Source organism: Poecilia reticulata, chromosome 3 (genome assembly GCF_904066995.2).
Source record: "Poecilia reticulata chromosome 3, P_reticulata-male-v2, whole genome shotgun sequence".
In the NCBI taxonomy this organism is placed as follows: domain Eukaryota; kingdom Metazoa; phylum Chordata; class Actinopteri; order Cyprinodontiformes; family Poeciliidae; genus Poecilia; species Poecilia reticulata.
The window spans coordinates 30,975,234-31,047,322 of record NC_088832.1 but is presented as its reverse complement, the minus strand read 5'-3'; the positions used below and the strand labels follow the sequence as shown (position 1 = coordinate 31,047,322).

Here is a 72,089-nt window from a genome sequence, read left to right as displayed (position 1 = left end):
GAATTGTTACCAGTGCATTTTGTAAAGCCAGTATAGAGCGGGCTAGAGAAGTCATTCTCTAATGAATATTCAATTTCAGTCCTTAAATCAGTTATTGCTGTATAGATTTCAGATCTTATCCTACTACACAACACACCTGAGATGCTGAACATTTTTGACAGATATTCTTTTAATCATTTTTGTGGCATTTGCATTTTTGTTTTTACTTTTCTGCTTTGCTGGTCATTGTAAAATGATGCAACAAGAGTTTAATAGTAGCATAATACAAACATTACAGAAATACTGGTATTTTGAATATCCGTGGCAATGTAGAACACAGAAAAATGCCTAACATGCATCACACACTGTTGTATTTTTGATTTCTATGCAACACCGCTCCCATTCACTGACATTTGTTTCTGCACAGTTTTCTCATGTTTCACTCTTGCACCAGTAAATTTAAAGCATGAACTTTGATTGACCCATTGCAACATCTTAACTCTTTTTTTGTCATTTAGTTTTAGGTTTGCTGCTTTGTTTGGGATCATTTTAACATTGCCTGTCCCCCTTCCCAGAAAACTGTATTTAGTATCTACTTTTGTAAACCTTTGTCTGATATTGAAAACATTTCAGATCAACAAATAATTTTGCTTTAGGATATGTTGAAAAGCCAAAGCCTTTCAGATTAAATCACTGTGTTCAGTGACAATTTACTGATATTATGTGGGAGAACGTTCTGGACGTTTTGCCAATCTTTGCATGTTCTTCGCATATCAGCATGAATGTCAGTGTGACGTTAATCATTGTGGTTGTTAAAATGTCTGCTTGGGTTTGATCCCTTGTAATCTTTTTGGCCATTATCTGCTGTTTTGCACAGCATGTCACATTAGTGGTCCAGCATGCGCCCCTCAAAACTGACAATGCAGCTGTGATAAACATGATTTTTAATGGAAATGTGCATTTACTAAGTGGAAGGTAATTATAGTTGTTTTAGTTGGTAGAGAATATGGAAGAAGCTCTGGGTCACATTGTTCTGGAATATGAGCCAATGGATGCCTGTTGTGAACAGAGGAAGAAACTGCACAGCATTAATTTGAAAATATTACAATAATAAGGAAACTGTTTTCAAAAAGCTGTGCGCTAATTGTGTGATGAAGTAATGTGCAGCAATGATTATTGTTTCTACAACATTAACTAAAAGTATGGAATAGAGATGAGCTAGGATGAGCGTAATTATGATGTATCGACTTGGGGAAGAAATTCTTCAGCCTAATGAAATTCAAGTTAATATTAAGATTTAAATTTGTTTCCTTAACACAACGTCATTACTTTCACTACTACTGTTAGGATAAATGTCACATTTTGTAATATCATTGTCTATTATTAATTAAAATATATTCCTATTGTCTATATACACACAGTTAAATGTGTTAACTGCTTGTGAAAATCTGTCATCTGGTTATGAGACATCTGTCTATATAGTGCTAATGTTGAAGTAAGATGAACTTTTCATTCTGCCTTATGTGTATAAACATAATATAATTCCAGTTACAATTATTAATATTTTGAAGTAAACATTTCTGTTCCAAAAAATATATTGGCTCTTCTGTTTTCTTTATGCTGATCTTAGAAAATTCATTACCTGAGTTGCCTTATCATCTGTATACTGTTTATCTGTCTGATAGGTATGTTCACTCTTGCACATAAAGATTTGTTTTAGCATTGCATTTCCTTCAGAGGAGAACTCCGTTGGTCACTGAACCATGACTGTCAAGACAAAAATTCAAATCATTTCCTTTCAGTCAGTAGAGGAATCATGCACAGCTTCCTCTACTGCAACGATAGAGGAAGAACCATTATAACTTCTTACAACAAAAGAAAACGGCACTACCTCGTAGATCTCATTAAAACTGCTTCTAGAACAGGAGGCTCATGTATTTCTGCTTTTTTTCTGCTGTAGTACAACGTAGATGAAACAGTAGTAGTCACTATGGGATCACAGATTGCAGCAAGGGATCACACATATTTTTAAGACCATTCTTACTTTGAAACCTGAAACGTCTGACTTTCTCAAAAATCCAAAACATTTCTCTGATCTTGTGGATCTCACAGGCTCACGTAGGAGCCAGAACGTTACATTCTGAGAATCTAAACTCCAAAGTTACTGATTGGTTTGGTGGAACTCATCTGTGTCTGCCAACCAAACAGTTCAGAAATGTTGTGCTGCATTGTGTTCACCTCAAACAGCCACGGTATCTTTGGTCAATATGTTGGCTCCCTTGCTGAAGAGTTAACATTTTGTTACATTCTGCAAAATAAATGTATTATGTGATTATAACAGGGCTGCACAGTGGCGCAGTTGGTAGCCTTACAGCAAGAAGGTTCTGGGTTCGAGTCCCGGTCTTTCTGCATGGAGTTTGCATGTTCTCCCTGTGCATGGTGGGTTTTCTCCAGGTTCTCCGGTTTCCTCCCACAGTCCAAAAACATGACTGTCAGGGTAATTGGCCTCTCCAAATTGCCCCTAGGTGTGAGTGTGTGTGTGCATGGTTGTGTGTCCTGTGTGTCTCTGTGTTGCTCTGTGACAGACTGGCGACCTGTCCAGGGTGACCCCGCTTCTCGCCTGGAACGTTAGCTGGAGATAGGCACCAGCACCTCCTGACCCCACTAAGGGACACTGAGGGTGTAAGAAAATGGATGGATGGATGGATGGATGGATGGATGGATGGATGGATGGATGGATGGATGGATGGATGGATGGATGGATGGATGGATGGATGGATGGATGGATGGATGGATGGATGGATGGATGGATGGATGGATGGATGATTAAAACAAAGTAATGACTACTCATGAAGGGAAAGAATATGATTTTAACTTGAGTCAAATTTGATTACATTTTATTTATTTTATTTTATTCAAATTAAATCTTAAAAGTTCGACATGCATCCAAATTCAGGCACCTTGACTCGGTCAATCCTAAATAACATCCACTGCCCCCAGTTGCCTTTGAAATGTTCACCTGCGGCGGGAGACAGAGTCCACCAGTGTAATTCAATATCAGTATTAATGAAGCTTTTCTTTGAAGACATCAAATGTTTTTTAGAGGACATTAGTGAACAAACAGCTGCAAACTGCAAACCTACCACCATATGGCTAATCTGGAAGTTTGGGGGAGAGCCATGTTTTTATAGCCACCTTTTCTCAGTATCACATATCCATCTTCTTGGTTTTCTGTAGGTACTGCCTTTTGATACCTTTTATAAATAAAACAGATGACCCTGTTCTGCCTCCCCATACATAATGTACGCTCACCCCTGGGCTGTTTCACTTTTATTCTTATCTGTCTGTGCAGCATGCTGCTCGGGGAAGTGATGTGAGACGGACAGTTGATGACAGATTTATCAGACTTTCTTTCAGTTTGCGGTCTATGAAGCAAATCACACACATAACTTATATCCCATTGGTGCACCATCAATAAGTTCTGAATCATCTAACAGTACAGAGGACAACGACAGCATCACAGACTGCATCACTGGCCACATTCAGTTCTGTGTGGATAACACTGTGGCCCTCAAAAAGATGTGGTGTTTCTCCAATAACAAGCCTCGGATCAGGAAACAAGGAAGAGCTGAAAGCAGAGCCAGGGAGCTTGAATACAGAAAACAGCCTTTGCTGAGCTTTGCTTTGAGAGTCTGTGGTGAAATCTGTTGAGTTAACCTGAAAACAACCCCGCCCTGCTCTGCTCATTCATACTAATGTACAGTGCAAAAGAGGCTGCCTTGCAAATAACAAGTACAGTGGATTTAACACATAGAAACAAGAAGACCTTCAATCTTTCTATGCACTTTTGTTTATGCTACAACCAACGTTAGAACATTAAACCAGTATATGTCATCAAACAGCACTGAATAGCAAGAGTTAAAGCCCATTGTAAATTTTGTTTATTTATTAATTAACCAAATGTGATTAAAATTAAATACCTTGCTGGACATCAGGCATGACCTTAGAGATGTTTTGTCTACAATCACTAAAGATTTCTTGTTTTTTCAGAAGGAAGAAACATTCCTATTCCTTCCTTCCCATTCATTCTGATTCCTATTTTTCCATCAAATTTTGGTTTACCTTGCTGGACATCAGGCATGACCTTAGAGATGTTTTGTCTACAATCACTAAAGATTTCTTGTTTTTTCAGAAGGAAGAAACATTCCTATTCCTTCCTTCCCATTCATTCTGATTCCTATTTTTCCATCAAATTTTGGTTTATGATTTTAACATCAGGCATGACCTTAGAGATGTTTTGTCTACAATCACTAAAGATTTCTTGTTTTTTCAGAAGGAAGAAACATTCCTATTCCTTCCTTCCCATTCATTCTGATTCCTATTTTTCCATCAAATTTTGGTTTATGATTTTATTTTCATGTCCAAGGTCTGTGCTGTTAAAATTTGCAATACTTCTCAGTATTTAGATACAGAAAGGCAGCCAGAATAACATATACTTTTATAAAATGTTGAATGTTGTACCTTGTCTTCATTCATTTTCAATTTGTAGTGAAAAAGAATGTATGCTGGATAATTTATTATTATTATGTTTTGAATGTGCCTTGTTAATCAGCAAATGATCACATATCAAATATAAACCTGTATTAAATTTTACTAAAAGTTTCAACATTTTGGAAGAAATAGGAATCATATTTAATTGTTATTAAATATGGCCTTGTATGTCTTGTTTCATTGTCAGATGTCCATAATACAAAAATAATCTTTTGTCATGCAATATGTAAAAATATAAATAGCTCAATACATGATGTGATGTGCATAAAAAATATGTTTGTTTTTTTCAAAAGCTGTAATAAAATGTCCTCAAATTCATTTACACACATTTCATTTTAGATGTTTTCCAACATATGCTATTTTTATTCAAAATAAAAATTACTTTGGCAAGATTTATACATTTAAAAGCAAGTTTAAAATGACTGAGCTTTAAGTTTTCTTTTTGACCTTAAATAATGACCCGACCAACTTTATGTGACTAAGATTAGGATGTGCAGTGTAAAGAAATTTGTAATTTAGTCATGAAAACAGATTTTAGAATCCGCTCTTATTTGTAATTTCTGCCTTTGACTTGAGCGACAGCTAATTTACCAAACTTTAATAGCCTCACTTTAAAATGCAAGATCATTTTGGTTGTTACTTCATCATGACTTTCATCTTTATTTTCTCCATCTATGCTCTTCTGGTTCCTAATACCATTCAGTCTGTGACAAATTAGAAGCTTTTAGCAGGATCAACCTTTCATAATCTCAGTGGCCGTGGCATGCAGCCATTTATATCCGCTCACCTCCTGATCACACTGCAAGCGCCCACGAGTCTTGTGGAGGCACCGTGTCGTACCAGCAGGGGGCCTCAGAGGGGTCCACATACTGGTTCCCAGCCTGCAGTGAGGCTCTGCTCGTACAGCGACGAGGACTGGAGGCAGCTCAGTGTGTGGCAGACAAAGACAAGCAGCTCCTTCATCCTGCTCATGTGAACGTTGTCATAGGGATGCAATCTCAGACATGCATTTATGAACCGAAAAGCCTTTAGCGCCTCAGGGCAAAACACAGAGAACACATCAAGAAATACTAAGTTACTAAGAGAAGATCTATCTCATCTTTCTTTTTCTATTTGTACAGACTGTCAAACAGGTGGTGCATTGAGACTCAAAAATGCAAAAAAGAAATACATAAATAATTTTGGTATTTCAAAATTTTCAGAAGTTTATAGCGTATCATAACTTCTACTGTGATTTTTAAAGGATGACATTCAAAGTATTGAATCTAGCTTTTAAACAAAAACCCTAAATAGAGTAAAATTTAGAAATGAAGCATATTTCATTTTATTTTACTTCACACAAAGCAAAGTTCTGTGATCACATAAAAACCCTTGCATCTCTGAAAAATACAAATTACTTTACAGTGCAACGTGGAATTTACCAAAACAACCAACAGCCTAAAACCTGGCAGGACACGCTGAAACAGTTGTGGTGCTTATTGTCAAAGGAGTGTTTTCTTAAGGCGGGGCACATACCACAGAGATTGTTGACAACATGTGCTATTAGCAAACTGTCCAGTCCTGAAGGCCCATGTCCCAGTGAAATTCCAAACATCAATACTGTGCCACCTGTCTTTTTCCAGAAGAACCAAAAACATGCCATGGGAGAAAAGCAAGTGCTGTGTAAAAAAAAAATAAAAAAATAAAAATATATATATATTAATATTAGCTAAATATTTTTTAGCATTTTTTTCAAGCATAAATATGAATAATATGTAACCATGACAGTATCTTCCTTAAGCTGATGCTCTGCATTGACACATTTCCACATGTTTAAAACCACAAGCTTCCATATATCATCTGGGATTGTGATATACTGTACATGTTTTTCTTTCTTTTTTTCAAAAGAAAATCAACCCTTTTTACTCCTCTACCCCTAAATAAAATCTAGTGTAGTCAAAAGCTATGTTCAAGTCACTTAATTCTACAATCCTCAGAGAACTTCAGTGAACAAACAGCATTATAATGAGGAAAGAAAGGAGTAAAAATGGAAGAAGAGATCAAAATTTGAACCAGGTTTAGTGTAAATGACAATATGTCAAGTCTTGAATATCCCACTGTGCACTGTTTATCCACTCCAGCCGTATAAAAAATCACTATGACATGCAAACAACATGGTAGTGTTCTACCATGTTGTTTGCATGTCATAGTGATTCTGGAGAAGCTGCAGTAATTAGGTAGAGGGATTTCATGACAATGCAATTAATAGTCATGCATTTTACTAATTTGTTCTCCATGAAAGAGTGGCAAGATTTTATTTTATTTTCTCAAGAAAATGAAAAGGATTTTCCTCTACAGTCTGTCACAAGTAGGGACCAGAGGTAACATGTGAAATGAGGTGCTCTGGTCAGATGAAGGGAGAGGCTGCTCAGGGTCAATAGGAAGATCAGTCAGTGCTGCAAAAAACTGTTAAAAGCTGAAACAGGCTTAAGACTGGAGAGGAGTTTCATCTTTCAGAAGGAAAACAAACCAAAACATACAGCAAAGAGCATTCCTGTGTTAGATTGGTCTACACCTAAATCTAATCAAGTACTATTGCAGAGAATTAAATCAGCAGCTGCATTCATATGCAAGCCGCAATTATCAGACATTTAGTTCTAAAAATTAAATAAACCATAGATTAGTCTCACTTTTCCTTCACGATTATGCATTCCTTGGTGCCAGTCTGTCACAAAGAATCCAAGGGGCAATGATGCTTTGGCAAATTAGCGTGCCGATACCAGCTAAGGTCATCCAGTCATTCATCCGTTATCTAAACCCGCTTATCCTTTCAGGGCTGCAGGAGGGGGAGGGGGAGGCTCACAGGAGGGGTTATCTCCAGCAGTCATTGGGCGAGAGGCTGGAGTACACCTTGGACAGGTCGCAAGTCTATCACAGCTGCTAAAGTCAATACTTTACACAACAGCTGCTGATTTTTAGGCATCTTTGTTTGTCACTTGTATTTTCAACAAAGTTGTTTGCTGTCTTCATGTTCTTTACCTGACAGCACCTGGGATATATGTTAACTGATGACATTTTCACCTTTGGAGGGAACAACTCTATGAAGAATTTATTTTTCCTATAATACCCGGGGGGTGTGTTTTTTTCTGACTCTGCTGTGTCATAAAACCAAAAGTTATCTGCAGTCAGCTGCTGCCCCAATTTATCTTTTGCTAAAGAGGAACCAAGAGCTTGTCTGGATGTTATAGAGAAGATCTCTAAGTGCTAAAGTCCTTCTTAACAAGTCACTGCATCTCCGCCAGCCCCGGGCCTCTTACCTCTGAGTGTCTAGAGATAAACATTTTTCAAGAAGCATAAAAACTCGGTCTGCAAAGTCAACTGCCATTTTTCCGCAAATTTGCTCTCTTATCTGGCTTTTGAATCTACATAATTCACTTTGAATGTCACATTTATTCAGCAGTTTGTTGCATTCGAGTAGCTCATCAACAAAAATGCACTGAAAAAGGAAAATCCCCCCCTTTGCCTCCAGGTTTAAGCTCTGCACATGTACACGTGCTCGGCAGCACACAACGTGCCAGGTGAAAATTCACCTGCCACAGTAGATAGCGTGTGGGTCTGTGCTATGTGCACATGGGACACTCTGCATCTGTGAGTTTCTCTGCAGACTGTCCAACATGTGCTGTCATTGAGAAACACACTGAGAGGATTTGCTAAAGTTAGCTCCTACTCCTGCGACGCAGACACCTGCTGTGATCAACGAGGCTTTATGCAGGACACCTGTAAAGCCAGCCAGCCAATTAAACAGTGAGTGCACAGATTCCTCCTCTTTCAAGACAAGTTGCAACAGTAGAGACATATAATGACCAGGAATTAAAGATCTGAATGTTTATTACACGGTTACATAAATGTTCTATAAAATATTCAGCACTGCTCATAAAATTTTAATAGCTACCTTGAGCAATTGAGTAAAAGTTGTTGATTTACATGGAGAAATAGTTGTAAAAAGGATAAAAGGTTTTCTATTTGAGTCAATCAAATGGTCTTGAGAGTTTGTGTTTTGCAGAAGTCCTTGATTTAATAGGATTCCATGATGCAAAATGGTTTGAAGTTCCTTAACTAGGAGAACATCCCACCCACACCTGGGAGGAGGCACACAGAGCTCTCATCTCAAATCCTCTCTCCTCTGTGTGTACGTTGTGCATGTCTGGAGTGTTTGTTTAGCTTGCTTAGACTTCTTTAACTTAGAGTAGGAGAAACCTGTCGTTACACTTAATTTATCTTCAAAACCCCCACAAATCTCATTGCTGCTTAAGTTGTAGGCACAGCAGGGAATTCATCAGGAAACCAGGAAAGCTCATAAAGTGAAGAAGAGAAGATTTCCTCAGGTGAGCACTTGCACTGGATATTATAGGAAATTAGAAACAGAGCACATGTTTTGCATGAATGTTTGTAGTGATGTAGTCATAGTGACTACAGTTACATTTTTTTAGAGAAAAAAAAACATATTTTACAGGAATGGCATTCCTCATACAATTCATGACTGAAAAATAATTCAAAATACAGTTCTGACTGAGAAATTGTTACAAACAGTTCTGTCAGTGATGTGACCCCATTCTGAGCATACCTGAAAGTGATGATTGGTGCTTGGTTGAATTCCCACTCCTAGTCTTGGGATGATGGCTTGATCTAGGTCACGTCAGCATACTGGCAGCACTTCTACTAAAAAAAAAAAAAGAAAAGAAAAAAGAAATAAAAATCATCAGTCCACAAAGTCTTGAAATGAGCTGAAATACATAAACTGTCAAATTAAAAGATTAATGACATTACATCTCAAGACAGGAACTAATGTCAGCTAATGCATTGTTTTGAAGTGACAGGCTCTTAAAGCGATGCAAAACAGCTTGCCTTGGGCCACATGTGTATCAGTAAAGATATGATGCTGTGTGCGATCGACTCCCACCACAACTCAAGAACAGGCTGCATGAAGATGAAGTTCAAAAGAACTGCCTAAAGGCTTAGACTGTAAATTCCAAGGAAATTAACTTGATGGATTTTACATCAGACAGTTTATTTTGCTGTGCCTAATGTCAGAGAACATAAGTATCATGGGCAGCTGGCCAGCAGAGGGCTCTGGGATGCCTCTTACAAATAAAAAAAATGGGCCTTGCATATTTTTAAAAAGGATACTCTCTAAAGTCTGATTTTAAAAACATCTGTCTCTATAGAAATGTCTTCTAAAAATTGAATTGAGATGCAACATATATTATTTTACCCTGTCATGATTAAAACACATCTGCTAAACACAACAATTCCTAAAAATGTAAGATAAATTATAAACATATGAAAAAAAAAAAGAAAAATAAGGGCAGATTCCATCACAAAATTACATTTTATTCCAATTAGGAAGGGGGAGTTAGACCACATAATGATCTTTATTTAATTAGTCAGTTCAATTTAGTTTATTAACACAGGACCAGTTCACAACAAATGTCACCTCAAGGCATGTCAGAAGAAAAAACAGGTCCAATTCAAATCCAATTATCCAGAAATGCATAATGGAATCAATCCGGTGCAATTCCATAATTTTGGCAGATTGAAATACAGTTACACACAGTCCAATTAAAATACAATTTTTTTAATACACTGCAATCAAATTTAGTTAATTATATTAACTAATGAAAAGTTTTGTGTCTCGCAACAGATTGCATGTCATTGCCTTGGTATTAATTCCACATTCTGAGGAAACATGTCGTGACCAGGAAGAGATCATAATAAGAAAAAGCCTACATCAGAACCAGGCTGAGTGTAAAAGACTATCTGCCTTAATCAAGTGGGGTTTAGAGGACAGAAAGCAGGCAGAGACCATGGCATTTGAATATTTTTTACAGGGAAGTTAACGAGAAGCAGTTAATTTAGTACGTTAATCTGCATTTTAAGACAAAATGTGCTTTTGTTGGGTATTGCACATTTTGAAAATACATCAGAAATATGGCAGTGGAGTTATGGACAAGAAAAAAGCCTTTCAATACACTGCTGTGAAACGTTCTGTATTTAACTTCAGCTTCTTAATTCATTAATTTGTTTGTTTGCTTCTGATGGCATAACATAAACTTTGATTGCTGCCCAGCTGGATAAAAAAACCCCCAAAAAAAACTCAAAAATCACAAACAGAAATCTTTCCAAAAAACATAAATTTTCATGCTACAAAAAAATATTGCTGGCTCACTAGCTACTGTTGAAAAAATGTGGTCAAGACCGAATGTAAAAATGGTAAAATGTGTACAAGTAAGTTCCCAAGTAAATCCCCTTTTTTATTCATAAACTTCTGGGTCGCATCCATTAAGAAGGTGTAGTCACATCAGACGAGAATCTCCTTTTCAGCCACACTATGGTACAAATTCATCTGTCTGCTGTCTCAGGCAACAAAAGGGTAAACTGTGTGGTTGTTCTAATAAAATTATTATAAGTGATTATTATTACTTTCGATATGGAGCACAGAGACTCCTTCATCTTCATGTAACAACTATGTGCTTGTGAACGACTGTCATTGTGCAACCATTCCTTGAGCCATTTGTTTTCCATAAAGGTCAGTTGTGGCCAATGCTTACATTACACTGCTGTCTAAAATCTCTAACCTCATTTGATTAAAGTTATATAATTCGTGGTCCAAAGAAATTCAGTATCACTATTGTGCTTTACTGTTTAACTAATTTCATTAGCTTGTGGTGCTAACTGGGTTTGCTACTTCAGGCCTACAGACAGAGGCCTGAGTCACACCAAGGAGATGCTGCAGGCCTGTGTGTATAAGGAGTCTTCACAGTTCTGTACAGTTTTGTTACCTTCGTGGTCCAGAGCCATGGTTTTCCAACTGTGAGATAAATACCACTGATGGTACTTGAGCTTTTAGTGGTACTCAGAAGAGATTTTGCTGTCAAGTATTGGCAAGGTAACACAAACTAATTAACTGTGATGTAGAGCTAATAAACACTAACGGCTAGAAAGATGAATTGTTAAGCTGAAACTGTTCAAATGAGAAGAGCAGTGGGGAAAAAAGAAGGTTAATTTTCAGGCAGCACAAGTGAATAGCAGAAAACCAGAAACAAGTGTTAGTGTCTACTTATGCTCTTCATGCTCCAAGTTTGAAAACTGCTAACAGATATGCCTGCTGGCCAGATTTACTACTATAGCTAAAGAAGCTAATTGAAATGCCTTCTTCTGCATTTTATTTTTATTCAAGTGCAATGTAGTTTGACACTTTTGCAAGTCTTTTTGCTGTGGTTTTGCATGATAGACACTCATGTTGGGTTTTGGTGTGCAGGCTCATAAGATACATTTCACTTTTGTTTTTCATTATTTGACACTTCGGAATGTCTAAATTAAAAATTTTGATGTATTATTGATTTGCATCCTTCAAGCAATCACTTGGTCCTAAAAAAAATCATAATTTTAATGTTGTATTCTTTTTGATGTTGGCCAATTGATCATTTTCTAAAAGCACAATATTAGACAGGTCGTTCTTATTGATCATATTGAAAAGTTTGAATGTCACTGCAGTCTAGTTTACCAATTACACATTCGGTCTAAATTGGCTCTGAAATAAAAGGGATAATTGTCCGGCACTGTCAGGTTAATGCAATGTCAGATACACTCTAGGTTTATATGAAATCTTCCAAATATCTATCAAAGTCAATTAATTATACAGAAAATCTTATTCTAATCTGTATAATCACATGGTACAGAAAATAGCATTTTCAGAAACTAATTTTCTTCAACAGTGTAGCACACAAGATGTATGTCTATTTGCTTTTTGAATATGCCGTAAAAGTTTCTTCTTCAGAGTTTTAGGCAAGGGATAAAGAAAATTCACAGAAATTGTCAAGATTTTTGTGAAATAACTCAATGAATTAAAATTCAGTTTGTCACAGTACTTGACGCCATCAATCAAATTTTAATGTACTTATATTAGGATTTATTAAAACTGACCAGCACAATGATCTCCTGAATCTCCTGAAAGTAAAATGATACATATTTATTTATTTATTTATTTATTTATTTATTTTTTTTTAATTTATTTATTTATTTATTTATTTATTTATTTATTTATTTATTTATTTTAACCAAAAAGCAATCTGATAAGTCTGATGTGCATTATTATGCAGCCTCACAGCACAGTTTTGTAAATGAACTTACTTTATATAGCGCTTCTCTGGTCAAACCAACCGTTCAAACAACTCAGAACTAGAAAATCTCATTTCACTTGAGGTTAAGTAATAATAATGCCTTGCCAAAAGGCACACTGACATGAGAAGGAAGATGAATTTGAACCCACATCTCTACTGATCACCATGTGTCAAAATGCATCCAATTCTGACTGGGCTTGGTTTCTATCATTTGTGAAAGAATTTTGATTCTGAAAGCTGCAAAAGTTACTTCAACAGTCTTATCAGAAGGTAAAACATATTTTTATAATAATCTTATCATAAGATAATTTAAAACACACCATTGTTTTTGTTCTTGTCCTTGGCTTTCTAATTTGTAATGCATAATTGCTTAAATTAAATTATAAAGCATCAACAAAAAAAGCAATTTTTTTTTTTTCTCACTGTCATAATAATTTTGTAGTTAGTTGCTGTAGCTACTAATTTTAATGTTGAATTCAAGAGTGTCTCTGTACATATACACATTTATAAACAGGTTTTTTGAAGTGCAGACATGCATAAGTGTCCATTTTTTTGTCTAATTTTTGATAAAGCATGATTTGAAAACATCCCCATAATTTAGCTTTGTTTAGTGATATTCTGCTTTATAAGGAACAAGAGCACTGAAATGAGTCAGAGTAGAAAATGCCATTTTCTGCTTCTGCTTCATTTTCAAGTGGAGGCATGATGGCAGGGCAAGTTAAGAGCTTCTTGTCCATATTTTTTTTTTAAATTGTACATCTTCTGCATAAGTAAGAGCAATTAACTCCCTTAATCAGGAACTGGAGATGAGCTCTGGCGTTGAAATCCTGCTCTTCTGAGACAGATGTCATTAAAATCAGCGCTGATGCATAATCATCAGTGGTGCACCGTGATTTCACTCCAAGCTCATGCAAAACATGGTTGATTGTTTTGAATGCATGACAACATTAACAGACTATGGGCAGTGCTGCATGAACGGTTTATAAATACTATATCAAACAGCCCTTAAGTAAATTCTGACTTTTGTTAAATGATCTGAAGAAGGACAAATTTCTCTAAAATTGTTAAACGTTTAGCTGAATCCTCATGATATTTAAAACAATGTCTCATTTGAGCAGTGGCCCTAAAAGTCTTTGCAGAAAATCAGTGCTCATGGTCCATTTGCTGATTTGCAGTTAACTCAATTATCACTTTATGAAGTTTTTTTTTGGCTCATTTGTCTCTACCAATTAAATATTAGTATAGTGTAAAAAGTGGTGGGCCCATTTTTCAAAACCCATTCTAATTTTGGTTTTATGCCTAATTTAGATTCTACATCAGTTGCTTTGGGGATATTTAAAAAAAATGACTGGATAAAAAAAGACAACTGAGATGGAAAGGCAGAAGACAAATGACAAACACTAATTGCTTCATTAATTCTGCTGAGCGTATAAAAGACACAAAGCTCTTTGAGTTAATATTCCTTTGATTTGTGGAATAAATAGATCATGCATTCTATTGAGGTCAGTAATTTACATAAAACAGCTGTCAGGATGATTTCCATCAAAAATAAACCAAAGTTCCTCTGTAGTGTGTTTCTTCGATTTTCTTCCTAAATCTCAGATTTATTTTTTCATTCATACAGATTCAGTGTTTTTAATAAATCTAGCCTTCATTTCTGTTGAAGCTTCTTAAAAACACAAACAAACAGATGAAGAGAGCAGAAGACTAAATCTATTTGGAATTTAGAAAACTGTCAGCTGGCAAGGATGCTCACATGAAAACAATTTGTAGTACAAAAAGAAATAACGTAATTTGTTATTTTTACTAACTTGATCTATTTTTCCATCCATCCATCCATCCATCCATCCATCCATCCATTCTATTGTTCATAATGAGTGCTGACTGGGAGCTAAACTTGAGTTATGGTATTCATGTACTTTTTTCAAACATTCATTCTAACATTGTTCAACATTTTAGACTTTTGTGCTATTTCCCATTTTACAATGAAAAACATCAACATATTTCAAAATAAGTGAATAGACCAGCGCAAAGGAGGGCATCACTGTAAATGATTGTAAAAGCTGCTTCAACCGTTAAATACTTTCTTAACAAAAACTGAGTGTGATTTAAAATCTCACTACAGGACAGAGATGCCCTTTGTAAAGTGTTCAAATAAATACAAACTTTGGAAGAACCTGGACATTGGTTCTGTTGGACCTCGGCGCAGCATTTGACACTGTCAATGAAATATTAAAGCGACTGGAGAGCTTTCTGGTACAGACCTGGACTGGTCCCAGTCTGACCTCAAGAACACTGACTTCTTTGTGTCAATAGGTAACCCATCTTGTTAAATATCTGCACCAGTTCAGAATATTGCAATAAATTAGTATAGTGATGGATATTCAGAGACACATAAAGGCAGTTACAAAGTTGACCTTCTATCACCTGAATGATATTTCTAGGATTAAAGGACTAATGTCTCAAAACAATCTTGAGAAATATCCTTATCTTGAGACAAATTGAATCCTGAGCAGTGTCTTCACAGTCAATCAGACAGCTGACATCAAGCCAGTTCTAAAGCCCTTACACTGGTAGCATGTAGCTCAGAGAATAGACTTCAAAATACTTCTGTTAGTTTATAATTCACTAATATCTTAGCACCACAATACATTGAAGACATGTTGTCTTTTTATGCATCCCAAGAACCAAACGAGAGGAAGCAGCATTGAGTTTTTATTCACTAAAAATCTGGAACAAATTGATGGAAACTTGCAAAACAGCCACAACACTGACTTCCTTTAAATCAAGACTATGTCTGTAATGTTTGTTGCTTGTTTCATAACTGGCTTTCATGCTAATCAGATGCAATTTTTTCACTTAATTTACTTTTACTTTTATTCAAACACAGTTTCCTTTTATTCCTGACCTGCTTTACTGCTGTGGTGAAAAGTGTCCCCACAGCATAACACTGCCACAGCTTTATTTCACAGTGACCAATTTGGTTGATGTTTAATGTTGTTTTTTTTTGCCACTCTGTCTCTTCCAAGTGAACCAGTTTAACATTGGTGCTATCAGAGCACCTTCTTCAACACGTTTGTTGTGTCCTCCACACAGCTTGAGGCAAACTGAAAATAGAACTTTTTATAACATACTGTCAACAATAACTTTCTGTTTTGTATTTTTCCATAAAAGGCTAGTTGAATTCACGACCAGTAATTGCCTGTGGACATATTGCCCTGACTTATTTTGATCTCTGCAGGTCCTCAAAAGTCACCATGGATCGCTGAAGCTCTTTACATGATTAATGCTCTCCTTTTCCAGCTGCAAGTTTAGATTGAGTTTCATATCTTGGTAGGTTTGCAGTTGTGCCGTCCTATTTTCCATGACTTAGATGATACCTGAATTTAACAGCTTGCAAAATTGTTTTCTAAATAAACCATAACCTTTCAACTTAATCATAGCTTTATTGCTGATGTGCTGTTTTTGTTGGGTTTTTTTTGTGTCCAAGACAAAATGACAAAGATTATTTGCAGAGGTAATTAAAATTACTGTAACAACAATGTTAGGCAACAAAATGTGTTAAATTTGTGAACAGAAAATAGATAGAAAAACATTTCTGTTTTCTTTGCACATCTTTAATAGCCTTGCCAATAAATGTCAATACATGCACAATATTGTTTTGCATTTTACATAATATAAATCCAGGCCATTGCTTGTCCATTGAAGTTTCTATTTCTAATGGATGGATGGATGGATGGATGGATGGATGGATGGATGGATGGATGGATGGATGGATGGATAGATGGATGGATGGATGGATGGATGGATGGATGGATGGATGGATGGGTGGATAAATTAAGCAGTTTTATTGCCTAAGACATGAAGCAGTGTCATTTTCTTACCTTTTGATTGGGTATAGAGTGTCTTCTTTCAGATTAAACACCTTAAACACCTAGACTGTAAAAGAAATGTCTCACAATTCGGAGAGCTTTCGTCTTATAATGGTCGTTGGAATTGGTTTCCAAGGAGGTGACCCTGATAAATCCTGCAGCTATTCTTACCAAATATGACAGTCTTTTCCTCGGTGGGAGTTCCAGTTAAATTCTAATGTGAATTGTAACTTATCAGAATCCTCTAAATAGAGTGCTCTGTAAAAGGTTAGAGAGGTGGTAAGAGGAGGAATTTTCCTTCACTGCAGTCTCATGAGAAGTCTGTTATTTGCTGAGCTGAAATAGTTTATGATCCTGAAAGTCTAAATGAGATCCTGAGTGAATCAGACCAGAATTTTGTGCTGATCATCCTTTCTGCTAGAGTCGCGAATAGGATTTTTCTTTTCAAGGTTTAGTGTTTAGATTAAATGACAAAACATTATTCCCACATCAGCTCACTCACTGTTCCACCTCTGCTCTTCACTTTCATTGTTGAAGTATCAGCAAAACTGGAGAGTCAGCAGAATGAAGAGCAGAGATTTGAGACAAATCCCTGGGAACTCCCTGTGCTTATTTTGATAAAGTGCTGCTTCTTACCTCTTAATGTATTGCCTGCTGTGTGATGTATAGAAAATCCCAAATCCTTTTGCAAAGTGAGGTTTTGTCCGTAAGCTGAGGGAATGTCATCATAGCTGGGTTTGGGATAGCTGTGTTAAGACTTTCTGGTGATGTTAAGGTAAAGCAGGATCCACTCATGAACAGGGAATACATGCAAACATCATGGCCTGAGGCCAGGATTCAAACCCAATGCCTTCCTGCTGCAAGAAATCAGTGCTAACAGCTGCTCTACCATGAAGCCTCTTAATCCAAAAGTCTGGCATTTTACACTGTAGATTAGATTACAGCAAATTTCTCATATTCTTGACCGTGTGCAGGCACATGTCACTTCCTGAAGGCTTAACACAAACAAGACTCTGTTTTTTTTATTGCTCCTTCTTGATGATGATCCATCAAATAAATAGATTTGATTACTTGACTAATGTCTACCATTTTAACCCCTTGGAAAGCAGTTAGGAGGCATTTAAGTTTTTCCCCTGCCGGCATGGATTTATATAACATTTTATTATAGTTAATGCATCAAACTGACATTTTTTGGACATTTTTGTGCACAGTCACACAGAATACCTTAGAAATTTTAAGAACTAAACTATTACTGACAAGTGACATGAGGCCTAATGCACAGATTTACATGTCCTTCCTCAATTATACACATTTTCAAAGTTTTGTCAACTTCAAGGCAGCTGTAGACATGTTCCCTGTTTCTGAAACATATTGGTGTAAATGTGCGCTGGAATTAGGATGGCTCAGGACAGATTAGTTAATTATAGACACCTGCTGTCTAAGCATGGCCTTGTGTTGTCAGGTGTTGCAGCATGAGGACGGCTCGTTGCAGTGGGAAGAAAAAGGTGGAGCTGCACGGACAAATGCTTTGCCATGTGCTCTGATATTGGCTTTTCCCTACCTGTGCATGCGCTGAGGACTTCCCTACAATAAAAATCTTCTAACATTTCAGAGCAGCCAAGGATTTTAAAAGTTAATCATTTTGACCCCCACAAATTTCAGGAGAATTCAGGCTGACATACATTATTTGAAACACAGTTAATGTTCCAAATAATGTATAGCGCTTTTACCACAAATTACAAACAAATTAAAAATAAATGCTTTTAAAGCCGGTGGCGTAAGGTTGAACTATTGATAGCAAAAAAAAGAAAAAATAATGCACCTAGAGCCACTGAGACTAAATGTCAAAGCTGGTTTGAGGAGATGTGACTCTGCAATGTTTGACATAAATAAATGGTTGCACTGAGTCACTCTATTTGTTGCTGCCATCTACAAAGGGAGTATATTAATGAACTGGGTCCATTAAAGCGATTCTGAGCTGAGAGCTGTACAAGAAGCCTTCCAGGCTTTCATGTTATAGTACTACAAACAGTTTATTCTACTCAGTTTTAAATTGGTAAATTATCCCAGAATTTGGTAACTTTGAGTGTCAGATCTTACAGAACTCTCTCACTCTCCATGGAAATCAGAAAAAAAAGATTATCCCAATTCAATTATTATGTATGTTTATTTTGCTCAAAAGTAGCTATTGTTGACATGGCAGGAAAGACAATTGATTTTCAACAACTGTTCAGTTGGACTTTAAAAATGGATTAGATATCCTAAGTTTCTTGTTGGTTGGTGTCTTACCTGAAGCTGAATTTTATTTACGTTTAGGTTTTGGACATTGCTCATCAAAGATTAGGTGCAGAGTGCCTTCTCTTAACAAACCATCATTATATGAAATGCATATGAACATTGTGCTTCTCTTACCAATGAAATGTTCAAGCAAAACCCCCATTTTTCAAGTTTTAACCTTCTGTACGATCCAAACTTTATGCAGCTTTTTGTTATCACTTATGAGACACACGTTCTGCGTTTGGACAGGCACAAATTGGTGTCAAAGGTCATCTGTGCATTACTAATTTTTAAGCAGATACTCTGGAAAACACAAGAAACTAAACATAATCAAAATAACGACAAAGAAGAAGAAAAAAATGCTACCAAGGCTTTTCAGTTCTTCGCTAATCTTGGCAGGATGACTCCACCCTTCCTGTCTGGGAGCTTTCAGTCACACCTCCACTTAACCACTTTACCTCTGCACACGTCGTTGCAGCTGAAAGGGCAGGCATCTTTGACTTTGATTGTGGATTTACGACAAGTGACCAGCAGATTGTTGTTGCAACTGAGGGGACTAAAATCTTTTTGACGTTTTGCTGATGATTGAGCCATGACTTTGCAAAGGATTCCAAAAGTTGCATTGGTCGTGTGATATCTCCCAACAAGTGCAGACATTGTCCTGAATAACATACATCTGGTAAGTTTTATTATTAAAATAGCAATTGCTGTCTTTGCTTTGCAAATGACAACTAAAGGTTGAGATGAAGGATCATTATCTCTGATGCAACTTTGATTCCATATTACAACCATGTGTACTCATGCAATGATGGTATACGTCAATGTTTTTCATGCAGATATCTTGTCTTTTGCGATGCATTGGTAAATAACATGTTATTCAATCATTGTGTACTGGACAAAGTGCATATATTATTTTGTCTTTGCTCTATACCTCTACCAAATCTGCCCTCCATGCTAATGCTTTGCTTGTGTTTCACAGTAACCCAATTGTTGCTATGCGACAACCATTTAGAAAACAGATACTACATAGCCTACTGATCAACAATTAACATGTTAACTTCTTAATATGAAGAAATGTTATTTTCTACGAATGCAGTGCTTGAAGTCTGTCATGAAGCTTCATGAAGTCTAATTAGCAATGTTCTGCAGATGATGTTACCACCTTGACTTTTCATAGGAAGCCAATTTTCTGTTACATAAGTCAACCACTTGTGAGCTGGAAGAGCTAATTTTATCCTTACTAAATCGCTTAAGTCTCATTACTGCCAGAGCACACTGTATCAGACAGCCTTGATTGACTTGGCAGTTGTCATGTCCTCCCCTTATGCGCTCCCTTTAAGTTTCTTTGTTAAGCAGTAATTCCAAATTATAATCATTTTGCCGTTTTCTGGAACAAACTTCCAGAAAACTGTGAAACAGCTGAAACCCTGAATTCCTTGAAATCTGAATTAAAACCCCATCTGTTTAGAGTTGCTTCTGAACCAGCATAAATGAAGCACTGACCAACATTTTGATGTGTAATGATGGCACTTTACAAAATGTAATGTTTACTGGTTTTCTCAATTATTGGCTGTGGTGACTTCTATGACTTAGTATTTTTGTGTTTTTATGACATAAAGCACTTTAAACTGCTTTAGTGCTGAAATGTGCTATGCAAAAAAACAAACAACTTTTGATTAAGTTGTTTGCAGAAGAGAGTTTTTAGTGAGACACAACAACAGTGGTTTTATTGTAGTTTTTGCTGCTGAAGTTGATGTTGACGGTGTCATTGAGGTCAAGGTGGTTCAAGTGACCGCAGGGATTCACTGTTGCATAACTGTGTACGTCTGTGTTCTCTAGGAGATTTAAAGGCTCCTCAGGGGAGTTGATCTTTAGTCAAAGAGGCTTTAGTTGAGACCACAACAAACCTTAGCTATGTGTTGCTTTAAGGACAAAATGAGGGTCAGAGCGCTGGGGAAGTACACGTTAGGATGGATGAGCTTGCTAAGTGCAATTAGCATCCAGAATTTAATTTTCAGCATTCTGAATAGACTGTAGAATACTTTAGTGCGCTAAGACCTGCAAAAGACCTTTCAATAACAGTCTGGTAACACAAAATATCCTGGAGCCAGTTATTTATTCACATCTTTATACATCTTTCATGATTAATTGTATATCTTCAGTACATACAATTTTCCAAATTTGCATTAATCATCATGCAAAGCTGATTAAACAAAGGCAAAGATAACATAGCCCTGGGCAAGGATATCTGTGAAACTAAGCATTCTGTTTATTCAAATTGAAACATCAAAGAAATTATTTTGAAAGACAAATTATTAGTAACTTCTTTTCTGATTTAATTCAGTTGTATTAAGTTTATTTATTCAGTGCCAATTAAAAAGAAACATAATTTCCAGGCACTTCACGTGGCAAAATGGTGACCTTCATTCCCTGTCATTAAGAGTCAGATTCAGTCCCCATTTAATTCATATAAATTCAGCACATTCAAACAAAGTCCATATGCAGTCATTGCATACACCTTCATTCAATCTTATACAGTCAAATTCAGGGAACCATTGAATACTAAATGGTAAAAACATATCCAACGAGACCTAAACAACTGCATTGTTGACTTTGCAGAGATTTGACCTCCTGACTAAGCATGTGGCAAGTGAGGAAAGAGATAACAAGAAGAAATCAGGCTCAGTATGATGGGATGTCAGCTGAGACTGGCTGTGAGGACCAGAAGAAAAAGAGAATATGTAGCGTAAATGGCAGCTAGCTTCTGTTTGTGGCTTCATCTAACAGGAAAGAAACAGTTCAACACAGAAACACAGGACTAGGCCTTCCTCCAACAGGGGGACATTAATAACAATAATTGCAAATGGCACAGAAACAGAGGGAATTATAATTATTTCATTTTATTTTTGAGAATAACAGTTACTATATTTGATAGTATTCCTGAAACTTTTAACGAGTTTTCCCACATTAATGAAACAAATGGTAAGAAGTTAAATTAATTCAGTTGTGTTTAGTATTTTTAACACTTATTCAATTATAAAATAGAGGAAAATTTAATCTAACAATTTTGCATTGGCATTGGCTGTCATTATCTTCTATAACCTGAAAAGAAATAATAACAATCGAATAACACTACACAAGTGTTGTTAGTGTTGCTATGATTATTTAGAAGAGGACCAGAAAGTAGAACTCAAAAAGCTCTTTATGAATCTACTGAGAAAAATAAAAAAGTAGTGCCAATGGCAAACAAAAGGACTGAACAGCTACTAAGCAGAACAAAGCAGCAGAAACTAAGACAAAGCAAATATGAAGTCAACAACAACCATAAGAAAAGAATAAAGAAAAACATAGAGCACAAATACTGGAGAGAGTGTCGGCTATAGTGGCTTGAACTGATTAACAAGAGACAGAACAGTTGGTAACAAGGCATTTAGAGACAAGATCAGGGACTCTAGAGACAACTTTAAGTTTAAAGGACAACTGAGAATCTAAACTCACATATGGATAAGAAAAAAGGAGCCAAATCTCAATGAATACAAGATTAAACCAAGAAGATGTTTCCTGAAACTGAACCAAAACCCGCAGAACAATTAAAACTATCTCTCCTAAACACCAACTCTTCTGTCTATGTATTTTTCAGTGCCATCAAAATGCAGAAGCAAGTGGAGGTCAGGATGAGCGAGAGCCACATAGACCCAATCGTGGAGACTCCCGAGAATCCATGCAGCAATATCTGTGAAAAGATAATGAAGAACATGGTTCTCACTCTCACAATCCTGGGTAAGTCCATTGTCCCCCTACTTCCATAAGTCTACACACAGTCCATTTATCTTCAATTCTCATATATCCTGTTCAGGGACACACAGGGGCTGGAAGCATATTTCAAACAATAGATTGGTTTGACATGAAGTGGGTCACCAAAAAACGGGACTGGAGCAAGTGGATGGATTAAAAAGCTCCAGTGAAGATTGAGTGTTCCCTGCAGGCTTCAGAGTCTGCAGAGGATCAGTCTGTGCCGTCTTTTATTTATTTTATTCCTGTAAATGATACGGAAGCAAACAAAAGTGCATTGGTGTTTGTGTTTATTTGATCTACAAATATTCAAAGAGAACTGAACTGTCCTGCTCATGCAGGCCATTATTTCAGTTTGCAGCAGTGTATGGATTTGGTGCCCAGATGGGATTTTGACTTGGTGTTTCTTAAATTGGGACATTCAGATCATGAAATAACTGTCAAAAACATGTCTGACTCACTGGGTGTGCACCATTTGTCCATCAGCAAGAAAACTGGTGCACAGTTTGGCCGTGGTTTGCGCCAGATGCCCCCGTTTAAACCCACCGAAGAGAAAAGTTGACTCCCACTTCAACCATCTAAAGTGGGAGTCTCTATTACGTCTGAGCTCTGATGTGTTCACAGTGTGTGGGTGGATTTTTCTCTGATGTTCTATTCTTCAAAAAACCTAACAGGTTTTTTTTAGAGCATCAAAAAAATATCTGAAATAATGAATAAAGTGAATGAATCAATGGGATGACTGCAGGCTGTGCATGAGAGAATCCTGGTAGTTTAACTTTTATTATTTCATGTTTAGGTTATCGTGAATATGTCATAATAAAACACAGTCCCTCTGAGAGGTCACTTCTGATCTCGCCCAGCCAGTAGACGTATTTTTCTCACCGTTTAAAAGCAAAACTCCTCCCACACCGCCATGCCAAGGGATCTGCTTGACTATTAGGGAACGTACCTTCCTAATCTGATTCGAACTTCTTAGCAAAGGTTTTGATTCAGTTCATCCTCCTCGAACATATTTTTGTGTGTTGTTTTGAAGAAGCGTCTGAAAAAAAGAGAAAAGCTCCATCAACTTTCATGATGGGAAAAATTAAAATCAATTACGAGAAAGTCTGTCGTCCAGAACCAAAATCCAATCGCAGCTATTTCACATTGTGCTCATCGTCTACCATAAAAAGCCACTGGCAGTATCAGGTGATAGCCAAGTGTTTCCCATCATGCCTACATGTGCAATCAGTGGAGAGCAACTGCTGCACCTGGCTTCAACAATTGCAGCAGCTGCTGCTGCCTGTCTTTGGGCTCTGAGAGGAACTCGGAACATCAGAGAGAAATCCACCCACGCAGTGTGAACACACTGGAGCGCAAATATGAGAGAGTTCAACCTTTTGCATGTTGGAATCTCTTGTAAAAGAAAGCACGTTTCAGAGTTTTCTGGAGCTTATTACATTGAAATACACTGATTAATGGCCACCCTTTTCATACCATTACTTGCAGTAATTCTTATTTATGTAGATTTCAGTGCAGGGTAGGTAGAGGAAGATAAATTAGATTAGTCACTGATTGACTTAAGAGATCTTCTAAATCGTTGCTCTTTGTTTATTACAAAAGCACGGCAATCACAATGTCTGTGGAAGGCAAATATCTTGAAACTGCAACTATTATGCTGATTGTTAAAATAAATAGTAAATGTGAATAATATGAGATTCTGTTTGCAGAAAGGGTGTTGACATATTTCCTCTGAACATGTGTTTGCATAAGAGTTCAAATATTTTATTCCAGCCCATAAAGTCACCAGGCTTTATCTTTAATATGTTTCTTTCTCTCTTTTACAGGTGTGTTTCTTGGTTCCATTGCTGGAATGCTTCTACGGCACATATCCCCCCTCCCTCCTGACGTTATAATGATCATTGCCTTCCCTGGGGAGATCTTAATGAGGATGCTAAAAATGCTTATTTTGCCTCTTGTTGTTTCCAGTTTGGTCACAGGTGGGTGAGATTCGGTGTCTGTGCGGCATGAAATGTTCTGCTGAATTTGCAAACAAGTGTCCTGAAATGAGGTCACACTGTACTTGCTGTAACCTGGGAGCTGGATTGCAACAGGGAAAAAGAGAGAGTCTGTGTCATTTTTTAATTTTTAAAATTTGTGTTTGTTTGGCAAACTAAAATGTTCTTCCAAAGATATATATTTTTTTCTGTCTTAAGGAACTTATGAGCAATGTGTATGTTTCACAGCTGGTATTGTTTCCCCTCAGTTTGAAGCTGCTTGTGTCTTTGAAACAGTCACAAGACAAAACCTGAACTGTAAAATGATTTAATTTGCAACATTAAACATAGCTCAGGGTATTGTTCTTGATGCTGTCTCTTCTATTATGATTTATGGCAGACAAAGTTCACATTGTAATTTTTTGTTTCCATTGTCTTGCATGGCACTTTATAAATAAACCAGGATTTGATTAGATATAAAAGTTGTAACCTTGGAAAAACAGGAACGCTGAAAAACATTTTCCAAGTATAAACTTTTCAACAAATATTTCTTTAATGTTAAAAAAAAATTCAAGAAAACAACATTTCCTGGAATTATTTTTTTTTCTGAACTTTTTTTATTTTCTTTCCAACAGGACTTGCGGGTTTGGATGCCAAATCCAGTGGTCGTTTAGGCTCCAGAGCGATGGTGTACTACATGTCAACAACAGTAATTGCAGCCGTCCTTGGAGTAATCTTGGTGTTGGTCATCCATCCAGGGAATCCCAAACTGAGAGCTAATCTAGGACAGGGAAAAAAGAACGATGATGTATCCAGCGTTGATGCTTTCTTCGATCTCATTCGAAATCTTTTCCCTGAGAATCTGGTCCAGGCCTGTTTCCAGCAGGTAGGAGTCACACAAAGAATGTTCTCTCACCATGTAACGTGATGTGTCAGCTGCTCCCACTTATTTCTTTTTTTTGCCTGTTTTTAAAATGTCTTTCTTGTCCAGATCCAGACAGTAACCACCAAAGTACCAGTGCCAACCAACAGGACGAGAGCACCTCCACAGTTCACAGTTAAGAGGTCACTTCAGTTCAAGAGTGGGATGAATGTCCTCGGTAGGTGCAAATTCAAAAAACCCACATTATGTCTGAAATAGGCTGACAGTGCTCTTAAAGAAAAATAAAACATTTTTCATTTAAATTTTTAGTTATTTAAGCAAAGAAAAAAAGCCGCTTTTTTAATTCAAATATTTGTAATGTGTTTTATTTCTGTGTGTAAGCTCATAGCTAAAGAAGGTTTGTAAGTGCATACCAGAGAAAAACCTTCAGTCTTTTCATCACCAGTTGTTTAGATCATCTCTTTACATTTCTACATGACCTGTTCATCCTCAATTTAAAGAGATATGAGTCTAATTAGGAGGTATGAATCAAACATAATGAACAAGAGCTTCGTAGATTGAAATCCAAACCCTTCCCAGACTGACGGTTAAACTCATTATGATGAATAATGCAAGAGATAAAATGTGTTAAAAACAATCTTTCATTCTAGCAAAATTAACATCACTATTATTCTGCATACAGGGCTGATTGGATTCTTTGTGGCTTTTGGAGTTATAATGGGGAAAATGGGAGAGAAGGCCAAGCTGATGTTGGAGTTTTTCAACGTTCTGAATGAAATCGTTATGAAGCTTGTGAGCGCAATTATGTGGTGAGTGCAGGTTTTCTCCATTATTGCCTTTTGTGCATTCATTCTGGAAAGAAGGGAAACTGCTTAACAATGTTACATTATATCTCTTTTCAGGTATTCTCCTGTTGGTATCGCCTGCCTTATCTGTGGAAAAATAATCTCCATTGCTGACTTGGAGATGGTTGCGAGGCAGCTTGGGATGTACATGGTGACTGTGATAGTGGGCCTAATCATCCATGGAGGCATTTTCCTTCCGCTAATATATTTTGTGATAGTAAAACAGAATCCCTTCACCTTCTTTATGGGAATATTTCAAGCCTGGGTCACAGCACTCGGAACGGCTTCTAGGTAAAATAGACTTTTATATATTTTTTTATGTTCTATAGTTTGAACTCCCTATCAATGTTATAATATTGCACAGCAATTATACAGTAATCTATAACTGTATTGATTTCTTCTTATGTATATAAGAAGAAATCAATATGGCTCTTTTCAGCAGAATACAAAATTTCTGACCTATTGCTTCTGTAAAATTGCATCTAATTAGGGTTTTTAGCATGCCTTATTTTACATAGCAGTATCATAAACTTTTACCTACATAAATTCAACTTTGCTTCTAATTGTTTAGGAATGTAAAGCATTGTATTCCCTCTTGATGTGAGCTTAAGTTTCTAACCACCCACTCTTTGCCAAATATACAAAAAACAGTTGATTCTAAACAAGCTATTGTACTTTTTCTTTGGTAAATTTAATATCAAGGTTTAAACTGTGATTTTTATGCATTATAACAGTATAGACTGAGATTTTATCAGCATTAACAGATACTATGACCTGTTTAGAGAGACAACAAACCACATTTTGGTGTTAGTTTTTGATTTCAGGCTTTTTCGTCAAACTCTTACTTTCAGAAACTGATTTTAGCAGAATCCAATTACTCTTTTAAGAAATACGGTACATGAACATCTAATAACAACCTGTCAGGAATAAATCATTATTTACAGCAGAAACATAGATCAAGTCACTGTAAAATAAAACAGTAATTTCAGTTGAATTATACAATTTTATGTGGCCATCTAGATAATTTCACATATTTTTTGTAATGGCTGTTCTTTATTTATGTCCAGACCTGAAAGTAATAATAATTACTGAGAGTCTAGAAGAGTTGTTATTGTTTTAATATTTAGCTATAAATGAAAGTGGAGTATAAAACCTAAATATCACTGTCGTCATGGAGAATGTTTTTGTCTTTTGATTCACCAGCGCTGGTACCTTGCCTGTCACATTCCGGTGCTTAGAGGAAAACCTGGGCATCGACAAGAGGGTCACTCGCTTTGTCCTTCCCGTGGGGGCCACCATTAACATGGATGGTACGGCGCTCTACGAGGCAGTGGCGGCCATCTTTATCGCTCAAATGAATGGGATTGAGCTGGACTGGGGCCAGATAGTCACTGTGAGGTGAGAATGTGGCTAGAGATAAATGTTACAACTGCACTGTATTACTCTATTTTCCTTGAGTTTTTAAAATTATCAAATCATAAGTACCATTCATCATATTTTAATTTATTCTTTACTAGGCTTAAAATGTTCTCAAATAATTTAAAACAGTTGATTTGATCAACTGAACCTTTAATTATTCAAGGACCTGTTTATTTATTTATTTATCCCTTGAATGTCCAGATTTTAGTTGTGAATCTGTTATTTATGGTATTTCTACTGCATTTGCATTCAATACTTGCAATGAAAAATTAAAACATTCATCCTTTGGCCTCACCTGCTAAGAGATGTATTTGTCTCCTGTCTAGCATGACAGCCACCTTGGCCAGTGTTGGAGCTGCCAGTATTCCCAGTGCAGGACTTGTGACCATGCTTCTGATTCTCACAGCAGTGGGGCTCCCCACTCAGGACATAAGCCTCCTGGTCGCTGTTGACTGGCTGCTGTGAGTTGTACACAAACACTACTTCCGTTATTGAAAACTGAAGGGCTGAAGACCATACTAGCATTAGATTCTAAAACTTATGATTTTAGAAGCAATGGAAAGAGTTGGGTAATAGAAAATCACATCTATTACCCAATTGATATAAAAAACAGGTTTTTTATAATAATTTAATGATGATATTTAATGTTTATGACATCAAAACTTCATAAAAAAGACATGAAGAGAATAGAGAAAACCAACTGAAGATCTCATAATAAATGTTCAATATTTAGAACCAAGTAACACAATTTTAGAGGTTTGAACCATATTTATCTAAAAGAACAATACCAATGTTTGTAGTTTGTTGTGATAATTTGCTCATATATTTTTTCTCTCCATCATTCATCAACATGCAGCGATCGTTTCCGCACCTCCGTTAACGTGGTCGGGGACTCCTACGGTGCCGGAATCGTTTACCACCTTTCAAAAGACGAACTAGACATGTATGATGCCCAGCAGACCCGGATGGATGACTTTGAGATGGCAAAGACACAGTCTTTTTATGAAAACAACACCAACCAGAATATGTATGCTCACCACAACTCAATCCTGATAGACGACTGCAAGGTACATTTCACATTAACGGACATAGAGACTTGTATGTAGAGAAGCCCCTCAGCTTTGTGTTTGTCCTATTGGTGTGCTTGTTTCTCTCTCTTTTTTTATTATTGATCCCTGTATGTGTCTTTGGTCATAGCACTTGTGATATTTTCATTTATGAAAATATATTTATAAGTGGTGAAACTCTAAAATAAATATGTCCATATTTATTTGTTCACCCATAAATGGAACGAAAAAGCAGTTTTTGTGATACCCGGTTCAGCAAAAGCAAAGTCTGTACTTTTATCCTCTTGGGTTTTATTAATCAAGAAGTCACATAAATACTAAAAAAATATTTTTTAAACTTTAACAACACTGTGTTTTCTTGTGAATGCTTACCTTTTACTTTTATTTTATTTTATTTTATTTTGTGGTGTAATTTTTGTATTTGCTTTGTCTAATTGGACATGTATTTATGGCAACCCTAACCAAATTACATTCGTCAATCAACAGACATTTTTAAATTCTTTTGCAGCCAGTGGTGTGCACAAAGACTGCTGATTCACCATATGTCATCGCTAGCGATGCATTACATTCATAAATGCCTCTCAGACTTATTTTTGTAGTTCTGTTTGTGTACAAACAGCAGATTTTGTTGACATTTCACTGCCTGTGTTTTACTATCAGTATTGTAATTCGGTTGGGGAGAGAATCCATAAGATACATGACCAAGTTTGGAGAACTGTTTTGGTGTTCTCAGTTAGAGGAACATGTAAACAGAACCTCTGTATCATTCCATTTGTTTGTGGTATGGCGTATTTGACTCTTATGGGGGGATTTGTAAACTAAAGTCTGTCAACCGGACAATGCTTTGAATGTAATGAAGGAATGGCTTCTCTTCCCACAACCACTGAGTATTTGTTAATGATGGTGCCTTGGCCCAAATAGTTAGCTGTTCTTGATAATTGCTTGCAGGTCAAAAACGGCAAAAATGGCAACACTCCAGAGTTCACTATTGTTGAGGAGGATCCGTGGAATTTCAAGTAATGCAGATTCAGGACTTTAGCCTGAATTTGACCAGCTGTAACTTTCTGAGGACACTAATTTAATAAAAATAAACAAACAAACAAATAAAAAAAAGCATATATGTTTTGTGCAAGGACACAGAGATGACACAGAATGGAAACTATTCTGCAAGAACTAACTGCTGTCAAGTCAACGAAGAGTTCTCCTTCTGTCCTGGGTAACCGCTGGAGGACGCTGTGCTTTTGCATCATAAAATATGATTTTATGTCTGGAAGTTTATGCATGCACATAAACTGGAATGAACTTTTCTGCTTCAAGCAATTCTTCGGATGAGTCAAAAAGTTGGCTGACGACACTCAGGACCTTACTCAGGGTTGCTGCATTCTTCCTTTCTTGTCAAGACAATCGATTTCTTTATTGTTGTGTTTAAGCATTTGCTCCATGGACAAAAAGGACAAAGACATGAACATGTTGGAGAAATTGCCTTGGCAGTCAAGATCGTAACAACGAATCAGAATGGAGTAAGAAATTTGTTGGTGAAATGCGAGCTTTGTCATTAAATATTTGACATTCACAAATGTGTAACTTTCATTGCCGTTTGATTTATCCAAAGGTTAAAAAGAACATAACCAAAGTGAAGCCCTGCTTCTGCTGGCATTAACTTAAAGTACAGGGCTGTTAAGCATTGCATTACCTCTGACTGTTTGATTTATGGGATTATACCTACAGACACGTGGTCAAGTCTAAGAAGTGAAGCTTAAGACTTAAGACAGGGAGTGGCTTCTAAAAGCGGCAACAAACAGAACAGAATGTGTTGCAGAGAGGAAATCGGTTACTGTGTTTGTTTATTTATTTATTTCTACTTTATGTGTCTGTTCTTTCGTATGAACCAATGAGTGTCCGTTTGCCTGTGACCTGGGAAGGAAGTTTGATTATTTCCATGCATTTTGGGGCTGAAAAGAGCAAAGATGAAAAGAAGAAAGAAAGCTAGTGGTTCAACAAGAGAAAACAAAGAAAAAATGATTTCCTCTGAAAATCTAAGTAGGACATAGTTTTGTGTGTTTTATTACAAACTGTTCTTTTTTCTGTGCTATATAACAACCTTGCCTTGAAGATGTCACATTCAGAGTGTGATCACTTTGACTAAAATATTTCTGGACTGACGTTGCTAAGCTTTTTAGTGGACTTTAGTTCACCGGATACATTTGCAGAGAAAATACAGCATTTGAGGATGGCTGGGCCTTCTCGCAAGATTGTATTAGATTTTGTAGATTTTTCACATCAGATTTGCATATAAATAACAAGCTTGTAATTGGATCTAGACTTAATTATCTATGGTCACATCTGTTTAGCAAGTGCACACTAAATTCTGCCTCCAGCACTTTCATGAATCCAGCACTGTAACAACAAGGTCACTGAATGTTGTTTTCACATGTTTTTGAGTATCACAGGATAAGAAACTCTAATTGATCCCAGCAAACAAATGGATTATTTTTTTTATAAGCAGCAGCTTATATATCCTTGTTTTTAAAGTGCCTGCTTGCACTTTGTGTATATATTCACTTTTAGAGATATACAAATCAAATGTATAGACTTGACTTTTTTTGTCATAAGTGTTTTTGCTATCCTAAATATTTCTAAAAAAAGACTATTCTTATTAACAGTGTTAAGCAATAATAGAGCAATGCTATATCTGTACTTATTTATTGGCCTAATAGACTTTTTGATGGGCTGTGAAAGAGTAAGATAAAGACGTACTAAAACTATTTCACTTTTTTTTCTTTTTTAAAAAAGAGCACATTTTATGACTGATCCCATGAAGACTGTATTTTTAGGTTCTGATTCTGCTGAGGAGGCTGTGAGTGTGTGTTCAACTTGATGTTGGCAGCTACATTATGCCTACATGAATAAAACCATCAAGCCCTCTGATTTCTATGGCTTTGTCACCTTGAAAGACTAACTGTGCATAATTTTATTTATATTTTTTAAATCAGCTATATGTGAAATGCATCAAAGTTCATTTTTCAATGGTTTTCTGATTTGAAATATACATTATTAGTGAGTTGGACTCATTTTGTTTTTGTTTACTTTTATCATGTAAAATGTCAGGTACGTTATATATATTTTCAATTTTATTCAGTGCATATATTGAAGAATAAATAACATTTTCCCTGTTCATAACATTGGCTGACTACATGCAAACAGAACTGAATGGACTTGTACTGAAGGATTGGTCCAGAAAATAGTATGCGTAAATCTTTTAATACATGTGTGTGTATATTAAATAAAAACACAGATAAATATTTACCGATGTGTTTCTGTTGTGTTTATTTCCTGTTTGACGTGGGATGCAATGAATATTCGGCAAGTGCATTTCACAACCTTTGAAGTGCTGTGTGGGAGAAGGAAGAGCAGCGGAGTTATCAGGCTGAGCCCTGTTCAGCGCTCTCAGCTTGCAAAATGAAGATGGGAAAGCAGCAGAGCAGTTTCACATAAGTTAGAACTCACAATACATTATTCAATAAGATTACTATCAAGGCTCTCTGATAATATTAAAACAAACACACATTTTAAAAAATAAAAATTGTAAGAAAGTAAAAAATGAGGATAAAATAATATACATTGTAAAATCTTTTCTTGTTGAAATGAAATAAAATATATTTGTGCACCACTCAAACGGTTGTCTATTTTACAAGTAATAAAAAAAAGATGATTATGGCAATAAATATCTCAGGCATTTTTTTTTTTTACCATTTCAAGTACAGGTCTCGTTAAAGCTTTTGAAAGGCATCATTAAAAAAGAAAAAAAAAAGAAAAGCATCATTTTGACTGCCAGATAAAGCCCAGAATTAATTCTGATTAACAGTCAGGTTTTGTTCCTCAGTTCAAATTTTAGATCCTTTAAGAAACAGTCTTATGATTAACAGGTGAGTCTGCATAGGGTCGGTCTCTCAAACTCAGTCTTATGAGTGATGATCAGCAAGATCGTCCAGTGGAATAACCGTGTACTCAGTTTCCATTCCATTCTCTTTGGGTTCCTCTTTGTGCAGGAAAGTCTGCATCTCCTGCTCCCTCTTCTGGTTCGAAGCATTCGTTTTTTTCTCAGATATCTGCTCTGGACCATTCCATCTACACATGAAGAAGTCAACAAAAATTTAGTTCAGCACTTACAGAGTGTAGAAGTAGAAATAGTGATTGGTATTCTGACAATTAGGTCTTACTTGTCTCTGGTAGCAATGGCAGCGCAAAGAGCTATAAGTGCAGCCAGTGCAACTAGAAATGCAAGGATGATGATCCAATCTGTACAAATGAGGAAATTGGTTATTTTAATGGAATTAATGAGCCACAAATAGATAATATTAATAACTATTCCTAAACTTACCAGGTGTGCTGTGTCCTTTGTGAATGCCTTCATCTTCTGTTGGTAGATAAGAAACAGAACAACTCAGAATTAAACATTCTCTAGGACAGTACAATATTGTTCTATCAAATGTTTATTTATGTATAATCATAATTATTTACTGAATATTTACCATGGGGGTGATGAACTTGTTTTGTTGAAACTCCATCGGTAGAGACCTCCTCTTGATTTGATCCCAATCCTCTGTTAAAGCTTCTGAGTAGTGGCCCTTGAGAATCTTCAATGGATGGTGATTGCACAGACTCCATTGTGGAGGTAGGGGTCAATGCAGCTGAAACACTCGGAGATGTTGTCGTGGTACCTAAACTGAAAACTGAACTGTCATCATTATCACCTGCTAGGAAATCTGTGCTTGTCTGTGGAATCAATGTAGATAGCTTGGATGATTCTGTTGTAGGGGATTCTGTGAAGCCACTTCCTCCGACTGTGGTTTCAAAGGTCACTTGTGGAGATGGAGAAATAGTTCTAGTGATTTCAGGTGTTTCGGTTGTTGGTGAAGTAGTTATCCCCAAGAAACCACTGCCCTCACTTGCGTCAGCAAAGAATGTCTGCACGTTGGTTGTGGTCATTTCATGTGATTCAGTCATAGAAGCAGGGTAGAAACCGCTGCCCTCTGGTAAGATTTCCAAAGATGGCTGCTGGGATGCCTGAACTGTTGTATTTATTTTGGGTGGCTCAGTTGTGAATGAGGGGCCAGCAAAATGTTCAACAAGGAACCCATCAGTCATGGCCTCTTCCAGAACGTCCTCCTCTGGCCTTGCAGGGATCTGGGTCATAGCTAGAACAAAGAGAAAAGTCTATGGATAAACTGTTATATTTACAAACTGGTCCTGACATGAGTGGAAAGGAAAGTTACGAAGCTCTTTTATGTATTACAACAGAACCATGAACCATGGATTCTTGTGTTAGCTTGTTTTGCACTCCTCTGTGACATGAGGTGTGGTGAGAACTCTAATAATTAACCTGGGTGACTAATATTTGGGTAACAAAAGAGACCAGTGCTTTGACAATGCATCATTCTCAAAATGTGACACACCTGTTTCGTCAGAGCAATGACTAATGAAGTTGCTTCCCGTTTACTAGGAATGGATAATTGTTGAAGATGATGCAGTCGGACAAATTATGGAGCAAGCTCACTGGTAAGCATGCTGATGTTTTTTTTGGCCTTACAAATGTAAATTTGTGAATTATCATTGATTTAGTTGCACTTAAAGGATCTAATGTTTTTAGAAGTTAGAAGTTTGTTTCTCATTTAAATCGATTTCTCTGTTTTAGTTGCAAAAGTGACATTTCAATTTGTGTTTGATCATTTCTTATTCTTGCAACATTTCAGATATTTTTTTTGTCAACAGACATTGTGTCACCATACGCTGACTCATGATCACTGATGGTGAGGAGTCAGAACTCACATTCATGACATTTTTATTTATTTTGTTTGTTCTTGCTGTTGCTCATTTTTACATATCTAAAAGGTTGACGGATTATTTTACATAATTTTTTATCAACAAATTGATGGTAAAATTTAAAAGAAATTGCATTAACACTTTTAGATATTAGATAATACCTATAGTAATGCTGAAAAGGTAGGAAACTCTCTTTCCATCACTGAAAACAATAACTGGTGTGTTACATTAAAAAATAAATGAAAGTTAAAGGCCTTAGCTTTAAATCATGTTCTTTCTCCTTTTTGCTCGGTCATGTTCAGATAAGGTGTATCCCCCCCTCTGAGATTAGCTGTTGCCCAAACTGGTGTAACAACTATTTGCTGATATTTGGTTTCACAGTAATCAAGATCAACACATAAATGCACCTCCTGGAGCAGCTCACAATTTTTTTTTACAAAGCCCTCTGTGTGTTTTCTGGGGGTGGCGTTGAGATTTGAGCAGCAGCTAAGAAATATGACTCGTGCAGGAGTGAGAGCTAAAATACACAGAGAGTTCAGGCTACATGCTGAGTCACAGTGTAAAGTTAAAGGACTACATACTATAGAATAAAACATTTAGATTTTGTTTGTCATACTAAAGTAAGTTCAGAATTAAATGACAATCTCTCAAAGCTATTTTTTTTTACTTCTCAATTAATTGTTACAATTATATCATCAAATATATTCTATTGATTTGAAAATGAAATATTATAGAAAAAATATATATCTTACAGTCAATAGGTGTGGAGTGGATCACGGCAAGAAGACCAAGTAAAACCGCTGGAAGAAGATTCCTCATTTTCATAAAAGCAGTGGTGCCCAGAGCTAAAGTCAACAATTAGCAAGCTTGAACTTTGGAAGTGTGAATCTGAAGCGGGTGAATCACGTCTCTGCCTTTATATACTAGCAGCAGGTATCGCGTCAGAGATAATGGTAACAGACTCAGGAAGGTAGACACACCTGCTCAGGAAAGTTCCTCCTCCACTCACTTTCTCACGCTTTCGGCTTCCTCCTTAGGTAGAGAATGACAAAATGCACGTAAAAGGAAATTCCATTCTCTTGGCAGTTTCCTTAGGGTTATACAGCGTTAAAGAATATGCAAAGAAACACCACAAAACATGTGAGGCTTTGTCAACTTGACATTAACCAATAAATCATTACTGTTTAAACTTTACCTTTAATAACATAAAGTTACCAAATTTTTAAAGTGCAATCAGTAATATTTTTATAACAAATTTATATCAGTAATCAGTAACAAAGACATTTTGAATAATGTCAACTTTGTTTTAAAAGTGTCATAATTTACCGAATGACGCTTTATGACAACAGTCATAAATATTCATGAAGGCTTATTCATGTTTATGACAGGTGTCATGTCAGTCTTATTCACCCCCATTCAAATAAAGTGTTACCAAAAAGTTATATAATACACTTATGTTCTGGACTCAAAACAGGTTAAACACCTGGACTGTCTTTAAACAATAGTGTCACAGACAAAAAACAACAACAAAAAACTGAAATTACACAAAGGACAAAAAGGAACAGGAACTAACACATACAGAACATACAAAAGGCGGTCACATAATATTGGAGTTGGAAAATACATGTACGCATAGAAAGGGAGTTTGCTGCGACGATACAAGCAGCAGCCAACTTCAAGGTTTCTGCCTGTGCACTCTTCTCCAGTAAATCAGCTTTTGTGAGCAAGCTTATCTCTTCTTCCAAATTTTCTTTCTTATGTAATGGAAAAACCCATTACATAATTTGGCAAACAAGAATTTAATCTTACAATAAAAACTGTTTATGCTAAAATCATGATGCATGTTGTCTTTGTTGTCACTGTCGAAACTGGCCGAAAGATTCAGCTGCAAGTTAGGGTTGACATAAGAAAATATATAAGTATATATACGAAAATATATAAGAAAATGATATGTACTCCACTTCATATAGCATTTTAATTAGGGTATGGGAAACACATAGGAACTACACTTGAAACTGTGTGAAACTGGTTTAACATTTATTTATTTATTCACTATTTACTGGAAAACATACTTGAAACTGTTCAAGTCTTCAGCACATCATAAATTATGTTAAATTTTGAGACACATCAAACAACACACCCATCTCATTGCACTGTCTTATTCCATCTTCTGTCCTTCTCATGTCAAGAAAGACAGGAACTTAATTCCCCCTCTTTCCCTTGCCTTTGCCTGTAACCCTTTAAAGCTGTGATTTTTGACTTAGCTTGAAAAGTTTTGCCACAAACTCAGCTCTTTATCATCCCCCTGCAGGTTGTGTGTATTGTATACTACATAATGGCTGTTGTGATACGCTTGCACTTGACAAAACTGAAGCGTCACAGAAGAGCTGCAGCTCCAGGCTATCTGGCTCATACATGAAGTTGCGACATGCGTCATGAATTACTCAGCATGAGTGGGTGAGTGCTTGTCCAAGCTTGTATTCCACACCCAGCACAGGCTCTGCTTTCTGCCACCGGAAAGAATGGAATTTTACAGCATATTAGCTGTGATGCACAACATAATGAATAGGTTCAGGCACAACACTCGCCTTTACATGGGTGTAATGGTGAGTTTTCTGTGGCTAGACTCTGCTGTGATTCTCAGTCAGGCTCATTTCAGGGTTGTCTAGTCGGTATGTGATACAAGGTAGATTTCAAATTACGTCACACAGGAAGAATAAGTTCTATGATGTAAAGCATGAGGAAATAGACTGATGTTATGTTTAACACAGTCGCTTATTGAATTCTTTTGTTTTAGCTTTGTTCCGCATTTAAATGTTTTAGAATGATATGTTATAAAGAACAAAAAACAAACAAACATGGAAGTAATTACCTTCTGTTAAATCATGAATTACCTTTGATTAACCGGTTTTTACTTGTGTATATGTATTAATCAATTTTGTTTTGTAGGTTGCTGTGCACTGCTGACTTCTGCCCATGAGGTCCCCCTTGAAAATGAGATCTGGATCTCAATGGGGTTTGCCTGGTTAAATAAAGGAAATAAAAAAAAATAAATAAAAAAAATTGTGACAGCTGAGTTCAGTTTCACTACCCATACGCAGGCCTGCTTTCTGCCAGACCATTAGAATCAAGCGGTTGATTAAACTGAACTTGTGATACAATAAGAAGTGAGATAAAATATGTGAACACATTATGCCCTGATCTGATGGCATTCATGAACAGATGAGAAACTAAGTCACTGTCGCATTTATCAGACTAGAAGGACTCAAGTACTCATTAGGTTCGGTGAATAGTTACATTTTCTTGTAGCCCCAAGATGGTGCAGCTAACTTTTCACCATTAAAACATGAAATTATTATTTATAAAATAGAAATAACTTCCTATTTCCACAACATAGTGAATATTTTGTGGATTAAATAGGTTTATTTCATGATTTTATTTCTTTGTTGATGATCTACAATATTAAAGCTAAAAGATGTCACTGTGACAGATAAACTGACCAGATAAACTGACCACTCCAATACTTAAACAAGTACAGTGTGTAGAAATGTGAGAATTTTAAGAATTTAAAACATCAGAACGTTGATCCGTTTGAGATGTAACCGCAAGACCCAAACTTCAAAGGTTCATCTGAGATGGGTGAAATGGTAATGGCGCAATCCTTTTTCTAGAGACTTCAGATGTTTGGACTTGAAGCAGTATTTAATTTTGCCTGAATAGTTTTTTTTCAGTTTTCAAAAGCAGACTTGGTTATGAAGCAGCAAACACATAGCCCCCAGGGTTATGAGGTTTTTCATTAAAAATTCATTATATTTAAGCGATGGAAAGCAAAAAGCCAGTTTCTCAAAAGCAGTGTCTGTCCACAAGCACATTTGGCCAAGCATCTTATTTTTAAGGGTCTACATTTTAGCATACACATCATTTTCTCATGTGAATTCTTCAAGTCATTATCATAAAGTTTCAGACTGAATGTAGAAGATAAGAAGAAAAAAGTTCCTTTTCCCATTCTTGTAAAATGAATTATATGAATTGATAAACACTTGCAGGAACCCTTCAAGGGCATGTCCAATGGCCTTTCCAAGCCAATTAGCAGCTGTCCTCCCTCATCCTCTGCTTCACCGTTATCTCATGTTCCATGGAAGCTAACATTGTTCCAATGTCCAAAATCCCGAGGCAACTGAGCCCAGTGACCTGTGAACAGCAGCACTCAAATGTGCTGCCACTGTGGAAAAGAGGGAGAAACATTAGGGGTCCAGTGTGTCAGTGACCTGCATTAAAAATCAGAGGCAGCATGCAAATCCTGGCTCACTGTAAACATTTCTGAAAAATAAGAGCTTGTAATAACTGTTTTACATATAAGGTTATACAAAAAAAAAATACTTGAATGTTTCACCTCTGTGCTTTCAAAAAGTTTAATCCATTAGTTCTGCAGCTACAGGAGAGTGGGAGGAAAGGGAACGAGTGTAAACAGAAACCACAAAATAAAATACAGCACTTTATTAGATCCACGTCCTTCCATTTCACTCAGTTGTGTCAGCTGCTGGATGCAATTTTAACTTGCCAAATCATCCCGCGCTGCCTGGCAGCAAAGAAAATGATCTGTTTACATGGGAGGCAAATGACAGGGATTACCCTTAATGATTTATGCTGGCAACCATATGGTGTGTCTTGACTATGTTTAAAATATCACTGCCTCTTCCTAATTCTCCCAGATGGTGAAAAGCTGAGTGTGAATGCTAAATCGGAGGGAATCCAGCTGACTGCATCAAGCGCTGCCTTTACAGCAATTTCTCTTTCTGGACAAACATGCTGTGTGTTTCATCTATAAAAACCGACCGTAAATAATGGCCACAATAGTTGGCCACCCTCCAGGAAGGTGCCACCGTTAAGGAGAATAAACAGGCCGAGTGAGACTTCTCTGAGCAGAAAAAATAAACAGAGAGAAAACAAACAATCAAAGGTAATGGATGTGATAGCTGTAGATGATGCATAAAAGGTGTGAGGCTTAGAAGTAGAAGAACCTTCTATAAACCCGAGAAATTTCTCCTGAAGAGCAAATATCATGTCATTGTGGCTTCTAGTGTTATAACAATAAATGTCACAAAACACTGTAATAAAATTTTAAGTCTTTATTACTCATCCTTGGCAATGAAAATGACATGCAGTTTCTGGAGTGTAGATGGAAACCAGACTACCCACTCATGCAGAGGGAAAAACATGAACTTTATGCAGAAAGTTCCTGGTTGAGAGGTGAAACCAGAAACTTCCTGTTGCAAAGCAGTAGTGCGAGCAGCTGCAAAGCCTTCACATCAGTCTTCAGCACCAACTTTTGTAATCTTTAACCATGTATCCCCTTCAAGAGATATTAGTGACTGGCTACACTAAGTGAGAATCACATACCAAGGTTGTGATAAACTTTTCTTTTTTATTAGTCTTCATATTGTCGATTTTATAAATCTGTCCCTTCAAATTGATTTCTAAGTCATCATGTTGGAATGGTTTATTTTTAGTGATTTTGTTCTGACTCATTCATTCAAAATCTAATAAATATAGGTTTGGTGAGCTCTTAAGATCTCTATAGCTATAAGAAATTCATGAGAACACCAAATGCTGAATATTACAATTTAAAAGGTATGGCTTTTACCCTGCCAGTGCTTATTAAGGTCCAGATGAGTAACGTCCAGTCTAACAGCCCAAGTTCTAGTATTTTGCACATCCACGTGCTCTTAGAATATTGACAGAAAATAAACTGTGTTTTATAAAAAAGAAATGTCTGTTATTAGTACCACATAAACAATAAAATGTAGACTCAAGGGAAAAAAATGCTCCTCTTGTTGATGGCAAACACTGATCAGACGACATTGTCTAGAATAAATCAAACTAGGAGAGATGCAGTGTGAACAGGTGAATGAATGATTGCAGTGTGAAAAAGATTAGAGATCTCTGATTAGATAAAGTCCTAAACAAGTGCAGGTTATTCTACCTCTTATCATGCTGCAGCTGAGTTTTGTTTTAAATGTGTTGTTTCTTCAAGAAGTGGCCACTATCAGTTCTACTGAACTCAGAGGTTTCAGAAAACACTTTTTGTAACAAGCTGACTTAAAAGCCAATGAGGAAAAGAAAACTTGGTTTCAGTAACATTTTCCTCTTAATAATGAAATAATCATTTGCTTTTTTTTAATCTTTGCCTGAATTTAAAATTAGTTTGGTGACTTGGAACATGCTAAAACAGAAGAAATTCAATAAGACAGCATTTATTATTTTTAAAGATTTTTACTGACAGCAATCAGGCAGAAAATGGGCAGAGAAAGGGAGGTGGGGGCGACATGCAGCACAGATCGAAAGGTTAGGAAGTGAATCCCAGATGGCTGTGCCAGGCACTTATAGCCTCGTTATATGGGGCGCCAGCTCCACCACTACACCACAGGCTGCCAGAGAGGGCAAATACTTCTGCACAGTACTCGAGCTTTCCCGCAGCGTGAAGGATCACTGCTAAATCTGTGCAATGTTTTATTACAATTACCATGTTTCAGAAATCATATTCAAGCAACAAAAATCATGGTGAAATGAGTTTCGCTTTAAAATAATACCTGATTTGACTCCTGCTGAGAGTAGAGCTTGATTAATTCTGGCAACGCCTCTATGTTTCACTGAAGGAAGTGTCAGCTTTTGCTCACAAGCATTTGCAGTTGATTAGTTTCAATAAATCAAAAATGCCACATCTGAAGAAACATGTAAAGATAATCTTAATGCAGAATCTAGACCTTCTTTGTGAAAGGAAAGCAAGTTGAGATTGATAAAGCACGATACTTTGTTCAATTCAATAGAGCTCAATGAGAGCAAGACTGATGTAACTCTGGGCTTCAGGAATAGTCAGGGTTTAAGTAAGGCAAACGCGCAGCATACAGTCTTTTTTTTTCTTTTTTTAACCATGTGTTATGGCTCCAAAGGTAGCTTGCAGACATTGCTCTGTAGATAAAATGACAGCTCTATTAGAGAAGGTTTATCTTTGAAAAGTCAAAGATGAAGGAGCATTGACAGTGGAAAAAAGAACTAGAGTAAGTTGTCTTTCTCGCTATTCATATATACCTGATGTAATAACTTAAAACAACTTAAAACCAAAAAGAACAAGCTCAAAGGCCTTTAAAGTTGGTGCTTCACCACCTCAAATTCCCACACCGTCACACACAGATATCCAGACTTTTGTCTGATATGTGTGATGTTTTCTTTAAAAAATATATTATAGCATTTTTTTTTGCATCTTTTGTTGTTTTTTGTTAACAACTTTATATATGTATACCATTTCTGAGTCAATCAACGTTTTCCTCATTTTGATGTTTTTTTTTAAGTCTTATCTTTGTGTGGACATTTTTCCTACAACAATATTCCTACATTCGAGTTCTTCCGTGTCATGACATTTTCCAAACTTGTTATGCATTGCTTGTAGTTATGGTCAAGTCTGAAATCTCTTCCTCATATGCTCCAGATGCATGGGTGTCTGTAGAACTTGTTCTACACGATTTCCCTTGAATCACCTGATTTTCCATGGAAAACAAGTTATATGTAGCTGAAAAATTGTGCATCTACAATTTCCTTGTTCCTGCTTAAGTTTGAAGTATCTTTCCGATGTATCCTAGTCCATGATGACAGATATGATGAGATATGCATTTTCTTTTCTTGTGGTCTAGTTATTCAGTGCTTTGTCTTTGGTCTCTTCAAAGTATTTACATGTAGACTATTATTAATTTCATTTTACTCCACACAAAATGTAGAAACATCAGTCATTGTGAACTGTATGAAACCTATCTAATCATCATTTGCTACCAAAACACAAAAAAGACCAACATTCATGTCACTGATGCTACTGGGTAAAATCTTGACTCTTATTTTGCCAACAGCCTGACCTTATTTGACTTCTGTCAGAAAAAAAAAATATTGCTGAGACAGTTCTCGCTGCTTGTAACAATGTTTTTTGGAGCTCTTATTTCTACAGGGAGCCACAGTTGGAGTCTTGCCATCAGGAAACAAAGTAAACAGTAAGAGGAGTGCCTGATCAGAGCAACACTTTAGCCAGTTAAGAAAGAGGTCCAACAGTTAACATGTCAAGGCAAGTGTGAATGAAAGAAACCTGTTCAAATGTTAAATAAAAAGAGGTTTGCTTTTGGTTGCTGAACATATAAAACATGCCTGTATTTACTTGAAAGATGTCTGTGTGACTTCAATAGTGATTTCAGAAAATACAGTTGACACCAGATATTTACATACATTGAATAAAAAGAGACATGCACATTTTTTTCTCACTGACTGAAGGTAAATCAAACTAAACATTTCCTGTTTTAGGTCAGTTACAATTACCACAATTATTTCTACTTGCTTTATGCCAGAAATAGTCAACAATAACATTTTGTAGTGATTTCTTTGTAGCTTTCTACAAATTCAGAAGTTGACACAGATTTGTTTAGAATCACGGATAACTGTTTTTTAAACTGTATGACTTGTTTCAAACCTTTTGAATTTACTTCCACAAGCTTCTCACACTAGTGTTTCTGTCCCCATTATTCCATCTATTTTATGGAAATAACAGCCCCAAATTATCATAATACAAGCATCCCTGTTTTTCCTCCAAAAGTATTGATGATCATTATTGCGAAACAGTTCCACTTTAATTTCATCAGTCTACAGAATATGTCTCAAAAAATGAGACATATCCTGAAAGCAGCGTGTTCCAGGTGTGGCCCTTAATACATCCACAGGTGTGCCTCCATTTGTCTCAGATAATCTATCAGAAATTCCCAAAGCCATGTCATCATCATCTGGGCTTTCTCTCATTGTGTAAAGAGACAGTAATCAAACTTCTGCTTTTGAAGTCATTAATAAATAAATACATGACATTCCTTCTTTTATTATTATGGCATTTTGCAAATAGAAAATATTTTGGAAACTGTAACTGACATTGAGAAAAAAAAAGTGCCTGCATCTTTTTATTCGGTGTATATCTGGTATAAACTGGAAAAAAAAGACAAAAAAAACCCCAGCTATGTTATGACGTTGTAAAAAGGACAAAGTCTTGAAAACCTAAACAAACCAGGAAGTCAATGATCCTCTTGTTCTGAAACCAATACTCTGCTTTGTGTACAATAAAGCCTTCTCTGAGCTCCCTTAAGCTCCCCCTTAGCTGCTTGTTCAGTTCCTTTGTGGTGTCTACTTTAATTATCAAAAGCAAATCTCTCTGAACACTTCTTAAATATATTTCCTAACTCTCATTAAAAGCAAGCACTTTTTTCAATCAGTAACTCTAAAAAAGGGAAGACTTGTTTAAGACCTCAAAGTCTTAACAGAAATATTTACATCATGTCTTTGAAAAGAGTTTATTTGATCATTTTTCTTTCTTTTCGTGAGATGCTGACTGAAATGTGACAGTACTTTTTTCCAAAAACCTTCAGATTTAGTTTGTCTCAGACAACATCAATTGTTCAAACATCTCATTTTAATGATTTATAAGAATTCCAAGTTAGTTTTTAAAATACAGATGTAAATATTTAAGCCGTCAGGTTAAATGAGTTGTGTCCAAGGCGAGAACAAAAACTGTTCACTTTTGACTGCTGCAGCGATGATAAACAGTATTTCTATCATGCTCAGTATGTGCGTGACTCAGTAAAAGAAAACAACAAAAAAAAGTAATCTGAAACTGACAAAAGCTTGCCTGTTCTAAGGCATTGAATTACCTGTATATATCTGTCTTTGACACAATGATTTCTGTATTCAATAGATTAGTGAGCTCTTAGATGTCTGTTGTCTTAACTAAAGTTACATGCTGTATTTAAACTGCTTTTAAATGTGCCTTGACATTTATCTTTGAAGTGCCAATAAAACACTTGAATGACACAGATTGAAAGCATATAATTGTAACTATAACACATGTGCCAAGAAAACTGTGTAAAAAAAAAATCATGGTCTTTTCAATCCAGAAAAAAACATGGTGGAGTGCTTCATTAGACCATATTGTTCTGTGCCAAACCACTTTTTTTGTGGTTTGGCACAAAAAGGTGCCAAACCACCCCTGGCAATCTGCTATTTACCATCAGATTTGTTTTTCAAATAGCAAAAAAGATAAATAATACATGTAGATAGGTTATTATGTTCATTTAATTGCAACCTTTTGTCTGTCCTGACTGTGTTTTCTATAACCTAGATGCATAAACATAAAGCAGGGTAGGGGCCAACACTATTCTTAACTGTATTAGATGTAAATTAAGGTAAATTAACAATATTCTGATACATAATCTTGCAAAAAGTATTTTTACCCCTTCAGCTTTTCATATTTGTCATGTTACAATCACAAGCATCGCAGTATTTTTACTCTTTTATTTGTTTTTACTTTATGTGATGAGCCAACACAAAGTAGTGCATGTTTATGAAGTGTTTAGTTTTACAACTACAATTAAAAACAATGCATGTTTTGAAGTGCATATCCATCCCCCTTTGATAATCCTAAATAAAATGCAGTTGAGCCAAAGGTAAACATTTCAGGTCAAATACACTTTCAAGTCTCTCCTACAGAAACACAATCTGAAAGTCTTGTAAAATAGTCCTGAGTGATGTAGCTACATCCTATGGAAGCTGAAGCTGGGTCAAATCTCTTATTTCACATCAGGCAATAGGCTCGTTGTTGTATCCCCCAGGAGCAGGTTTTTGGTTTTCTAAAACACACCCCTTGTTACAGATTCAGGTCTACGGGATGGAACACCACAAAAAAGGGAAAGTGTGTTGAAAGAGAGCGCTAGATTGCCTCAGTTGTACTGACTGACCATCCCACCTCGTCCCCTGTAAGCAATCTGTAGCACAGGAGGACCACTCGCGTCATCGACATGTTTGGATGTCGCACGTGAATGACGTCACTGTGATCAGTTTGTAACTTTGTGAATTTAATCGTAGATTAAAAACCAAATTGCGGTAAGTAATTGTCCCGTTTATGTATTTTTTAAGTATTTTGGATCCCAATCTAATCAGCTGTGGTGAACTGCGTCATAATGAAGTTTCGTAAACCGAACGTCTAATACCAGCATGTTAGTCTCGGCTGTTAGCCGCTATATTATCATCAAACTTAGTGGAAAGACAAAAAGTCTGCTTTGAAGCTGGGGCCGGCTGGCATATTACAGGGCTCTTGTACATAAGTTAGTTAAAAGCATAATTCGAGGGAAGGAGCAATACCTTATTCAATAAAAAATGAAAAAGTTAGCCTAGCCACCTAAAGTATTATGGTCATGTACCATTTGCAGCTGCTCTAATTTAGCTGCTGATATATTTTGGAAAAATGCAGCCATTGTAGTTTGATTGTCTGCTTCTCGTGTGCTAAAAGTTAAGTGACCATAATTTAATGGATTTGAGGAAAGAGAAGTTTATTTATAAAGGACATTACAGTTAAACAACAAGCGAATTCAAAGTGCTTTAACAGTACATAGGTAAAGATTAGCCTTGTTTGCTCAATCTGGAATGCTTACATGGTAGCTTGGTTAATATGCACTATCGTTTATTAAGTAAATTAAAATAAAGAATACAAAAACAAACAACATTCGTAGGAAGTCACTGTTTTTTTACAGGTTTGTGGAAGTTTGTTCCAGATTGAAGGAGCAGAAAAACTAAATGCTGCCTCTCCATGTTTGGAGAATGCAAACATGGATTCTGGGGAAGCACAGTAAACTTGAACCAGAAGACCTGAGTGTTTTGGAAAGTTGATATGACAACATGCACTGCGACAGACTGGCGACCTGTCCAGGGTGAACTCCAGCTAACGTTCTCGCCCGGAACGTCAGCTGGAGATAGGCACCAGCAACCCTCCCGACCCCACTGAGGGACAAGGGTGTAAAGAAAATGGATGGATGGATGGATGGATATGACAACAACAGATCTTTAATGTATTATGGTGCTAAGCCCTTCAGTGATTAGCTACAGAGAGCCAATCCAAGAACTAGAACTGGGGTGATATGCTCTATTTTCGCCGTTTTAGTGAGAACAGCAGGTGCAGCTGTCTAATTGACTTTTTAAGCAAACCTTATAAGTATATGAGGGCTGAATTTAGAATGATCCAGGAATGAGGGCAGATAAAATAACTACCAAAACAGAGTATATATATATATATATATATATAAAAACAAAACTATTCAAATGCAAAACTAAAAATGAAGAACAAGAAAAACTGGCCCTTTATCCACAGACAGTCATTGCAGGATTCCCTTTATAGTAACAAATTGGAGTAAACATAAGTTTATAATAATATACATTATTGCTTTTATATTATGCGAATAATATGGAACATCTATTCCAGCCAACACCAGATGATGCAATTACCATTTTGTCATTCAGCATTTTATTTATTCTAGTTGTTCAGCTTAAATTGAATTCACAAGAGCTTCCTTGATTAGGAAATCCAGTAAAATAAAGCATCCAAATATATCTGCATAGGCTATTATCAGATTCACGGAGCGCTATCCCAGAGCCCTGTTGAATGTCTCTAACTCACATTTTCCTTCTTTTTCTTTTTCTTTTCCATCATCACAATTTCCCCAACACTTTAATGAGTTTAACCATTTTGGACACTAATTTCCATATTATGTTTGGACATCAAGGACAGTGATATCAACAAAACTTGATAATTAGTGTCTACAGTTTTTTACAGCAATAATCAAAGTCCTCTTAAGTCATTTTGTGTTTGCCATTAATACCATGAGGTGTTTATCCTATAGTGGATTTCCACAGTAAAGTGAATTAGCAGTCATTATCGCAACGCCGATGTCCGTAATATTACTGTAACAAAAGGCAACTTGGATGCAATATTGGCAGACAAATATTTCAGGCGCCTTGTATTAAATAAATCAGTGTTTTTTATTAGCATATTTGGCCATTTGTATAGTTTCATATCCCCACACTAGATATGAATCTTAGTTGCCAAGATCAGAACTCTTTGATATTTCTGTGGCATTGTGTGTGTCGCTGGAATGGAGAGGAGTGAGAGAAATGTTGGGATAATTGTACTATATTCAGCAATATTTGCTTTTGTTTTCCTGATATCATGCCGCCCTGTTCCTGAGCAGGTAGGATTAATCAGATGCAATTACTTTTTATTTGCTGCAAGTTAATTTGTTTTATGGACCGAATTTAGTTATGCCAGTCATTTATATTAAGCTCCATGTTCTTTTCAGGTATGTGTCAGTTGACAGTGCTTAAGCTAGGATATTCTTATTAAAATTTCATCTCATGATCGCATTTCACCCTCTATAAAGATTTGCATACTTTGTTTAATGATAGCATGGCTCATCAAAGAGTCTGTGTTCTGACATGTAGAGTCAGAAATCTTTCGTTGGAAACAATTCAGTTGTAAAACTAGTGAAAACTGGCTTTTTATTAGAGCTGAACGGCTCCACCTGCGTTTGACAGAGACCCAAGTTGGACCGAAACTCTCACTAGTCACACATTTCTGATGCAAGAAGAATGTTGGATTGCATTTTACTCAAGTCACTATGACAGTGACAACTACTTACAACAAAGCATACATGATCACTGTTTTGGATCCTTTAGTTTTTTAGAAATATATAATTTCAGTCCAGATTTGCAACAAAAAGTAAATTACTTCATACAAGTCAGAGCAGAGAAGTTATATATTTATAATCTCCTGGTTTTACCTGTAAATCATTTCCTACAAAATCACAATAAATGGGAATACAATTTATAGTACCCCCCTTAAACTGCCTGCCATGTTCATGATATGGACCAACTGCTAATTCCTTTGCAGCAATTACATCTAAAAAAAGCACTAACATGAAAAGCATCATCACTGTAATCAGTATGTTCATTATATATTAATGCTTTGTCTCTAAATAATATATTTGAACAATTGAATGAAGTTTGACTGCCCCTGAACCACATGATAGATTGTAGTGGCTGAACTAACATTAATTATTTTTTTGTTTTCATTTAGGTTTTAAATTTTTGTACATATAAAATCATTAGACGCTATATGTTTAACTTTTTTTCCTTTCACATTATTGGTTGAAAAGTTTGTAATGTATGGAAGTTTGTTTCAGCTACTGGTAAAAAAAAAAAAAATACAAATTGAGACAATGTCGCGCGCACGCGAACACACACACACACACACACACACACACACACACACACACACACACACACACACACACACACACACACACATTTCTTCTTTGGACAGTTAGAATATATTTAACAGTTAGAACCAAAATCTGTCATTAATTTATGTGTTTGTAATTGTTTAGATTACTTTGGTAACTGTTAGACCCTTCCATTAAGTTGAGAAATTAAGAACACACCGGACCTGCTTGATGGAGGTTTGCTGTTTTGGGCAAATGTCCGGTGTGATGACGGGAGGTTTTTGTAAAATTATTTTCTGACCACTTTTTGAACTTGAAACGTCAGATTAAGTTAACTTTCATTTTCAACTAAGTTGTAAGAGATTTTTTTCTATGTTGTTGATATTTTAACAAATAAAGGATATATATTTTTTCAATCAAGTCGGAAGTGTTTGAAAGAATCAAAACCACCTGTTACCACCCACAGCACTGGGCAGTGCGGAGATGCAGCGGGAAACATGTCTGATGGGGAAACGCGGATCGAGAGGGGATGCCCGCTTTATCCTGGATCTTGATTTTGAGATACCATCTCATTATTTTGAGATAATTATTTATTTATTTATTTTTTTTACCAGAGGTGGCAGAGACAGGCTTCCATAGTAATTATATACAATATATTTTCTTTAGAAGAAAAAAAGATGAGTACAAGTTTTCACTGTTGAGACTAATTCAAAATAACAGTGGGCATTTTCCAGTGGTGCGCAATTGTCTTTCAGTTTAATACAAAACTACAGTTACTGTCTTATAGTGGAAAACGATGGAAGAAGTTATAAGGTATTCAGATCTCCACCTCCCAGCTCTTCCTTGGTATTTCCACTAAAATGTTTCCACTGGGTAATTAGTTGACATCAGGAAGCTAAGTTTAATAGAACAATTTTCCTTGTAACTCAAGAGCCCTAATCCTGTTTTATTTGACATAAAAAATGCACAGACGTCTTCTAATGAGGTGCTGAATTGTCATCTAATGCATTTAATGGTTTTCTCATTTTCTCACAGGAGATGTCGGCCTTGTGTGGGACTAGCAACGGCTCTTCAGATGTGTGGCAAGATGCCGCAGAGAAACAAGCAAGTATAATATTACTCATAAGCACAACAGACTTTGAAGCCTATAAAAAGAGAAACTAGAGTGGAGTAAAGAACAAAAGTGCTTATTTTTTATCCTGTCGACTTTTTAGCAAGTAAAAGGTGAATGCTGTCTCAGCATTTTTATAGCTGAATATACACTGCTCAAAAAAATAAAGGGAACACTAAAACACTTAAGTGTTCCCTTTATTTTTTTGAGCAGTATATATAAACAGGCAAATAGAGCATTTTCTTTTATAAACCATCTAAAAAAAATAAGGAAGTATGAGACTAGAAAAGGTAATAATATTAATGTAGAGTTGAGAACAAATGTGATTTTTAAATAACAGCGTGGAGATGTAAAATAAATTTTAAACAACAAATCCTTGCTACTACTTTCAGTGTGTTGCCTGCATGCGGAAAGTAAAAGATGAAATGGTAAATGCAATCACAGCGACTGGAAAAACAAAAGGATACCAGAACATGATAGAATGCTGAAACATAGTCCATTCAAAGCTGCAAAATAGGCTGTAAGAAAAGAGCCTTATGTTCGAATAAGCTAGACACTAGCAAACATACAAGCGTTCCAGGATTGGCACAAGGTTTATGAGTGTAAATCCAAGTTTACTTGACACCTAACTCGGTGTCAGGGATGTACCATCAACCTCTGTAGACATGATTCCAAAGCAGGCAAATTGAGTTTTGCAACACATTTTCTGGTCAGATGTGACCAGTCTTAGTATATTTTTATTAGGGGGCTCTGAAGGAGTTAAGCCTACAGTAATTCTAGCCAAGCCGACCGCAGTTCGCATGTTTGCATGAGAAAATGCCAAAATTCTGTCTGACAAGATGACTCCCAGTCTGCAGAAGCTTGGCAGAAGAGCTGCATGCCAGCATGATAACGCCTCAAAGTACGGTGCCAAAATTGCATAAGAGCTTCTAAAGAACCTTACCTAAAAAAAAAAAGGAAAGAAGGAAAAATCACATCTCAGCCAAAATCTCAACATAAACTGCAACACTAACATTGTGCATGCCAAAGAGTAGTGAGAAGGGGGGAAAAAAATAATTTCCTGCTAATAACCGGTTTACTGACCTTGGCTGCACTAACCGTCTCATGAGTCTGTAATTTTTTAGTGTAGTCAATTTGTTAATTTTTTATAGGAACAAACACACAAATGTCGAGAGATGTATTTACATGTTACGCTACAACATCAACTGCTAATTAAGAAACGAGACAGCTGCACTAATTTATATCATGAACATTTTATGTTGTGAATGTAGATTATAGTAAGAAAATATTAGTAACTTTTCAGTCAGTTTAATCATCCTGATCAGTGTGTTTTTTTGTTTTATCTTACTCAAATTGAGATCCTTGTGATTTCAGGCTCCAAATTTGATTAAAGTTTTACTATTAGTTACTTTTTGCAAATCCAGTCAGGTTACCAATTTTCTTATTGTTTTATAATAACAAATAACGCATAGTTGGGCTCTCTTTTAACTATAAAACTACATTAACATTTTTTTGTATAGATTTAGTTGAGTGTTGGACACATTTGTCAGAGATTTTTTTTCTATATTAACGTGTCAACATCACAGAGTTTCTGCAGATTTTTCAGCTGCTCCACATCCAAAAGGCACTCTGTTGTAATGAGATCTTAGCTTGTTTATGTGGATACCACTGGAGGAGTCATCCTTGTGTCCAAAAAAGTGGTTTGAGTTCATTTTAACTTTGTTACATGGTGTTTTATCCTCCTGGAAGTTTTAGAACAGAAATTCCAAATGTAATTCGAGTCCTCAAGGGCCAGAGTTATGCAACTTTTAGACGTCATTCTGCTTCCAACACATCTCATCCTAGTGCTAAAACTTTTTTATCAAAAAAAAGAGAGTTCGAAATGGCCATGTAGTTTCAGCAAATTTATTTTCGGTTTGTCAAATTGCACAATTGTCTGGTCAATAGAAACACAGCAAATGGCCCCTCAGGTCTAGAGCAGGGATGTTCAAAGTACTTTTTGTAACATGGACCAAGAGTTCTCAAATGGCAAAAATAAATAAAAAATCTATTTTAAAAACTGAAATCACAAAAAGCTTTATTGAGATTTTTTTTTCCTTTATGTTCTGAAAAATAACTTTTCCTACAATCTTTTCCTACAATAGGTTTAAATTGAATGCGTCCAGACTTTTGTTTGGGTTTCCTGAAAACGTTTCAACACGCGTCTGTGATTCTTTGTCAATCTGGAGGCTTGAAGTTGAGCAACTTGCTGTTTTGTAAGCACATGGAGACCCATCTTCTTTGAAACATTCCCCTTAATCAACAGCCTGCTCATTCCTCACCTGGCTCATTTGGGTCTTTTGTTTGGAGTGGGTTGTGTGCTTGGTCACTTGAATCATGACGGTATTGCTTATGCAATTTCTTTGGAATGAGTTTCAAAACAGGGTTGGAGATGCTTGAAAGCTGAAACTCCTCCTCAGTCCAGTGTTGGTTTTTGTCTTTTGACTAAAAATGAATTTCTTTATCTCTTTCAAGCTATCTGTTGTTTTTGTCCGAAATCTGGACTTTATTGTCATAAAAGGTGTCTGCTTTACTCTTGAGGTGCAACTGAAATAAAATGGTCAGATTTTCTTTTATTATTATTATTTTCTTTTTGTAGGAAAGAAATGTGTAAATGGTTGTAGTCCAAAACTTCTAGAACATTTGGCATGTTTTCCTTATTAAAAGAAAGTGAACCACTTTAGTAATTTAATTTGAACTTGATAGAAGGAACTCAAAAAGATTGTCTATTTTCAGCAATAAAAACATGATTTAGTTGATTTTTTATTTGAAAACATTTAGCCAAGTTTTATTAATTTAATGAAACACAGATTTTGGTGTGCCAAGATCTGCTTTAGTGTACTAGTCAGTGAAAAGATGTGGTATTATTTACTATGAAAAAGTAAAGCAGAAAGCTAGATTATGAAAATATGAATACTTTGTGCTATAGCTGACATTTTTGCAAGAGGATTTTAAGAAGTGAGCCATAGTTTTGTCCTAATTAAAAATAAAAAAGAAATCTTTGTACCAACTGCCTTCACTGATGGGACCAATTTGTATCATTTCGGAGCCGCACTTTGGTCCCCTCTGGTCAAGAGTTTAATCCCATAAATTAGAAGATGAAAGAGTAGAAATGTTCAACACCAATCTTTAGGTGCACTGTCATGTTTAATTGATTATCAATTAGTAATAAACCCCTGAGCGGGCCAAGAAAATGTTATCCACATTTTTGCACATGCAGCAGCCTGAAATGTTGATTTAGAGCATGTTAGATTCTTGTTTTCATGTTGTTTATGCCAGATTCTGACCTTCCTGTCTGAATGCTGCAACTGAAACCCAGACTCAACGAAGTTGATGTATTTCCAATCTGTTATTGTCCAGTTTTGGTCAGCTGCCTCTCTGTCTCATCAAACCAATCTGCTAATTCTCCTCTGACATCAATAGGGTATTTTTGTTCACTCAACTGCTACTCACTGGATATTTTCTCTATTTCCGATTGTTCTCTGTAAACCCCACTGATGGATGTTCCTGAAAATCCTAGCAGATCAGCAGTCTTTGAAACACTCAGAGCAGACTGTTAGGCCTTAGCTATTCAAAGTCCTTTAAATCTCCTTTATTTCTCGTTTTTGTACTCAAGTTGGACTTCAGCAAGTTGTCCCTGCCATGTCTAAATGCCTAAATTCATTGAGAAAAGGTGCATCGAGAAGGTAGATTATGTTTTATTCTGTCGTTTTAGACAAAGTGAAGCATTTTCTACATAGTTAGTCTGGAATATAGTTTTCATAAATTATGAGCACAGAATTCAGGATATTTTTTTATCACATATGCACTGATCAAATCATATGTAAAGTTGGGGTATTATGTATGTTTGAGAAATCCTTTAAACACCCGTGGACATGGCAGCCATTCCTCCTTTTCCACACAGCTCCTCCTTGGAGCTTCAGTATCCGAGCCAAGCTTCTGCCTCACAGACCACACCTCCCCACTCACCTCCTCCAGACTAGTGGCAACAGCAAACACCTGGTGGAGCTGCGCATATGCCGAGCTCGTCACATAAGCTACTTCTCGGCACAACGCTCCTAAGAACAATATTAAAGATTTAATGGAGAAATATTGATGTGATGACGTGCTGAAGGCGGAGTCTCTGAAAGAGCAGGAGTTTCTTAAAGCAACAGAGATCCAATTTCAAGGTGTTAAAATGCAAAGTCCAGTTTCTTTTAAGTCATGCTTGATTATAACATACCTGTTCCATTTTTTTCACTTCTGATACCAATCGAGATGTCTGAGGTTTAGTATCGACCAATACTGATCAGATACAGAAAAATGGTGCTGAATCGACTTAAATGCACCAATTACTTCAAAAGCTTGGTCAAGCATGTAAAAACAGAACTTTATTTTGTTCAGTCAGTGGAATTAGGAGTACAATAGTCAATTTAAAATAAATAAAGTGAAACTGACAAAAACAATATTTTGATTTACTCTCTAAATTAAATGTAATAGTTGCTGGATTGTGCTATTAAAGGGCACTCTGTGCCTGGAAAATACATAATACTATCTCTTTGGAATGTGTTATTTGTCTATAAAAACAACTTACAAAAATATTTTATTTGTTATTGCTCCCATTTCTGCTGTTATGGCACATCTGAAATGACATTGTTCAACTATAATTCCCTTATTTCTTAGTGAGTGGTTTTGTGTGTGTGTGTGTGTGTGCGTGCGTGCGTGCGTGCGTGCGTGCGTGCGTGTGTGTGTGTGTGTGTTGCAGGAGAAGGAGCATCCCCGTGTTCTTATTCCCGAGTTATGCCGGCTCTTCTACCAGCTTGGATGGGTGACAGGGACTGGTGGTGGGATCAGTTTGAGACGAGGGTTCGTATATGGATATATTTGCCGCAGAGTAATGCGGGTTTATTTTTATTCTTTGTCGTCCGTCTGTGATTGCCTATTCCATCTACTTTAAGAAAATTCCTTTCATCTGCCCTCCTGTTCTGATGTCATATAACTTGTTGCAAATGTCCAACAGTGCCAAATATGAAGTTTTATCCATGAATTAGCTGTATAAAGTTCAGTAGGAGGTCAAGGCAGTGTTTGCAAATTGAAGGTAAAGGCAACAATTCTGTTACAACAAACTGGAATTGAAATTGAAGGCTTTGACAGGTTATTACTTACTTGAATGAAATCTGTGGTTTTGGCTGCTACAAAGAAAGTACCGCCCATTAGCAAATCTCTGTTTGAAATGTACAATTGCAGACATTTATTGAAGTCAACAAGGGATCATGATGAAACATCCAATAAGCTAAATCAGACTCACTGACTGCCGCTCCATGTGCATTGGTATTTCAGACAGAAAAACACTGAAACGCTAAAATGAGTCAAAGAAGAATTTCCCTTTCATCTTGTTTAATGACCATGCCCGAGATTCCCATATAAAATTCCTAGTCCCTCTGCAGCGTAGACCCTGTGCAGAGGCTGTTTTTTCATCCTCTTCAAAAACAAAATCTAAATTTGAAATAACCTTGCCTTTAAAGAATTAGTCTGGGCCCAACATTTATTATCTCCTCATTGTGTTTTCAGATGATAAACAATTGGATTCCTTGAGGTAACGCAAACAAGATTTTCACAAGCATAGGTTAAATTGATCAAGCAATTGAGTGGATATTATCCTAATGTTATAGGATGATATAAAGAAAATGCTTTTTCTTTTGTTTTGTGAGTGCAGGCATGGATGTTAAGTTTCGATCCCCCGGCTGCAGTTTTGGTTTGACTCAGAAATGAGTCACAGACTAAGGCAGCCTTGTCAAACCATCCTATCAAAATCAATAAAATGCCTCTTTCTCTGGACACGTTAGCTCGATAGGCTTCACTACAATAGCTTCATCCTTTGCATTCTATTTGGAAACGCTAACACTCTACAACAAGATTATTCCAAAGATTTAGAGAGGATCATCTAGCACCTTCGATTTAATGCTGCAGTTCTGCATTTATTTACATTTCATTGCAGACTCTCTTCTATTCGATGCTGCCACTGAGCCTGCGTAATGTGAATTTTTGCAGCAAATTCAATGTAGTAGTTGGAGAATAAGATCTATTGACATGCATTGTAATCATATTTACCTTCTATGCCAGTTGTTGACAGAAATTCAAATCTAATGTAACAGAGAAGCGAGAATAAACGTAATTTAGGATGTGGGGTTTGTAATGGGGGATTTTTTCCCCCATGTTTTATGATGGCATTTTTTTTTACAAGGCAGGGAAAACACAAGCTTAGTTCAAAGAAAACGTCATGCTCTTGCAGCTTTTTCTTTCTTCTCTTGGCAATAATGTATAACCACTTCTCTATAACTCATAGTGATCAGATCTACATTGCACCATCAGGCGTTCAGAAGGAGAGAATACAGGTGAGCAGTTTTCAACCTAACTATAAAGTGTTCACAATAAAGATGACTCACATTTCTCAGTAGCTCTGTGGCTATTTCTCATGCTTTATCTCTTGATTGTATTCAGCCAGAAGATATGTTTGTGTGTGACGTAGAAGAGAGAGACATCAGTTGTCCTCCTGCTTGGAAGAAGTTGAAGAAAAGCCAGTGTACGCCACTTTTTATGAACGCCTACACCATGAGAGGTTAGTCACTCCTCACACATGGCGTCGCACTTATGCTAACCTGTTTCTACCCATCTGTACCTTTTAATATGAACGTTACAAGTCATCCATTTTGTGAGTGCAATCATTCATTTTAAAGTTCCATAAACTTTAAACTTCAGCAAAAGACTGGAGGAGAATTTAAATTATAGGGTGTGAGGAATGGACCTGTCCGTGTCTGAACTGCAATTTGAGTTTGTCAGTGGCCATCTTATTCTTTTTTTTTTTCTTACCGAAAGACAGCATACTTTAAGAAGAGAATGAAACTGGAGATTCAAATTTTATGAATTTCCTTTAAAGCTAGTTATAGATTTAACCCTAAAGGTTAGGGTCTATAGCAAACACATTCAGGGCTTCATTTGTAAGTGAAAATATGGTAGGTGAAAGTTGTATTGATCTAATATTTTGTGCATGAAGTGAGTTCTTTTGAATGGGAGCTGTGTGTTGCAATGAGTTGTTTGTCCCTCACTGTTATATTATTTATGAAATGGACAAGAGCCAGTTGGAGTTAATGAAGTATATAAAAGCTTTAAAGTGTTAGTTCCAACTTTCTTTCCTGCTTTTCTTACAGATTAAAGTTATTTTAATGAGATCCCAAATAAATTTCCAGTGATCAGTTTTCTCTGGTTGTATGGAGCATAGAGTAATGCAACACTGCATGTCAGCTGGCAAAATGAAGGGTACTACGCTTTTTCTTTGTAACAAACAAAAGAAACAAAGTGAGCTCTTGAAAATGTTTCAGATGTTAAGAATATTAAAAGACCTCACATATCACTGTTTTTAAAACTACTGTGGTAAGCCATGAGCAGCAGATATGTTAAAAACCAACTACATGCTGGCTACCTGAGCAGATAGCTTGGCTAATTAACCATGCTCAAATTATACATGTCAGATAAATTTACATGTTTTCATTGGTAGGAATAATATTGTCATTTTCAGTTTTACTAAAAAGATCATGTTATACATTTTTATTTTAAAGTTTTGTACAAATGCTGTGACATCGCAAAACAGAGTTTAGCTTAACCAAGATTATAATGCAATTAGAATCTCATATCAAATCATGTCCAATATCCACTGAAAATGAAATCACATCAGATGGGGTGAATGGAAGTTGTTACAAAGTTTCCTATTTTTTACAGCACTATGTCAGCTTAATGTATTCAAGACTTAATTCAGTGATCAGATAAATGAAATGTGCTGCAGGGAGTTTGAGTCAGACTGGTTTTAGATCCTTTTTTTGCTGGTTCATTTTAGACTGAACTTGTAGCAACAATGTTCATGCTTGAAGACATGTTGTTAAAGTTTCCCTACCGTTTGCCTGTATCACTTATCCTTTCCCTTTCCCACCCTGTTTTTTTTTTCCGAAAAACAGGGCAAAAATTCTCTGTTTTTTGGAAAAAAACAGGGAATTTAGAAGCGGTTGTCTTGCCCACAGCTAACCTGCATGATAATCACAGGATAGCTAGCAAAAATCTCCAGGAAATGCTTAATAAGGCCATCTCACATATCTTACATGTGGGAGTTGTGATTTTAAGAAATGCTGCAGTTTTCATATAAAAGCATTAAAGAGTGTCCACTAATAAAGGCAAAGTCAACAATGGTCAGTATTTCAAAAAATCTCTCACTTCAAATTGATGCTCAGTCATTAAAATTAGAATCTATCAACATACACAATTTAGTTTTTTCTTTCATATTTCACCATGTGTTATACTTTATTCCTTAAGTTGGACCGTAAATAACATTTAATAGAGAATGCACCGGAGTACAACACTTAAAAACCTGAAATTGTTTATCCCTTTGCTAAAACTCAGGGGCACAGGCAGTTATACACACCCACTCCAAGGCTGCTGTCATGACAACGCTGCTGTATCCTGGCAAAGAATTCAGGATAACACACCAAGAGATGATAAAGGGGATTCGTCAGGGCACCTCAGGCACAAACTATCGGTATGTAATCAAACGGCAAGCATTAGTAAAGTCAGGAGAAAGGTTTAATCTCCTGGTTAAAGAGAAACATTCGGCTCATCAACAAACATTTGTAATTTAAATGAAAACTTTCCCTCCGAAGTTAATTTATCAATGTGTTGCTCTGAAACAGGTTCATCCACTGTGAAATGTTATGGTGGAAACTTTCACCCTCCTCTGGTTACGCTGCTTTTTGGCTTTTGTCCTTCACCACTCCTGGGAAAGGCATAAATCATCGTACATCTGATTCACTGCATGCACGTACTATTTCCCCATAATAAGTGTTTGCCAGAATTTTCTCTGACAGTGTGCCTACATGGCCCCGTCTTGCCATTTCTTTTCCCAGTGAACCTGACGCACACTCATCTGATGGTTGATTGGATTTGTTAACATTTAAGACTTGTCTGCACTGCTTCTGAAATGTCCACTGTTTGGTTTCCCACAGTTAGTTTTAGCTTTACGAAGATTTTAACCAAAGCAAACTACTCAACTATCCAATTTGTTTTGTCTTAAACATAATGAAAATGATTGTTTTGCTTCACTTATTGCCTGAAACGAAAAATGCAGCAGACAACACAGGAAAAGAGAGATGTATATTTCTAATGACTATTTAAGTGCAAAGCCAGAATTATATGTTGTTTGTATCAAAGAAACGTTATGGTAGTTAACAGTGGATTGTAAAAAGGTTCCTGCCCTTTAACTTTCTTACATCTTGTCATGTCACAAACCAAAAGGTTCCATGTACTTTATGTGCTTGGCCAAACAAAGTAATCATTTTGAGGCCGTAGCATAACAATGCTCAGGTTTTGAAATTTTATTAAAGATTCTGAAAAGTGTAACGGGCATTTATATCCAGCTCCCCTGAGTCAAAACTTTGTGCAACTGCATTTCTCTTTAACAGGTTTTCTTCTAGGTTTGTCTTCTAATTAGCACAGTTTGGGAGAATGTTTTATGACTTGACCCTGCTGATATACCCAGGACTTTTCCTCAGTCCTCTCTGGTGTGCTTCCTGGTCTTCATGATTCATTGTTCATTCATACTTTTTTTTTTTTCTAACAAACCTCTGAGGCTTTTCCAGAACAGCTTTATGTGTATAGAGATTAGACTATATGCAGCTGCCTCTTTATTTAGAAATGAGGTGGTTCCTGAAGAAATATAGACTTAATTTTAATCAGGAATATCGGATTCAAAGACGCTAAATAGCAACACATTTGCTCTTTTCAGGTTGTTATAAGTGTATTGAAGTTTGTGGTTGTAGCAGCCTGGGATGTGGAACATTTCAAGGTGTGATGGTGCTTTGTAAGGGACTGAGATTCTTGCTATAAAATGGACAGCTTCAGAAGGTTTCAATAATTTGTGCCTTTTTGGTTTTGATACTTGGCTTTTGTAGGTATGATGACATGCTGGTAGTTCCTATTATTGAAAACACACCAGAGGAGAAGGACTTGAAGGACAGGATGGCCCGAGCGATGGAAGAATACCCGGATTCATGTGCAGTTCTTGTTCGCCGGCATGGCGTCTATGTTTGGGGAGAGTCTTGGGAAAAAGCAAAAACAATGTAAGCATTTATTTTTTCCAGCAATATTTTTTCCCTAATAAATCTAACCTAGCATATACACTATATTTATTTTATTATAGTTAAGCAAACACGTTCAACTTCTACTTTTCATGTTAATTATTTCCCTAAATCATTGTGTTTTACAGGTGTGAATGCTATGATTACCTGTTTGATATTGCTGTCCAGATGAAGCAGTGCGGTCTGGACCCCTCAGCCCTTCCGGTGGAAGAAAAGGGAATAGTGTGACATTTACTGGTGCTTATTTTTGAGACATTTGTTACAGAAAGGTTAGCCGAGTTCAATCAGGGGAGCAGATTGTAATCATTTGCCTTTCACGGCAGCCCGCCTCAAAATGGATGAAATGTGATGGTGAGGGCAAATTCGGGGTTGAAGATCGAGTGCCTGCAATCTGGAGGTAGCTGCAGGTACACTGTAAAGCACTGTGGGACAACTCACAAGAGAGTAGCTGTCAAACCAATGTCCTCAGGTTCAAATGCCTTTCTGTTCAAGCCTGGCTGCACTGAAATCAAGGAATGGCTGCATGTCAGAGAGAACTAGAGCACAGATCTCACTTAATCTGTAATACTTTTAACTTCTTTTGCCTCGGCGAATAAAACATGAGATGTCAGTTGTGACTTGGATGATTTATTTTTTTTGTTTACTTATCTGTCTCTTTGATTTTTGTAAGCCACATTTCATATTGAACAACTCATTTACAAATGAGACAAAACTTTGACTGGTGGAATAAAAATCACAGCGTACTCTCGAGTGCCTGTGGTCATTTTGTCAAACATCTTTTACAGAAAATAACTTTATGTGGCACGAAAGAAGTCGTGCTGAGTTCGTGGACGTCCTTTCAGTCCCGCTCCACCGTCCCAGCAGCAGGGAAGCATGTTTAGCGCAAAACTTGTACAGTGCCTGTAGATCCTCGCACAGCATGCGTTCAGTTGTGTGCACACTTATTTCTCATGAAAGGCAGAGCTGTCATTTTTTTAACAAGCTCCCTTTGCTGCCACTATCCCAGCGCTTCCACAACTTTACTCACTCAAAACAGAGCGCTGTCAAATGTGCCGCAGGCTTATTAGAGTGGTGGTGGTGGTGGTGGGAAGTGAAACAAAATAACAGAAATCTTTTTTTGTGCTGCCAAGATTGCTCACCTCCTAATGAAGAATTCAGATAAATCACCTCCCAAATAACAGTCCCAAAGATGAAAAAGACCGTGTGAACATCACAAGTATCTGGAAAAAAAACAACAAAGTTTTAGTTTCTTTTTGATAGTTTAAAAGCATATTCACATTCAGGGCATTAAAAAATAAAAACATGCAAATACTCTGTACTCTCAAATGCCAGACTGGGGGGAATGTTGCATATTTCGTATTTCCAAATACTTGCTTTATTATGCATTTATATTAATATTGATGGCCTGTATAAAAAGTTTACTTACAGACACATCAAGATTACAATATGAGAGCTCTGGAGGGACACTGTGGCACATCAATCACACATGGAACGAGGCCAGCATGGCACAGAAATCTTTGTCACAGATACCTTATGATTTAGTTGAACTGCTGGACAGGTACTGTCATACAGTAGAGAAATGACCCACTATGTCTTTTTCTAAACTTGACCTGGTTTGAACATGACATTAAGTCAAGGAAAGATGGGGGCGGGGTTTATTGAGAGCTCAAGACAAACTGAGGTACAAAGTGAATCTGACTGCACTGTGTCTGCACTACTCTGCTTCTGAAGATAAACCACTAATACAATCTTAATGTGTGGTTTCAGGCTTAAAATGTTACAGTATTGGAAAGGTGTGTAACTAAAACAAAATAAACAGTCGCTTAGGGTTAATAGAGTCAGTGATTTTAAAAGGGAAATTATGGGCATTTTCCAGCTGATCACTCTTACATTTGATGTTTACATATTTATTAAACGATATAAATTTAAATGTTTAATATTCCCAAACTGATCTTTAAGGAAAGAAAATGGTTTTCAGCTTCTGAAAATGACAAGACAGGAACAAAACCTGCAATGGAATTGATTATTGATGAAGTTGATATTACAAGAATTATGTCAAGTGTTTGTATATTAATATGTATATCAGTATGGCTTTGATTTTACTCACCATTTTTATTGTGCATTGCTTGGTTGTAGAGATTTAGGCTAGTTTTTCAGCATAAAGCACATACGTGCCTCAAGTAGGGTTTTTTTATTCGTAATTAACCTCTGAAGTTACCATTTCATAATTTTAATTTAGTGGAAAATAATAGAGAAATTACAATTCTAAGTCATAGGTAGATAAGTTAGAAGACTGGGAGTAGCCTAGCCTATCCTTTACTATCACTGAGAATTAAAAAGTATTAATTGTACAATATTTTCTCAAATGCTATATGCGTTATTAAAAAACATTTACTTTTAGAAATTACCTTTGTAAGTAGTATCCCACAGATTCCCTTAGCAAAGATACAAACATACATTCAAGCTATGGAAAAACTACACAAAAAAGTTTCTTCTTTGTGCCACAAAACTGTAAAAATATCTCTTTTTTTTTATGTTTGTGTTTTCTGTTAATTATAATTTCCAACTTTTATGGGGAGACTGAGCTTTTTGTTTTTCCCAGAAGCCAAATCTCTGGGAAATACTTGGCCTCTGAGGACTTATCAAGCTCTACATTTTCTATATTTGCATGTTGGTTTAAACTCTCACAAAAACCTTCCTTGATGGTTATGTTTATTGAGAAAAGCTTGAAGCTTGCACCGAATAGCCACAAAATCAAATTAATGTTTTGGATCCTCTTCTGCTTTATTACTGTACCCATTAAATGTCCTTCTTGGAACACATTATCAGCTTCTGCGCAGAGCATCTCATTAAAAGCATTGCAGAAAATGTTATTTTCACCAGTGTTTTCAATCAGCTGAGGGATGTATAACGGCTCAAGTGCTGTAGTGGCGCCTCTCAACCCATAAATTATGTTCAACTTGTATTAACGTGTTTGGCACCCATGTCTCAGGAGAAGAGGAACATTCATTGCTGCCCCATATTTTTTACAATATTGATTAAAGTGTAAATGTGTTTATGATTTTTAGCTCCAGTAAAAGCGTTGTGACAGGCCAAATGGTGACATGAATTAATATTATTGACGTTCAGACCAAAGTACTGTAATTCTGTGTGTATCAGCCGCTCGGCGCACACATCCAAATAGAAAACAATGGAATCTCAAGAATGATCAACATGTCATGTACCACTTTCAGGCCCTCTGATGCTTTGCTCTATTTTATCTTTATTACAGAAGGATGTCAAAAGCTAGAGTGAGAGAGGAGACACCTGTAGTTTTTCATTTTAAACAAGGAACTAGAGGTTTAGTGGCACAGCTTTTGCCCTCCAGATTGAAGGTTGGGTTTTTTGAGACATCAGCAGTGCTTTTGTGATTGAAATGGGAATAATTTGCCCCTAAAGCCTGTAAAGAACTTCTGTATCCTGTTTTTTCCCCCCCTGTACCTTTGACAGATGTGTTGAGTATGCATTTTATACAATAACACAAGAAGTTGAAATCTATGACCTTTTTATTCGGTGACCGGCAACAAAGCAGTGTGGATTTTCATGCGTGCCCCTTTTCTTTACAAGACGAGGATGAAGCACGAGGCCCTTATCCGTGTGACTCAAAGGGCAGAAGTGCAGCATTCTGCAGTGTTTTGTTAAGGTAACTATTAAAATGACTGGGCAAATTTGGACTTGTTACCTAGTAAGCAAAAAGAAAATGTGAAGATTTACTAAGAAAGTCTCTTTTTTTTATCACAAGTCATGTCTTCTTAACCCCAAATCTGAGGTGGATTAAACTGAATCTGGGGCTTATACCAAACCAAACAAACAAAAAAAAAATGTAGGAAAGTGAAAGTAAACTTTTACATTCAACAATCAAGAATAGCATTAGCCATTAGTAACATGAAGCTAATAAAAACAATATAGCTTTTGTTCGACACAGGTTTTTATTCACAAAGATTTTTCATCGTGCTGAAAGTTACTGCAAATGTCACTACATGTTTCTCCTTGCCTAATAGGTGTTTGTTTACATGACCACCTCACCCTGAAGGTCATGTTACAAAAGAGCTTTTTTTTTCTTTTTCTGTTTTTCTTTTTTTTTTTGTTTCGAAATCGCTTCATGCTCTGCTAGTTTACAGCCTCTTATTACACTGATTAGTGTGAAATGTTAATGGATGTAAAAGGTAATAGAGATAAGAAAAACCTTTTAAAACACAATAAATGTGTAGGATGTGTGCATTAAGTGCCAGCTAATTAAAGTTTTTAAATTGGCTCTTTAAATCTATTATCCAGGTAGTCATTAAGTTTTCTATGTGTAATTTGAACAGAATTGGAAATTCAGTTAATAGTACAAAGAAACGGTAAATTATTTTTTATATGATGCTGACAAAAGCCAGTGAATTATTTAATTAGAAACACTTTTTGTGATATAACAGAATACTGATTGATGTTCCTCTCTGCAAGTAAAGGCTTAGTTTGTATTTATGGGTGAGATTGGATTAGATAAATGTAGGTTCATTTATTTATATTTGTATAGTTTGTGAACAGTAGAGAAACTAGTATAGAAACCTGGCCCTGGATCTGTGTCAGCTTACCATTGACACCATTAAACCTTTGTAAAATTATTACTTTATTGAACCAAGTGAGAAAAATAAGCATATACGGCTTTGTAGATAAGGGTAACAACTCATGCAGGTAAAATAAAGTACTGATGTGAGTTAGTGCTAGAAAAACAACAAGATCTCCTGCCAGCTACTATGTTTACTGGTACATGTTGGTAGCTGCAGTCTGTGAAAAACAGATGGTGTACTTTTACTTACACCGTGTGTAAAGGTTTAATGTCTGCTGAATTCCAATGGAAATCGACCTCCTCAGCCGACTTATCAAACCAGCTGCAGCACTTGGCTGTGAGCCCTTTTCTACCCTTAATCCATTCACCCGGGTCTCACTTTTGTCTTCTTGTCAGCTCTGACTTTGTTGATAGTGATGCAAACAACCTTAGCTATACTTTCCCCCAAAGCTAAAGTCTGAGCTGTAAAATCGGTATTGTTTTTCTAAAATACTTTTTGCAATGTATGTTAGTCATTCTCGCTTTTAGTTACTTGCACTACAAGATGGTTGTGGTTATATAATGACAGCAGAGAAGATAGTATATTTTATGTCTGGAGCCTAAATTGACCATTACATCAATTAGCCTATCCATGGTTGTTGACTCAAGATTTTTCGCTTTGAATCTGAGAAGTGTTTCACAGTTGTGCTATATAAAATTGTGAAAATGTATCCATATCAATTTTCATATTTAGTCTTGTTGGAACAAACTCTGCTGGATTTTATTGTAATATTTTTTGATGGAAAAAAAAAAAAATTCTGAAAACGTTAGTCCAGCCTCCTGCTCTTTCAAGTTTCTCTTGATCATATCTAACTGAGCTTGAGCTATTTTTCGAAGAGTTGGTAATGTGTGAAGATGGTAAAGAAATACTATAGAAATATTGTAGCTGCTACTTCATGTGGTCCCAAAAACTGGAAAGCCAAGATATTCAGATTTTTATTTGTGAAAAGAATTTGAAAACCATGTGTCTAATTTCAGTTCACAATCAAGCATTACTTTGCTTTGATCTATCACTTCAAATCCAGATAAAATACACACGTTTATGGTTTTCAGATAACAAATTATGGAAGAACCCAAGAGATATGAATACTTTTGTGACTTCTTCAAAATATGATAATTGTCTTTGCAAAAAGTATGCGCATTTAATAATAAAGCAATGAATATGCTCACCAAATATTTCATACAAGTTCATAACTAATGTCAAGGTTGTTTTATGCATTACATTTAATAATAATTCCATCTATATACCTGCAGAAATATAAGCATAAACTTTACTAAAGTCTCCTAGGAGATTTTTAATACATTTTATTCATTCATTCATTCATAGAAAGCTTTTTTTTATTCTGTTTGAAGTACCCTGTCATAATTTACTGCTAAACCTCTAATTTTACATTATATGGTTATTTTATTTAAAATAATGCAGAAACATGCCTGTGGTTGATGAGGTTCACTCATCTCGCCGCAGTTTGGTAGCAACAGGAACCAGTTTATCCACTTCTAACCAACCAGGGTTCACTGAAACAGCCTGCAGCCATAATTATGCAGAATCAAGTTAAACAACCATTTCACAACGTCACAGAAACAATTACATGCCAAACATGTCATTTTATTTTTGCTTTGAGGTTTAAATCCAAAGTTTCCACCTGTTAGGAACAGTTTGAAACATCCTTGTTTGTTTTGGAAACCAAAACCAAAAAGGATGTCATATGTAGGAAAACTATTTAAGCAATTACTAAATATAGAAAATAAATAAAAGCATATTTAAAACCATAGCAGTGTAAACACAGTGTGGTACAGCCCTGGTAACTTTATTAAAACCTCCAATGGCAGTACAGGTATTGAATGTGGGCTGCTGAAGTAACTTAAGAATTTTGAAATGACTATTTATATATCCATATATATATATTTTTTCTTTTATTGACATGCTGGTATGCTACTATTATGGTAAGGCAAAGACATTTGAGATACATTAATTGTAGTAAAAGAAAAAGTAGTGTTGAATTTCTTATATCAGTCTGGTTCTGTTAACGTCGTCTGGATTATAACTGATTTGATTTTATATGTAGTTTTTGCAGCAGTGAGGGTTTTAACAAATTAAACCTGTTAGTTGGGGGTCTCTCTTTGCCTCAAGCAAACAAGTGCATTAATACCGCTGATCAAAATCTAACACTGGCGAATAAATTACAAATATTCACATTTCATGCTGTTAGGTGGGAGCCAGCTTATAACTAGAACTTCAAAATGCAAAAGAACGAAGCAGGAGCAAGAGACCAAATAAAATAAAATTAACAAAAACAAATAGGTCACTTGTCAAATTATTAAAAATGTTTAGGCCATATCTTGATTCATATTATTTTGTCAGGAATTTACACTTCTTTCGCCCTCTTTCCCCACATGTCAAAGTCTTTGAAAGTGGCAGATTTGAAAACATTAAATCCCTGGACATTTCAGGCACAGTGAGACATTTAGACTTTTTAATAGATGCTGAGACTTATGGGCCCAAAGCTACTGCAAAATGTTTGACCTGCACTGCATGAAATTAAGATCCTTCCTGACGCTGACTGCAGCCCAACAATCACACGAAACGGTCTGCAAGAGAAGGGATCAATGGACAAAGATAGTAGAATCCACAGGAGTTCTTACTCCAGATGTTTTCTGTAGGGCACAGGGGAGAAGGCTCCATCATGGTCTGGGAGTCGTTTCCTTCAGTGGAACAATGTTACTACCACACTTGGCTGTGTGGAGATGCTACAGGAATCATTCCTCTGGACTTGACATACTGTTTATGAAACATACTATAACTTTAAAGCTGTAGTACGTAACTTTTATATAAAAAATATATGTTTTCACTATGTTTTGACAGTTTAATATGAGACATCATTTATGAAAGAATCAAGCTTTCCATTTCCTCTCTGAGCTGTCAGAAATGCACCGCTCTTGGTTGAAAATAATCAATCAAATCCACAAGTTTTTTTCACAGATTATCCATCTTATGACAGTTTTAACAAATAGGTAAACTTTTTTTCATAAAAGGCACATACTGTATCTTTAAGACAAAGCTAAGTTAAATAGGAAAGCTCTTTATGCTACTTCCTTTTAAGGTTCCTAACCTTAGCTGTGGTTATGTGATTTTTCTGGTGAGTGAAAGGATGGGAGTTCTGCACTCAGCTTACTGGGATAAGTTGATTTCAGAGAGAGATGAGTTTGGACTTCTGGAGAGAAGTTGGAGTGGAGCAAGGGGTCATGTAAATCAAAAGGAGTTAGTCAAGGCGGTACGTCGCATTTGATCAGGATTTCTCCCAGCTGTCCTACCTTAAGAGGATCCTTAATTATGCACCACATGGGAATAGGACTTGACTAGCCTCAGCAGATAGACGTTTTTAATAAGTAGAACAAAATTAAATGGATATGAATTGAACCAAATGTCTTATGTTTCATGCAACTTTTTGCATGGCTTTTTTCTCCTGGAGATTATACATTGAAATATCACTATTGAAGAAAACAAATATTCTTTACTATTATATTTGAATGCTTCTGAGTGGTTGGTTTACTTAACACAATGAATAGAAATTAAATCAACTACATCATCAAATTATATATCTGATGGTGTCTCCTCAGACATTTTCTGTGGAGATTTCTGCTTTCCTCGATTTCAAGTACACAGCGTTGGTTTTGAACGCAGCCTCGGGTTTCCCCCAGAGCAGAGGTGCTTTTCCCAGGGGCTCTGAGCAGATCCTCAGAAAGATTTAACAAGAAAGATGTTTTAAAGAAAAAAATACAGGATTTTTTTCACTATTTTTCATGTGCAAATGTGAATCCACTGCTGCTTTTGCTTCATGTTAATTATTTATGATTGATATATTTGATGTGATGCTTTTTTTTCCAAACTTCATAGCAAATCAAAAAGAAGATCAACCTATCAGATTACAGAGGCCAGACTGTTCATCGATTGATAAGCAAGAGCTCAGCACAGTTGAAAGACAGAGAATTACTTTGGTCTTGTGTAAGAGAAATGAATGCAGTTCCTAATATATGTCTGAAATGTGTAAATTATCAGATTAAGCTGATAAAAAAAAAAGTTTTGCAATAGATAGCCCACACTAGAAAGTCAAAGCTGACACACCAGCACATCTATAAAAGTTACTTGATTGAAAGCCGTTATATACAGAGTTATGATGTTAAATTGTCCTTCAAACTGTCAAGGCACAGTGAATAATGTCCCTAACTTCACAAATATTAAATGGATTATGATAATAAATTGCTGTCATGGATCCTTTCATACCTCTCATGAGAGCAGTCAAGACAGCAGTCACCAAGGTAATGATGGGCCAAGGAAAAGTGCTGGCGTCATTTTTTAAAATTCTAATTATTAAAACAAAAACTTTGCAAGAACTCATAAGACAAAAATATTCTAAACTCAACAGGAAACAAGAGTTTTTCACCTTCAGCAAACCTCTTCAGTCAGGAAAAAAGTAAAGCATTTTTGTATGAGTTGCCAAAACTGTTCTCTGCTCTTGCTTGGAAATTTTAATTGTTTATTAAAGGAATATAAATAATGAGGTTGTTTACAGGCAAACTTTTAGGCAAAATATGAGTTACTTTAAATAAATTCAAAGAGAGAATGATGAGCAATTTACAAAAAGGCATTGAGCTAATGATAAAACGTTATTTTCAAGAGGAGAAGCTGGATTAGTGTATCACGTTCTCAGCTTTGAATAATTTGGAAGGAAGAAAAATAAACACAAAACAAAGTTTGGGGAAATGACTTCCTACATCTACTTTACCGTCCTTAACTACAAGGCCAGAGTTTATACAATTATTGGAACAATACTTATTTGATTCAAACTTGAGTATTTTGTCATGTTTTCAGCACTGAACGGAAATCCTAAATAATAATGAGATTTATATATCCATCCATTTTCTTTACACCCTTGTCCCTCAGTGGGGTCGGGAGGGTTGCTGGTGCCCATCTCCAGCTAACGTTCCGGGCAAGCAGCAGGATACACTCTGGACAGGTCGCCAGTCTGTCGCAGGGTAACACAGAGACACACAGGACAAACAACCATGCACACACACACTCACACCTAGGGGCAATTTGGAGAGGCCAATTAACCTAACAGTCATGTTTTTTGAACTGTGGGAGGAAACCGGAGTTCCCAGAGAAAACCCACGCATGCACAGGCAGAACATGCAAACTCCATGCAGAAAGACCGGGGCCAGGAATCGAACCCAGAACCTTCTTGCTGCAAGGCAACAGCTCCAATTTGATGTTTCTTCTCTTCATTATTATTCTGCATGTCTCAGGTTTAGTCACACATATGCAGCATTCTGAGCAGAGGCGGTGAGGAAGCAAACATTAACAGCTTGAGCCATTTGGTTCACATATTATGATCCATGTTGATGTTTCAGAAAATATATGAGACGTAGCATTGCTTGATGATAGGTGTGTGGTTTGTTTAAACAAATGCAGGGTGCCTTTTGGTAATGTTGCATTTAAGCTGATCCATGATCATTTTATTCTTCATTTTGTCATTTAGTATTGTTTGTTAATTTATATATTTACGGCTAGTGAAACATAAGACAGATCCCTTTACCATCTTACACAAGGTAAACGTGATAGCAACGGGTTCCTCTCTTACAGTTAGTCCAAACATCCTCGTTCTTTCAGGTACTATTGAAAAGCTAACATGTCCTTCCTTTCCAGACATTTTACTGAGATTAATTTTCTGCTTTCAACAGAGGGACAGTTGAGTGTAGAGAAAACATAAAACAGCAGTGGAGAGAAGCTAACATTTCCATCTTCACATTTTCTTTGCCTGATTAATTCTAACAGCGTCTGGGTCTACCGGTCTGTACTTGTCAGTGGTCCTCTACATGGCAACACAGAGACAGACAACCATGTATACACATACACTCCTATGGTCAAGTATGTACAGTAGGCACATTTGTTTGCATAAAATGCACATGTGAATTAACTGATCTGGAAATTATTTTATGCCTGATAGTTTATTGAAAGCCTGCAGTTTTAAGTCTTGTTGTACCAGAAACATGTTTAATTGAATTTGCATTAACATCTTTCACGTCTCTACTATTTGCTGTTCTATATAAGCAGATGGTTTGCTAAGTGTTTTTTTGTGTTCTTTCATTCTGATTATTCAGATACATGATTTGTTTTAACAGTGTTGATTTTGGAAACTAATCATCCTCCATATTTATTGGTGACCCCTAGTGAACATGTCAATAACTTTTTTTTTTTTTTTTTTTTATAAAATCACCTACTTTAAAATGATGAACTCTAATTTGTAAAACATACAGGTGATACCCTGAAGTATCAATACAATCTGGTTCCGTATCCCTTTTCTAGAAGCCACACTTCAAAATTGGAATGACACGAGATATTTAAATAAAGCAGATGTGTGCTGATTTTGCCAAGTTAAGGGATGGCAACTAGAAAACAGCTATTCACCTAAACCTGCCATCTCAGCAGGGCAAGGAGGCACATTTGATTTGGTGATTGAAGAGGAAAAAGCAAAAGCCAAATGAAATGTCCAAAACTCGTGGTCATAGAACTAAATCTCATAGAACTGCAGCAAAAAGGTCAACTTTTGGAGTCATCAGGTCTCCACACTACTACATACTTTAAGTCTTTTGTGTACTCCCAGTAATTGTGGTTTAGACTTCAGGTTGTTCCTGGAACATCTTGCATGTCATAAACCAAACAAGTTCCATTTTAGAAGGACTGGAGATCAACTTCCAGCCTTCTTATTGAGAGACAATCAACCTCTTCACCGGATCGCAGCTGTACCAAAAATAACAGACTGGACAGTGATGACTAATTGTTTGTTGCTTGTCACCTCTCACCTTACTCTATTCAGCTTTTCCACCATCTATTCATCTTGGAAGGGTTGACACATATAATCATTCACACACAGGCAGGAAGGACGTACAAAATACACAAAGAGAGGCACCATGCAGCCAGGGGTTTTGAGCTTTGGGTCTTCTTTGCAGAGAAATGCTCATCTATCTACTGTATACCCTGAAGTAAATCTATCAGACTGTGTCCTCGCTATAAAAAAACCTGCCATTTCAAAATGGGGTATTAAATTTATCAACCAAGTGTATTGTATGTGCACTGCTATCCTCTGCTTGACTCATTTAGCTCCCTGGGTTTTATGCATCATTCCCCTCCTCCTCATCACCTCCCCGAATTGAAGCTCAAGGTTCTTTCATGCAAACTACTTTTTGCCAAATCAAATTTGAATGGATTGGAGGAATGACAACCATACCCAGTGAATGGATTTGCAAGGAACTTAGTTCCTTCTTGGCACACATGCCGGCTTCAAGAGGCATAGACGTGTGCCAAGAGGCAGGCACACGATCGCCTGTGCA

At 36.4% G+C, this 72,089-nt stretch overlaps 3 protein-coding genes across 6 annotated transcripts; 2 read left to right on the top strand and 1 right to left on the bottom strand.

Annotated features, from left to right (window-relative positions):
- Positions 1–19,284: 19,284 nt before the first annotated feature.
- slc1a2a (solute carrier family 1 member 2a) lies at positions 19,285–29,858 on the top strand. The gene is made up of 11 exons (XM_008405697.2): positions 19,285–19,517; positions 22,479–22,618; positions 24,457–24,609; positions 25,242–25,492; positions 25,598–25,706; positions 26,172–26,298; positions 26,392–26,625; positions 27,538–27,732; positions 28,080–28,214; positions 28,610–28,820; positions 29,769–29,858. The coding sequence occupies exons 2-11, from the start codon at positions 22,489–22,491 to the stop codon at positions 29,838–29,840; spliced, it is 1,617 nt and encodes a 538-aa protein (XP_008403919.1). The 5' UTR covers positions 19,285–19,517; positions 22,479–22,488; the 3' UTR covers positions 29,841–29,858.
- Positions 29,859–32,130: 2,272 nt separating this feature from the next.
- Positions 32,131–35,547, bottom strand: LOC103462731 (uncharacterized). The gene is made up of 5 exons (XM_008405695.3): positions 35,396–35,547; positions 33,353–34,018; positions 33,202–33,237; positions 33,041–33,119; positions 32,131–32,948 (listed from the first exon to the last, which is right to left on the bottom strand). Exons 1-5 carry the CDS (start codon positions 35,466–35,468, stop codon positions 32,783–32,785), a joined length of 1,020 nt encoding a protein of 339 aa, XP_008403917.2. The 5' UTR covers positions 35,469–35,547; the 3' UTR covers positions 32,131–32,782.
- A 9,889-nt stretch (positions 35,548–45,436) lies between these two features.
- apip (APAF1 interacting protein) lies at positions 45,437–60,680 on the top strand. Of its 4 annotated transcripts, none has more exons than XM_081605462.1 (8): positions 45,437–45,596; positions 49,799–49,867; positions 54,661–54,758; positions 56,239–56,287; positions 56,394–56,511; positions 58,341–58,476; positions 59,885–60,052; positions 60,199–60,680. In XM_081605462.1, the coding sequence occupies exons 2-8, from the start codon at positions 49,802–49,804 to the stop codon at positions 60,296–60,298; spliced, it is 735 nt and encodes a 244-aa protein (XP_081461588.1). In that variant the 5' UTR covers positions 45,437–45,596; positions 49,799–49,801; the 3' UTR covers positions 60,299–60,680. The 4 variants fall into 4 exon arrangements, with proteins under 4 accessions (XP_081461588.1, XP_008403916.1, XP_081461587.1 ...); XM_008405694.3 differs by having other exon boundaries at positions 54,658–54,758; XM_081605461.1 differs by lacking the exon at positions 45,437–45,596 and adding an exon at positions 45,621–47,734.
- Positions 60,681–72,089: the final 11,409 nt, after the last annotated feature.

Excerpts from the sequence above, each read along its gene's own strand:
- slc1a2a (XM_008405697.2), top strand. The coding sequence starts at position 22,489 with ATGCAGAAGCAAGTGGAGGTCAGGATGAGCGAGAGCCACATAGACCCA. Across the intron at positions 27,733-28,079 it reads GGCCAGATAGTCACTGTGAG|CATGACAGCCACCTTGGCCA; the intron begins GTGAGAATGTGG and ends TCTCCTGTCTAG. Across the intron at positions 28,821-29,768 it reads TCCTGATAGACGACTGCAAG|GTCAAAAACGGCAAAAATGG; the intron begins GTACATTTCACA and ends AATTGCTTGCAG.
- apip (XM_081605460.1), top strand. The coding sequence starts at position 47,639 with ATGGAGAGGAGTGAGAGAAATGTTGGGATAATTGTACTATATTCAGCA. Across the intron at positions 49,868-54,657 it reads AAGATGCCGCAGAGAAACAA|GAGAAGGAGCATCCCCGTGT; the intron begins GCAAGTATAATA and ends TGTGTGTTGCAG. Across the intron at positions 56,512-58,340 it reads GAACGCCTACACCATGAGAG|GGGCACAGGCAGTTATACAC; the intron begins GTTAGTCACTCC and ends GCTAAAACTCAG.
- LOC103462731 (XM_008405695.3), bottom strand. The coding sequence starts at position 35,468 with ATGAAAATGAGGAATCTTCTTCCAGCGGTTTTACTTGGTCTTCTTGCC. Across the intron at positions 33,120-33,201 it reads CAAAGGACACAGCACACCTG|ATTGGATCATCATCCTTGCA; the intron begins GTAAGTTTAGGA and ends TCATTTGTACAG. Across the intron at positions 32,949-33,040 it reads GCCATTGCTACCAGAGACAA|ATGGAATGGTCCAGAGCAGA; the intron begins GTAAGACCTAAT and ends CTTCATGTGTAG.